At 43.0% G+C, this 72,089-nt stretch overlaps 1 protein-coding gene across 2 annotated transcripts; it reads right to left on the minus strand.

The window, feature by feature from the left end:
- Positions 1-12,048: 12,048 nt before the first annotated feature.
- On the minus strand, positions 12,049-45,691 carry LOC126251592 (mucin-5AC-like). 2 transcript variants are annotated; one of them, XM_049952125.1, is made up of 2 exons: positions 45,563-45,691; positions 12,049-12,431 (listed from the first exon to the last, which is right to left on the minus strand). In XM_049952125.1, the coding sequence occupies exon 2, from the start codon at positions 12,417-12,419 to the stop codon at positions 12,141-12,143; it is 279 nt and encodes a 92-aa protein (XP_049808082.1). In that variant the 5' UTR covers positions 12,420-12,431; positions 45,563-45,691; the 3' UTR covers positions 12,049-12,140. The 2 variants fall into 2 exon arrangements, with proteins under 2 accessions (XP_049808082.1, XP_049808081.1); XM_049952124.1 differs by lacking the exon at positions 45,563-45,691 and adding an exon at positions 32,154-34,475.
- Between the last annotated feature and the right edge of the window lie 26,398 nt (positions 45,692-72,089).

Raw genomic sequence — 72,089 nt, forward strand, 5'->3', positions numbered from 1 at the left:
GAAAGAACACTATAGAAAAATCAAGGCACATTAATTGGATTTGTTGATCTGGAAAAAGCGTTCGACAGTGTCAAATGGAGCAAGGTGTTCGAAATGGTGAGAAAAATAGGTGTATACTATAGAGAAAGACGTGTAATATACAACATATACCCAGAGCCAAGATGGAAAAATAAGTGTGACAGACGAAGAACGAAGTGCTCGGATTAAAAGGGTACACGACAGGTTTGTAGTCTTCCGCCTGTACTGTTCAATCTATACGTCGAAGAAGCAATGACCGAAATAAAAGAAAAGGCTCAAGAGAGTAATTAAAATTCAAGGCGAGGGGATATCAATGACAAGATTCACTGATTTCATTGGTATCCTCCCGCTGATAGTGAAGATGAATTACAAGATAGGATCTGTTGAACGGAGTTACTATAGATGGAGAGCAAATCGAGGAAAGACGAAAGTAATGGGATGTAGCAGAAATGAGAACAGCGAGAAACTTAACATCGCAGTTGATGACCACAAAGTAGGTGAAGTTAAGGAATTCTGCTACCTGCAGCAAAACAACGCATTATAGATTGACCAAGGAGAACATCAAAAACATACTAGCACTGGAGAAAAGGGCATTCCTGGCCAAGAGAAGTATACTAGTATCAATCATAGGGCTTCACTGGAGGAAGATATTTCTGAGAATGTGCATTAGGAGCAAAGTATTGTTTGGTAGTGAAACATGGACTGCGGGAAAACCCGAACAGAAGAGAAGGGAAGCATCTGAGATGTGGTGCTACAGACGCGAGATGAAAATTACGCGGTCTGATAAGGTAAGGAACTAAGATGCTGCCTGCAGAATCGGCGAGGAACTGACTATATGGAAAACACAGACAAGAAGAAGGGACAGAATGATAGGAGATCTGCTGAGAATCAGTGAATGACTTCCATGGTACTAGAGAGAGCTGTGGAGGGTGAAGACTGTTGAGGAAGTCAGAGATTGGAATACATCCAGCAAATAATTGAGGACGCAGATTGCAAGTGCTACTCTTAGAGTGGTCGGCACAGAAGAGGAATTCGTGATGGACTGCAGAAGACTGTCGACTCAAAAAAGGTTATGGCTCATACATGTCGCCACAGATTTGTGATTATGCTAGTCACAAACATTGTGCCACTGGCAGTCACCATGTCAGGTTGCCACCATTGTCCCAGTAGCATCCAACAAGCAGCTGCAGCATGTGCTGCTGTTTTACTGTAACAAGGAGGGAAAATTTTTACAGTTTTGTTGTGACATGGAAGGTAACATGTTACAGTTTCGCTGTAACTTTGTAAGTAGGCTGTTTAGGTTTTCTTCATTGGTAACGCCATGTAGCGCTCTGTATGAAAATCACTGGCTGTGCTGTGTGCAGTCTGTGGCTGGTTTGCATTGTTGTCTGCCATTGTAGTGTTGGGCAGTTGGCTGTTAACAGCGCGTAGCGTTGCGCAGTTGGAGGTGAGCCGCCAGCAGTGGTGGATGTGGGGAGAGAGATGGCGGAGTTTGGAAATTTGTAAGACTGGATGTCATGAACTGCTATATACATTATGACTTTTGAACACTATTAAGGTAAATACATTGTTTGTTCTCTATCAAAATCTTTCATTTGCTAACTATGCCTATTCAGTAGTCAGTGCCTTCAGTAGTTTGAATCTTTTATTTAGATGGCAGTAGTGGCGCTCGCTGTATCGCAGTAGCTTGAGTAACGAAGATTTTTGTGAGGTAAGTGATTTGTGAAAGGTATAGTTTAATGTTAGTCAGGGCCATTCTTTTGTAGGGATTATTGAAAGTCAGATTGCGTTGCGCTAAAAATATTGTGTGTCAGTTTAAGCTCAGTCCTGTACAATTTTTCTAAGGGGACGTTATAACTTGCACAGGAGCTTAATAGAGTTCAGCTTGTTTAGTCGACATCATGATTGACTTGCTGATGTTTACGCATGTGCACTGATACAGTCTCCGAGTATCTTATATTTCAGGAGTCGCAATAAATGCATGTGCAGGGTAACAACAGTAACCATGTCAGCTGTCTATCAGTGCTCCAATGTTCTATCCAAAAGTATGTACGCAGTGACAATGGAAAATGGTTACACTGGAAATTGCTGAAAGACGGGTCAATTGATTACGATGTTGTGGTAACGATGAGGGCGACTTATTACAGTTTTGCTGTAACATAGGCAGTTTGCTGCAGGAGGAGTATTGCTTGTTACTTCTTTTTCTATATAACATGGGGCACCTTTTTACAATTTTGATGTAACATAGAGGGATATTTCAGTAGCTGATATCTCTAGTAGTTGACACCCACTAGTAGGTCCCCGCTCCCCCTCCTCATCCCGCAGCTGACACCCTTGCGTAGGTACAAAATGGGGATTATTGTTTTACCAACTACCGAGTTTGACTTTCTTTCCATGATCACTGATCTACCCACTTCCGGCTGCTAAGCAAGGTCATACAAACTGCTGGTGGGAGTGTCACCTTGTACAATACAGTTTTAACAATTTTTCGACCAAGCTCGATCACAGCTCGTACCACAATGCTCTGATGAAAAGACCGTACTCGAATACAGCTCAGACTGCGATTTTCTCAATGGTCGATCCATCTATCGCTCAAAAATTGGGCTCAGTCCGTATGAGAACAATGTATAGACGTCTCGCTGCCTGTCCCTTCTGTAATCAATTTCTAGAATTCTGATTTGATGCATTATAAATGGTTCTGAAAGTCTGCGACTGTGAAAACAATAGGTTTGTTTATAAATAACTCTTCTGCTACCAGTCACGATTTTCTTTATTTTATTTTTCGCACGACGCGTTTCGAGAAATGATTCCCATTTTCAGGTGCGTTTTTTGTGTTTGTTATGTCATTCCTATGTGATGCCGATGTGTGAGATTATGCTTCATTTCGTTGACTTTACTGCAATATATAAGAAAACATGCGATTTTTAGTTGGTTGTCGATCTTTTTGTGAAGTTAGTGACGAAATTTAACAGAATTTGTACTTACAGTTTCCTTATGGTCCATTTGTGCAGAGTCTCACACACACTAAACATCACACAAAACTTGTTGTACACTTTTAAACATCGAAAACTTTTTACATAAACAAAACAGTTACAGAGATGCTTCTACAAGTAGTCAACAGAGATGACATTATAGGTCTCCCACAGAGTATGATATGCTTTTGTACATAGGTTATTTATCTTAACAATTTGGATCATAATTTACTTATTTCCAATTTACAATTGTGCTTATTTCTATGTGTTACTATTTTTATTTAAGTATACTATTGATACATCTGAAGAAATTCACTGTTTCACTTTCAAGTTTTTCGTTTAATGTTTTATCTTCATATTTTCTGTAATGTGAATATATCTCCAGTTCTTCTACCAAATCCATTCTATGTCCTTTATTTAGTCGGTGGAGTACTTTGACATTTTGCTCTATTTTTAAAAATGGGTGTCCTGTATTATGTACATGTGTTGCTATGGCTGATGTAGTGTGTCTGTTGTGTGTGTAGGCTTTTATGTGTCTGTGTACCTGGTGTTGAAATTTCGGCCTGTTTGTCCCAGGTACGTCATGGAGAATTCCTGGCATGTGACCTTGAATAATCCAGAGTCTGAGTATGGATCATGGTTACACTTTATATTGTGTATTAGTTTTTGTTGTAGTTTATTAGATGTAGAAAACCCAATTTTTACTTAGTGATGTTTGAAAATATTTACAACCTTCTGTGATACATTGCCAATGTATGGGATACTAGATATACACTTGTTTTTCTCTTTTTCTTCTGTAGTGTAATTTGTACCTAGGTCTTTCTTCACTTTGGCTAGGATCGTGTCAACCATGGAAGCATTTTACCCATTGGCAACTGCAATCTTTTTCACTGTGTTTATTTCTTCTTGCATGTTTTCTTGATTTAGTGGTATTTTAGTTGCCCTATGTAGCATTGTCCTGTGTGCTGCCTGTCTATGGATATTTGGGTGACATGAGGTTGCAGGGATTGTGTTGTCAGTCATTGTGTTTTTCCTATGAATTTTGAACGTGCATTTGTTGTTGTGTCTTGTAATATTTAGGTCCAGAGAGTTGATGCTTTCGTTTTTCTCATGTTCCACTGTAAATTTGATTTTCTCATGTAGATTACTGAAGTAATTTAGAATCTCTGTGATGTCTTTGGTATCCCCTTTCACTAACAGTCGTGTGTCATCTGCATACCTCCTATGAAATTCAATTTTCTTTAGGTAAGGTTCTTGGCTGTTAAATAATTTTTGTTGTAAGTGATTTATGTATATCTCAGCTATGGTACCAGATATACATGATCCCATTGCTAGGCCATCTGGCTGTTTATATACGTTGCCATTAAAAGTGAAGTAGTTGTAACTTAAGGTTAGCTGAAAGAGTTCTATAAATTCAACAGTTTCTGAGTATGAAAGTTTCTTGTGTTTCATAAGGTTCTTTTGTTTGGAAATAAACATTAGCAAACACAACAGCTGCTATCACGAATGGCTGAGCCAACATGTGACTACGTTGACGTAATTTCGTGTGTGTAATCATCACATTTTTAGTTTCTTGTAATACTGCTGCAAATACGTCACTTTTTTGAATGAGCAGGAAATTTCAGAAGCTCGAGAGAAAGAAATTGCTCAATAATTCATCACGACTTTTTTTGAGGGTAATTACACATTCTGTCATCGTTATTTTAAAATTTGTACTCTATCAAAAAAGTAGAGGGCGAGCTGTGATTAAAAAGTAACGGTAATTTTTAATGTCGCGGGCTTTATACATTCGTTTTGAATTTTTGTTATCTTTTTGGTGTACATGTTACTGGTGTATGTTTGCATTTTCATCTGTTTTAAATATTTAGTCTACTGTTGACAATCGAAAAAGTTATACAGGTTTTCGAATTTTTGCTTTAGAAAAATTTTGCTTGAAAAATGGAGTAAAGTGCGGCACCGTACTCAAAGTGTTGACTGCGGCTGTTGGTGAAACTACTATGAGTAAGATACAAGTTTACAGGTGGTGTAAACGTTTTGAAGGAAACTACCACTACTGCGACAAAAATCAGTCGTAAAAATTCTATCAACACACTGCTCTCTCTAACTCGTCAATGCTCGTTCGTGTTCTTTTGGCAAAAACAAAATCGTTATGTTGCCTTAGCCATCATTTTCGCCGGACTTGCCTCCTGTGACTTCTTTCTATTCCAGAGCATGAAGACAACCATGGAAGGAAGTCGTTTCCCATCGCTAATGAGAAAAAACAGAATCGCTAAAGAAGCTGGACACCATAACGAAAAGAGAGTTCCAGAAGGACTTCCGAGATTGGAAAAAGCGCTGCCGTAAGTGCATCACATCTGACGAGGGTTTCTTTTAGAAGGACAAAGTTGCTGTTACTGAATAATTAAAGATTCTTAAAGAAAATAAAATATTCCAGTTATTTTTTTGATCACATATCGTATTGTTGAGTGGTACTTAAGTAAATAAATTAGTGAAATCAAAGTGAACTAGAAATTAGAATATAAATGGAAAACTTGGTTTAGTTTAGAGAGTTACATACTGGCATTCAGCGGGCAAAACAGCAGAACAGAAGAGACAATGACCATGAAGTCAGCGAGTTCCACATAAGCGGGCGCTGTCGATTCAGCCGTCAGGGCATCGCCCGACCGGCTCGCGTGTTTCTCAGTTGTCGTATGTGAGCAAAGGCCCTCGCCTACATCCCAAGAGCCAATGACCGACGTTAAGAAGATTCTTCGAGAAGCTTTTCAACGTGACAGAAGAGGCAATGACCGGCTCACGTGTTTCTCAGTCGTCACATGTGATCAAAGGCCCTCACCTACATTCCAAGAGCCAACGACCGACGTTAAGAAGATTCTTCGAGAAGCTTTTCAACGTGACAGACGAGGCAATGACCGTGAAGTCGTTCACCTCCAGTAAACTGAAGTGAATAAATACGCGAGACGCAGTGGGCCAGACAGATGAAGCCGGAGACGGAGTCGAAGACGGAGACAGACGAAGACGGGGGCGGAGACGAAGACGAAAACGAGAGACGAAGGAAGAAAAGAAGAGTAGCAGTAGTTTTCAGTCAGTTTCGGTGCTGAAGACCGTCATGCAAGAAGAGTCTGCATCATGCACAGACGAACCAAGTCCGCCGCTGTAATGGAATAGCAAGCAGCCGCCGTAGCGCCAGAAGACAGAAGTTAAAAGGTATTTGAAGTCTGGTTTTTACATACCCGGGTGACTCGTGAGGACGGGAAGGAGACGGCCTCACATCAGTAGTCACCTGTGAGCTGGGATGAAGACTTGACAGCCGAAGACTGGCAAGCGGGAGTCCGTGGTTCGAGTCCGGGACACTGGCCTTCCCCCGCCGCGCCGCTCCGCTGGTCGACGCACAACACACGCGGCCGCATAGAGAAGAGAAACACTGGGACGCCACACCCAAGGTATCATCCGATGCACGACTTCGCTCGCAATAATTAAACCGGCCACCTCGCGCGGCGCGTCTCCCGTCAGCTGGGCGAGACGGCGACACGAGATACACACCGCTACGCGTAATCAGACGCCGCCGCCGCCGCCGCTGCCGCTGCCGCAGCAGAAGACTTCACAAACGACACAGCTGCCGCTCTCCGAACCAGAACATTCCGTAAGATACAGTTGTACAAATCTTCAATAAAAGTTATCTTATGTAAAAATGATGTTTCATTCGACCTCATACCCGAGCCAAGGAAGAACCCACCCTGCCCACATGTTGTTAAGAGAGAAAAGTTAATTTATTTAATATTTTCACCCTGACAGAATGCTTTAGAATGCTCATCCTGACAATTGACAGCATCAAAAGAGAAAACCCAGTTACATTTAGTAACACAGCTGTTACATTTGGTATCAGAAGCCGTTGTAGTTGTTACAGTATATATGAAAAATAAATCGTGAAGCTTGGTCTTTTTTAGCATGTATTACTCGTTAACATGCATAAATTACATACACGCCAGTAACGCTTCAATTAATGCCATAAATGGCCGGTTCTCTAGGCCCAAAATTCTACTAAGTGGTGGTCTTCAGAGTGTTAAGATCCAGTAACTGATGCACCCAGTGGATGATGCACCCAGCAGCTGTTGGGTAACTGACTACACCTTGAAAAACTGTTGAAACTAGGCAGATGGAAGCACAGCAACCCTTATTTCGAAGCAATATGAAATGCAAAGATACAACATACACATTTGAGATTGAGTTTCCTTGACGACATGTACCTAAAACTGTGCATCCCGCTGCTGTCATGTTCCTCAGAAATTTGGAAAATAATTTTTGATACTTGTGTCATAAAGACATGACTTACCGATTAATGGAATTTTTTGCCTGTTTGAAGTTTTTGGCTTAGCATTGCGGTGTATTATAGAAGGTGAATATTCGCGGCAGGTAGCCTGTTATTGTTGCTGCACCACAGTCTTTGCCATCATTCAGTTCTTTCTTCTTTTCGCATGCAAAATGTTAATATGAAATGCACTCCATGCTGCTTCTACAAACAGAATTTATCTTTTGCTTCTCAGCTTTTGTTGTAATACAGGAGGGCAGGTATTCTTCTACTTGCGTGTTATAGAGCTTGAGGCGCCTGAACACAGATGGAAGCACAATATGCATTGAAAGAATATAAGCGTTGCAGAAGGCTTATCACCATCCAGTATTGAACGCGAGATGTGTCAACAACAAATCTGGAGCAACGATGTTGCTTTATCAGAAAGACTGCAAAATACATCTGCTTTCAAGATGTTTGACTATCAGTGTTGGTGAACTTGTCTTTCTCAGCAATGCTATCAAGTGGATGATATATTGTAAAAGAATGTACCCAATTAATTTTAAAAATCGTGATATGAACCAACATATTTTTTCTTATGTATCTAGCAGAGTGGCAGTGTGTATAAAATATTACCTCCTACTCACACAATGTCACGCAATGGAACTATAAGAGAAATTAGTATTTGCTCTCCAAAAGAAGGTTATTGTGGTTTCATGTTTCATTCATAAGAGGTTTGATTCTCACATACAAATTCGTTACTTTTGCTTTTGATCTACACTCTTTTTCAGAAATGAGTGCGAAAATAGTGCACTTATTTGAGAAGTAGTGCTTTAAAGATACTGTACACTTTCTTGCATTATAATTGTGTGATAAGTATGAATGTATTTATTGACTGAACTCTTTCTGTTCGAGTATGACAAACTGGTTGGTTGTTACATTAAGGACATATTATTCATACCGTATACAGTTTGCTCATGAACTGCAGTTCAGTGCCATTTCGATTTTATTAATGCAAACAAACCAGTCAAAAATTGGCTGTCTAGTGTAGTTATCTCAAATAAGTATTCAGATTGTGACAACCCACTGATTGCAATAAGCGATAAGTTTTTTCACTGCGTGTGACACAATTAAATGCCAAACGATCTGTACTCCAAGACAAATTTCGCAGTAATTTATTATACTAATATGTAAAAAAAGTTTAATAACAATAAAATTGTCATGTGTAGTATTTTTTGTTTGGTTAGTTTTTCGTTTTATTCCATGTGTAGCAAATTACAAGATTATTTCCTCATGCAAGTAATGATCACAGATAGATGAAAAAATAAATGGACGTGATCGTATCGCATCGTTGGCCGGGAGGCCCCTAGTCGGGCAAGTTCGGCCGCCACGTGCACGTCTTATTCCATTCGACGCCACACTGGGCGACTTGCGCACCGGTGTTGAGGATGCAGTGATGACGAGAACAACACAACACCCAGTCCCTGACCAAAGAAAAATCTGCCACCCGGTCGGGAACCTAGGTCCGCTTGCATGGGAGGCGAGCACGTTACCACCCAGGTAAGCAGGCCGACAGGGAGACGAAATTTATTGGTTATGATGTGTAAATACTGTATGTAATTTTTTGATGCGTGTCTACATGTGCGGTGAAGTTTTATTATAAGACAGTACAGAATGTACAGATGTGAATCATTATGCTGTATGTGCGTGTGTGTGCGCGTGCGTGCCCTTGTGTGTGTGTGTGTGTGTGTGTGTGCGCGCGCGATGGTGACTTTTTCTAGTTACTTTACTTGTACTCACTTGTAGACACCAGTAATAAAAATTATCTTGAACTTTCTTTGACTTGATTAAAATGTGATCTTTACTTTCAGTAACTCGTGGATTCTACTACTGGGTTTGCAAAAAATACCGAATGTTATCGAAGCAAATTATGTTATGTGATTTCTCATAAGCCTTATTAGGTAAATTTAACTGCATGTATTACACTTACACTCTTCTTATTACTCTATCAAATTATTTTATAACACGTTTTTTTTTTATAATATCATGTTCTTGCTTTACTTAAATTGACACCAAAGTTTGTTTTTCATTGACGAGTTATCAGTAATTACTTCAAATAATTTGTGCTGTTAGTGTCAATGCACGTCTGTGGGCTGTTCTTCCAAGAGTTATCAAATGGTGTCACCTTCTTCCACAAATTCATTACACAAATTCAGAAAATAATTTTACTTCTCTTGTGTGCTACGTTTCCAATAAATCTTTGCGCCATACTATGGTAGAATAGTTGAAGATAGCTGTCATGTGGAATAAGACGTATCAAACTCAAATAAGATTGCAATAACATGTTCTCAAAAGATGAAACTGAGACATAATTAGTTTTGAAAATTATTGGTGGAGTTCATAATAAAGACCCATTACCAAATCTTTTCTTTAGAAAAATAATGATTCATGTCTGTCCGTTCTTTGGTTCAACAGAAGCTGAGAATGGCAACGCGTTTCTCTTATATAAGTCATGAAAGTTATTAACAAAAACCTTTCCTCGGAATTTTTTCACGTTTTTCCTGACATTTTTGGTATTTTTTTCAGATACAGTTATAAGAAGTATGCGGACTTGTAGATGTGTTCCCACAAACTTGTGTTTGAGTGCGAAGGGAAATGATGGAGAAGAAGAAAAAAAAGAGGAAGAGTATATTGTTTTTGAATGGAACTTATGGCTGCGTCTACTGTTTTCCATCTTCAAGGCTTTTGTGAGTCGTTTGCAGTTGTCCAATTGTGTACAGGATTTACACTCTTTTTTGGGGGGCGGGGGCGGGGGGGGGGGTGGAAGCAGGATTTGTCTTACGACTTGACAGAAGAATAAAAAGGTGTAAAAAGGAATGAGATAGCGATGCAGTATTAGAATCAGAATTCAAAAGAGATTTAGACGGTTTAAGATTAAATAAGGCAGAAGGAACAGATAATATTCTATCGGAATTTCTAAATTCATTAGATGAAGTGGCAACAAAACGAATCTTCGCTTTGGAATGTAGAAGGTATGAGACTGGCGCTATACCATCTAACTTTCGCGAAAATATCATCCACAAAATTTCGACGATAATGGTTCAAATGGCTCTGAGCACTATGGGACTTAACATCTGTGGTCATCAGTCCCCTACAACTTAGAACTACTTAAACCTAACTAACCTAAGCACATCACACACATCCATGCTCGAGGCAGGTTTCGAACCTGCGACCGTAGTGGCCGCGCGGTTCCTGACTCTAGCGGCTAGAACCGTTTGGCCACCCCGGCCGGCCTTTCGAAGATAGTAAGGGCCGAGAAATGTGGGAATTATCGCACAATCAGCTTAACAGCTTATTCATCCAAGATGGTGACAAGAAAAATATACCGAAGAATAGAAAAGAAAAGTGAGAATCTGTTAGATGACGATCAAATTGGGTTTAGGAAAAGTGAAGGTACAGAAGAGGCAGTTCTGACGTATCGGTTGATAATGGAAGCCAGACTGAAGAAAAATCAAGACACGTTCGTAGGATTTATCGACCTAGAAGAAGTATTCGACAATTTCAAATGGTGCAAGGTGTTCGAAATTCTGAGATAAACAGGGATAATCTAGAAAGAAAGACGTATTATATACACTATGTACAAGAGCCAAGAGCGAACTGTAAGAGTGGAAGACAAAAACCGAAGTGCTCAAATTAAAAAGGATGTGAGACAGGACTCGTTTCTCGCCCTTACTATTAGTCTGTACATCGAAAACTAATAACAGAAATAAAAGAAATGTTCAAAATTCAGGGTGAAAGGATATCAATGATAAGATTCGCTAATGACATTGCTACCTTGAGTAAAAGTGAAGGATCTGTTGAATGTCATGAACAGTTAAATGAGTACAAAATACGGACTGAGAGTAAATCGAAAGTAATGATTGAGAAGTAGCAGAAATGAGAACAGAGACAAACTTAACATCAGAATTAGGGATCACGATATTAAGGAATTTTGTTACATACGCAGCAAAATAAACCCTGATGGACGGAGCTACGGGGACATAAAAAGCAGACTACCACTGGCGGAAAGGGCATTCCTGGGCAAGAGAAATCCGCTAGTAGCATACATAGATCTTAAATTTACAAGAAATTTCTGAGAAATCTGCTTGTATCAAACATTAAGTCCTTACTGTCCGAGGAAGAAGTTTCTGATAATATACCTTTGGAACACAGCACTGCATGGCAGTGAAACACTGACTGTGGGAAAACAAGAACAAAAGAGATTAGAAGCATTTGAGATGTGGTGCTACGAACAGTGTTGAAAATTAGGTGGGCTGATAAGGTGTACAATGAGGAGGTTCTCCGTAGAATGGGCGAGGAAAGGAATATGTGGAAAATAGAAGAACGGACAGGATGATAGGATATCTGTTAAGACATAAGGGAATAATATACGTGGTTCTTGAGGGAGCTGTAGCGAGTAAAAACTACAGAGGAAATCAGAGATTGGAATGCAGCCAGCAAATAAGTGAGGACTTTGGTTGTAATTGCTACTCTGAGATGAAAAGATTGGCACAGGAGAGGATTTCGGCGTGGACAGCATCAAACCGGTCGGAAGACTGATGACTCAAAAAAGAAAACACGAGGGTGGAATTGGGAGGTTGGGGAAGTAAAACTTAACTGTTTGGAAAATTACGTATTGCTAAGGTCGACACTATTGAGCATACACCAGTTACATGTGAACCTGTAAAGTACGGAAATAATGCTAGGAAAAATAAAGATAGTTTGCTACCTAAATTACAGAAACATACATTTTTATTTTTGTTTGTTTTTTAGGAAAAAAATCGTTACATAATACTGAGTGAGAGTTTGTGCACACGTGGCTGGTATCACCATTCATCGCGGCAGCGGCCGGCGCCGTGCCGCTTGCCGCCTAGGCAGACCTCGCCCGGGTCCACGATGCGGTCCGGCGCGCGAATGATGTGTCCTTCGCGCACGTCCTCCTTGCGAAGCTGCCCCACCTGCAGCACCTTGGCGCGCCGCGCCTGCGCAGCCTGGCCCGGGGCTCGCACCAGCACGCGCCTCACAGCGTCCACGCTGGGTGGCAGCACCGTCAGCAGCAACAGCAGCGACGCGAACGAGAGCGCCGCGGTGGCCGTCCCGCGCATGACGCTGCAGGCCTGTAAACAGTGGAAAGTGGCACAGGTGACGCGAATTATTATTTGAAAATAAAGTCTTAAAAGTTTTTACTTCTCTCTGAGCTATAATTTACACTACTGGCCATTAAAATTGCTACACCACGAAGATGACGTGCTACAGACGCGAAATTTAACCGACAGGAAGAAGAAGCTGTGACATGCGAATGATTAGCTTTTCAGAACATTCACACAAGGTTGGCGCCGGTGGCGACACCTACAACGTGCAGACATGAGGAAAGTTTCCAACCAATTTCTCATACACAAACAGCAGCTGACCAGCGGTGCCTGGTAAAACGTTGTTGTGATACCCCGTATAAGGAGGAGAAATGAGTACCAACACGTTTCCGACTTTGATACAGGTCGGATTGTAGCCTATCGCGATTGCGGTTTATCGTATCGCGACATTGCTGCTCGCGTTGGTCGAGATCCAATGACTGTGAGCAGAATATGGAATCGGTGGGTTCAGGAGGGTAATACGGAACGCCGTGCTGGATCCCAACGGCCTCGTATGACTAGCAGTCTGGATGACAGGCATCTTATCTGCATGGCTGTAACGGATCGTGCAGCCACGTCTCGATTCCAGAGTCAACAAATGGGGACGTTTGCAAGACATCAACCATCTGCACGAACAGTTCGACGACGTTTGCAGCAGCATGGACTATGAGCTCGGAGACCATGGCTGCAGTTACCCTTGACGCTGCATCACAGACAGGACCACCTGCGATGGTGCACTCAACGACGAATCTGGGAGCACGAATGGGAAAACGTCATTTTTTTCGGATGAATCCAGGTTCTGTTTACAGCACCATGATGGTCGCAACCGTGTTTGGCGACATCGCGGCGAACGCGCATTGGAAGCGTGTATTCCTCATCGTCATACTGGTGTATCACCCGGCGTGATGGTATGGGGTGCCATTGGTTACACGTCTCGGTCACCTCTTGTTCGCACTGACCGCACGTTGAACAGTGGACGTTACATTTCGGATGTGTTACGACCCGTGGCTCTACCCTTCATTCGATCCCTGCGAAACCCTACATTTCAGCAGGATAATGCACGGCCTGTACGGGCCTTTCTGGATACAGAAAATGTTCGACTGCTGCCCTGGCTAGCACATTCTCCAGATCTCACACCAATTGAAAACGTCTGGTCAATGGTGGTCGAGCAACTGGCTTGTCACAATACGCCACTCACTACTCTTGATGAAGTGCGGTATCGTGATGAAGCTGCATGGGCAGCTGTACCTGTACACGCCATCCAAGCTCTGTTCGACCCAATGCCCAGGCGTATCAAGGCCTATGGGACTTAACATCTGAGGTCATCAGTTCCCTAGACTTAGAACTACTTAAACCTAAGGACATCTCACACATCCATGCCCGAGGCAGGATTCGAACCTGCGACCCACCCTCAAAATAGTTCAAATGGCTCTAAGCACCATGGGATTTAACATCTGAGGTCATCAGTCCCCTAGACTTAGAACTACTTAAACCTAACTAACCTAAGGACATCACACACATCCATGCCCGAGGCAGGATTCGAACCTGCGACCGTAGCGGTCGCGCGGTTCCAGACTGTAGCGCCTAGAACCTCTCGGCCACCTCGGCCGGCGCTGCTCTTCAGTGCAGATGCACCACAGGCTCAACTCTTACGGGAATCGGGGAAGTGCTGTGATTAACGAGGATAAGGGGAAAGGAACACTACATTAGTAGTGTGTGGATAAGATGAAAATCTGTCTATGACGGGAGGCGTGCTAGAATAGTACATGCAGTTGTGATGCCCACATCGCGATGCGACGAGCACTTGCATTTTTAAATGGACCTTTTCCTAAGGAGGAAAAGTCAAGACGAAGAGAGAATAACCGAAGCAGCCATACACGCATTGTTGCACATGGTTTGGGAGACGAGATAAATATCAAGCTGTTTACCAAAACTCAAAGGAATTAATCTTCAATGAACGTTCCAGAAATGCCACAAAGTCTCTTAACGCGCATGCATCCACGCCTGCGTGCATTTCTAGGCTTACAAATCCTGTTTCGGCTAAAAGTGCATTAACACAACTACATCAGCTCTAAACAATTCGCATTATCTCTCTCCCAAACCACCATATCTGGCGATCTATACTAGGACGTCGTCATCGAGAGAGAGTTAGCACGTTTGTAAAAATTTAAAATAATTACATAATTTTGTAAGTTCTGTATTATACTCATTGTTGTCTTTCTCTGTTTCATGAGTGTGATACTATATTATCGCAACGAGGATGGAAATGACACGATGTGCAAAAGATTAAACACAATCAATTGGGGAATTAATTCCGGAAGGAGCGAGAAAAACCAACGAAAAGGCAGGAAAGTACACGATCCATTGCGTACGTGATTGCGCTTCGTAGCGTCTCTGTCAACAGGTATCGTAGTACCTTTCCTAATCCAATTCCCAGCATTCTCATAACATACGTAGACATTTGGATAGAAAATTAATTTTGAGGAGAGAAACCTGTGCATGCAATTGATTTACGCCGAAAAAGTATTTTGATACATGTTAGCGTGGCACCGCTGAATAGATTTCGTAGTGGTATCTTCACTATTACAAACAGAATATTTGATTTTCAGAAGTATTCTTTATTTTTTAATTTTTTTTAAATTATCAAAAAATGAGTACACAAAATAGGCACATTATTGCCAATCCATTGCTGGATAGCCTGCACAAGATGTGGCCGACATGGACATTGCAACAAATGAAATCGAAACAGAACATGTCGGTAGCAGTGATAACGACCAGTTACATTTGTCAATTGACATGGATACATATGACAGGAACATTATCATTCGAAATGATACTATGATGACAACAGATGTGACAGGGTCACGGTTTTCTCCAGGGAAGATTTTTTCTCTTGGCGAAAATGTATCGTGCGTCAGCGCGGACTTGTTAAATCTTTCTTTGCCTGCTACACTTACGCCTAGTGCAAACGTGATTGGACAGCGTGCATTGCGCACACCGGAAACCCCGAACAAGATGCAAATGCTACAACAGTTATTTAAACAAAGCTTCAGTGATTTCAAGAACGACTTTAAGGAAGAGCAAAAACACTCAAACGAAGTATTGATGAAAAATTTAATGATTTTTCAAAATAACAGACATACACAAAAGGAATAACTTGGAGAGCAAAAGCGAGACCTTGATGCTTTGAAAACCGACGTAGAACAACAGTTCAATGACTTGACAAAAGATTTGTGTAGTGATCTTTCAAATGAATTACCGGATAATCTTGTAGGTATGGGGGGAAATCCTAAACACACAATTTCTCACCGATATGTCACAAAATAAAAATAATATAAGCCAAAAACTGCCATCAGTAGGCGATACACAAGAGCTCAGTTCATGAGAAAGCAGCAAGAGAGGATAGATAAAGACATTAAGGAAGTAAAGGAAGAGAGTACACTGGCGTAGGAGGTAGTCCAGGAAAACAAGGTTTATATAGACGTGATTGAGAAATCGATGTATATCAGAGATTGAAAGCAGTGGAGGAAAAATCGCGGACTAACGTCGTTAGTAACACTGAAAAGGAGAGGGAACATTCAGCCCCAGGCTATAAGACGTCAACACACGAGGCAGATCATCCATCCGCACTTGAACCCTAACCTGTCAGGTCTAGAAGAGCGTAGCGCTCCAAAAGATTGGAAAAGGGCACAGGTCATCCCCGTTTTCAAGAAGGTTCAAAATGGTTCAAATGGCTCTGAGCACTATGGGACTTAACATCTGAGGTCATCAGTCCCCTAGAACTTAGAACTACTTAAACCTAACTAACCTAAGGACATCACACACATCCATGCCCGAGCCAGGATTCGAACCTGCGACAGTAGCAGTCCCGCGGTTCCGGACTGTAGCGCCTAGAACCGCACGGCCACCGCGGCCGGCCTTCCAAGAAGGGACGTCGAACTGATGCGCAGAACTATAGACCTATATCTCTAACGTCGATCAGTTGTACAATTATGGAACACGTATTATGTTCGAGTATAATGACTTGTCTGGAGACTAGAAATCTACTCTGTAGGAATCAGCATGGGTTTCGAAAAAGACGCTTGTGTGAAACCCATCTCGCACTATTCGTCCACGAGGCTTAGAGGGCCATAGACACGGGTTCACAGGTAGTTGCCGTGTTTCTTGACTTCCGCCAGGCGTTCGATACAGTTCCCCACAGTCGTTTAATGAACAAAGTAAGAGCATATCAAATATCAGACCAATTGTGTGATTGGATTGAAGAGTTCCTAGATAACAGAACGCAGCATGTCATTTTCAATGGAGAGAAGTCTTCCGAAGTAAAAGTGATTTCAGGTGTGCCGCAGGGGAGTGTCATAGGACCGTGGCTATTCACAATGTACATAAATGACCTTGTGGATGATATTGGAAGTTCACTGAGGCTTTTTGCAGATGATGCTGTGGTGTATCGAGAGGTTGTAACAATGGAAAATTGTACTGAAATGCAGGGGATCTGCAACGAATTGACGCATGGTGCAGGGAATGGCTATTCAATCTCATTGTAGACAAGTATAATGTGCTGCGAATACACAGAAAGAAAGATCCTTTATCATTTAGCTAGAATTTAGCAGGTCAGCAACTGGAAGCAGTTAATTCCATAAATTATCTGGGAGTAGGCATTACGAGTGATTTAAAATGGAATGACCATATAAAATTAATCGTCGGTAAAGCAGATGCCAGACATATTCATTGGAAGATTCCTAAGGATACGCAGTCCTAAAACACAGGAAGTAGGTTACAGTACAGTTGTTCGCCCACTGCTTGAATACTACTCACCGGCGTGGGTTCCGTACCCGATAGGGTTGATAGAAGACATAGAGAAGATCCAACGGAGAGCAGCGCGCTTCGTTACAGGATCATTTAGTAATCGCGAAAGCGTTACGGAGTTGATAGATGAACTCCAGTGGAAGACTCTGCAGGAGAGACGCTCAGGAGCTCGGTACGGGCTTTTGTTGAAGTTTCGAGAACATACCTTCACCGAGGAGTCAAGCAGTATATTGCTCCCTCCTACGTACATCTCGCGAAGAGACCATAAGGATAAAATCAGAGAGATTAGAGCCCGCACAGAGGCATACTGGCAATCTTTCTTTCCACGAACAATACGAGACTGGAATAGAAGGGAGAACCGATAGATGTACTCAAAGTACCCTCCCGACACACCGTCAGGTGGCTTGCCGAGTATGGATGTAGATGTAGATGTAGATGCAGCAGTCGCTGTCATTCTCTGTCCCTGTCTCTCAGAGCCATTCGGAATACGATCCGAAACATCCAAACAATGCCCGCCGGCAACAGACACTTCTGCATACCTTTCTTCTTTGCTCGCGGATGAAGGCCTGTTACGACACAGGCAGTTTTCGATTTTTTCTTCCGAAGATAAACGAACAAACCTAGTCGCGTTCACAAGTGCCTTCGGGAACCTTTTGCCAAGGGACTGGACCGAAGCGCAGAAGATACGCTTTGTGATAGATTATACACAGGGTGATGTCTTGCTTTGGGGCACTGACATGGCGGGAAATTGTCACACCTACGAACAGTTTGAAAGGGCATTCCTAGACAAGTTCTGGTCTATCGCGGTACAAGAGTGACTTTGGCGCGAAGTGTTTAACCCGGCGCCATTCAGCAGTAAACACGGAGGGCTCGGAAGATGTTTTGAGAGATATCTAAATAAAACCCGTTAGTGGACAAACGCGGTGTCACACGTAGATGTCCTAAAAATTTTGGGTAGCTGACTACGAGCTAACATACGTGAGAAATTAATCACCTCCTCTGAGCACGACATAGAGAATTTCCTCTCAATTCTCGATTCCATTGATCTTTTCTACTAAGAGACACCTGAGCAAGCACGAAGTGATAGCTCGCAGGTAGAGTCCAAACGAACTAACGAATAACACGGTGGGAATGGCAACAACAACCAACACGGTTGGCAGCCATATCTCCTCTCTGCAATACCAACAGGAACGAATTTGGTAACGGAAAGGGACAAAAATTCAAGTTAGGATAGAAAAAGGATACGAAAATAACCAAGGACAGAATTTCAGTCGGTCAGGATTTAATGAGCGGAGAGGTCATAGTCAGCAAGTGTGCAAAGCGCCGCCGACCGGGGGCAATGGCCCGAACGGCAACTGGCAAGGACAGGACGCAACCGGGCGACAAAATAATCCGCCGCCGCCTGACTATAATCAGTAGAATCAAAATTACGTTTCGAATAGCTCCCAGGGTTGACGAAATTTCGAATCAAGAGCCGCGTAAGATGCTAATTGGCTAAACCAGACGCATAATGTGCAGTATTTGAGGTTACCCCTAAGGGGGAGGTCATTTCTCAGGGTAATTCGGAAAGCTCGAACCGGTCGCGATAGGCACCCGTTCGATGATCAGTAACAGGGATGGGGGCGTGCAACTACTTAAAAGCTGTTTTCTTAGATACGACAACTGTGGTGATATCAAAGATGACCTGTGTCAGGAAGATCTTGCAACTGTGTAGATTAAAATGAAGGCACATGTACGTACAGACAGTAATCAATGCACAAATACTTGGTTTAAGGGTATCCACAATACTGGTCACTGGAGCTACCACGAATATAATTTCACAGGGCGTGTTTGATCAATTGCAAAAACGAGGACACAAAACGACACCTACAGTCAAAAACTGTAAATCCAATAGTTTTAGGAGATAAGTCTAAATGTGTAAAATTGCAGGCATGGATTCCTATCAGATTCAGAGCTTCTCTTTACAATGCATTTTTCTTGTGGTTGAAGGGCTAATAGTTGGTTGGTTGGTTTTGGGGAAGGAGACCAGACAGCGTGGTCATCGGTCTCATCGGATTAGGGAAGGATGGGGAAGGAAGTCGGCCGTGCCCTTTCAGAGGAACCATCCCGGCATTTGCCTGGAGTGATTTAGGGAAATCACGGAAAACCTAAATCAGGATGGCCGGACACGGGATTGAACCGTCGTCCTCCCGAATGCGAGTCCAGTGTGGCTAATAGTAAACTGCCATTATGGCATGGACACCTTTAGGAAGTACCAAGCACAAATTGACATTGTTAAGGGGAGGTGTCATCTCGTTGTGAACGACCAACAGTATTCAGTACACCTAGCCAAGTCATACGCCGAGAAAGCAAACCAAAACACACTGTTAAAGTTCGAATACAATTCTTCTATCCAACCACACCAATGTTTATAAGCACACAGGGAACTGAGCAATCACAGGAAGTGGAAATGGGCTCTGATATCGTGCACGCCAAGGTAAGTGAATCAGCGTGTCTTACGGAAGAACAAAAGAAAGAACTGCAGGGTCTTTTAATATGTTATGCTCATGTTTTTGAACGATGCCCCGGAATAATCAAAGGATACAGATACAAAATGGAGATGTATCCACACGAAACTTTCTGCTTTTCGTCTTACCCCATTCCTTGGTCCAAGAAGGAGGCTGTGATGAAAGAGATCAATGGACTGCTAAACGGGGAATTAATACAACCATACTTATCTGCATACTGTAACCCCGGTTTGGCCGTTAGCAATTCATACGGTAGTGTCCGCTTTGTGCTCGACGCAAGAGGAATAAATAAAATTATTATGCCTGTCAAGATGCGGCCTGACAACCTGGAAGAACAACTTCCAAAATTCCATGACGTTTATTACCTCATCATTATGCAAATTGCATAACACGAGGCCGGCCGGAGTGGCCGAGCGGTTCTAGGGTCTACAGTCTGGAACCGCGCTACCGCTACGGTCGCAGGTTCGAATCCTGCCTCGGGCATGGATGTGTGTGATGTCCTTAGGTTAGTTAGGTTTAAGTAGTTCTAAATTCTAGAGGACTGATGACCTCAGAAGTTAAGTCCCATAGTGCTCAGAGCCATTTGAACCATATTGAACCATAACATGAAGAGAGCCGTAAGTACAGTACCTTTTATACGGTGTTGTCTCTTTTGCTTTAAAAGTCAGTGCAGGCGTATTTATTCGTGTTTTAGAGCGAGTTTTAGGACCTGAATTGTTAAGTAGGATCACTGCGTACGTTGATGATTTACACTTAAGCTCTTGGCTCAAATCTTGCATAGGTTTTTAGAATACGGGGTCGCAGCCAGTCTAATGAAGTCACATTTCGGTAAGGAAAGGGTTAAATTCCTTGGACACTTATTGTCACCTCAAGGCATACTTTCAGACCCTAAGAAGCTTGATGCTATCAGACACTGCCCTGTACCTCAAAACAAGAAAGAATTGAAGGGATAACTTGAAACAGTATCTTTCTTCAGAAATTTTATACCACAGCAGCTTTTAAATAGTGATACTTGACTGAATCTTCTGCGAAAGAACCACCACTGGTTGTGGACCAAGCAATACCAAACTGATTTTGACAACATTAAAGAACTTCTTTTGAATGCCAACATCTTACATAATCCTGACATGATCCATGATTTTCGTCTATGTACAAACGTGTCCTCCCAAATCAGTGACACGAATGGGGAGCTTACCATCAGGTTAATTAGTTTTGCTAGTTGTAGCGTATCGGAAGCTGGACGAGCATATTCTGTGACCGAATTGGAAGCTCTCGTGGTAATATGGGCTTTCTAAAAGTTCGAATATAACCTGTGGAGAAAGCTTATCAAGGTGTACTGCAACCATCAGTCTTGGTCCTTCCTTCTCACTTGTAAACTCTTACACAGGAGGATCACTATGTGGTGTTTGTACTGACAGGGATTTGATACTGAAATTGCGTATATCAAAGGTAATCAAAACGTAATTGCTGATGCCTTATTGAGGCTTCCACAAGGTCTAGACGAATACTTGCAATTCGTGGCGAACAGATCATAAATCAGGGTTTTGTTCAAAATGGTTCAAATGGCTCTGAGTACTATGGGACTTAACTTCTGAGGTCATCAGTCCCCTAGAACTTAGAACTACCTAAACCTAACTAACCTAATGTCATCACACACATCCATGCCCGAGGCAGGATTCGAACCTACGACCTAGAACCGCTCGGCCACTCCGGCCGGCAGGGTTTTGTTGATTAAAGATAAAACACAACAGGAATACTACGTTAAGACGAGTAAAAGTATGGAGCAACTACAGCAGTACACTCTCACAGTGTTTGGGGACACTATGGTGTCTCCAGCTGCCTTAGTAAGAAATCACTTATTGTTACTATCCAAATTTAAGAAGGGAAGCTCTGCAGGTAATACGGAAATGTATAGTGTGCTAGAAGGCCAAGCACACAAGTAAGTCAAAACTAATTGAAAGACACCCGATAATGCCTGAAATACCCTTGGAGATAGCTTCCTAGGACGCGATTGGACGACCTCACAAGGGAAAGGAGGTGTAAGGTACGTTGTTGCTCTATACGACATTTTCTGCAAGTATGTCAAATTGTATGCTGTGCGGTCAGGGACTGGGAGCACCATCACCAGAAGAATTACGACGGATTATCTAACAATAGTAGGCAAGCCAGAAATACTGATAGCGGACAATGTATCATACTTCACAGGCAACCGTTGGAAAGAGTTCGTGAACACTCACAACATTAAACAGACGCTTGTATCCACGCTTCACCCAGATGTAAGTCCCAGAGTGATGATATTTAAGGAATTTAACAGGTTTATCTGGACTTTCACCCTCCAGAAACACACAAAGTGGATCGATACGTAACTCCAAGTTGTGAACAATCTCCCACATAGCACAACCGGTTTTACATGTACGGCATTGCTGTTTGACAAAAGAGAAGCAGACGATTGGGAAAAACCTCTATCCAAGGTCCCTAGGAAGGAAGTATCGCATGAGGAGACAATACGTCGGGCACTGGTTAGCATTGACGAAAGGCCAGAATACAGAAAACAATTGTATCCTAAGAAATTAGGATGCACTGTACAACACCATGTAGGAGAAAAAGTACTCCTCAGGACTCAGCCAAAATCGACAAAGGATGGTAATTTGATTCGGAAGTGGCAACTGCTGTACACAGGGCCATTCGTTATATCAATAGTCCCTCATCCAGGAGCCTAAAAGTTAGTATACTTAAGCAGTGGTAAGAAAAAAGGACTCTATCCACACAAAGATTTACGTGAATTTCGGCACTAAACAGAATTTGAAACTGATCAAGCACGGCTTGGAGTTATGTCTGTAAGTGTATACAAGAGACGACACTCTATCCACCTGAATATACTTATTACGATTGATGATTAGTCTTAAGGAATGAATTTTTTTGCCATTTTCACGTGTGTTGCCTTACTACGAAGTAAGATTTAATTATGCAAGATTTTCATAGTGTGTTTACGGGCCAGATAAGCTCAGAAAATATTACCCTCGCTGAGGGCGAGAAATTATTCAACTTGACACTGGACCGTTTAAACACACAGAAGGCGTGCGATTGATATGCAGCACGTGGGAGTGGCGAAGTGGAGAGAGGACAGAACTGCGCGCGCGAAGTAGCTAGCTTTAAAGGTTGACAACCTTCGCGCATACGGGCTGTACAGCGTAGGCCGACGGATCGCCGCCATACGACGATAGCTTGGCAAAGAAACGCCAAGTAGTCTACACTTATAGAAACCTTATGGGCTGAGACTAGTAATGAAATAAAACGTCTACACTACAGAAGAAAACTATATATATATATATATATATATATATATATATATATATATATATATATATATATATATACGAGGGCAGTTCAATAAGTAATGCAACACTTTTTTTTCTGAAACAGGGGTTGTTTTATTCAGCATTGAAATACACCAGGTTATTCCCCAATCTTTTAGCTACACAACACTATTTTTCAACGTAATCTCCATTCAATGCTACGGCCTTACGCCACCTTGAAATGAGGGCCTGTATGCCTGCACGGTACCATTCCACTGGTCGATGTCGGAGCCAACGTCGTTCTGCATCAATAACTTCTTCATCATTCGCGTAGTGCGTCCCACGGATTGCGTCCTTCATTGGGCCAAACATATGGAAATCCGACGGTGCGAGATCGGGGCTGTAGGGTGCATGAGGAAGAACAGTCCACTGAAGTTTTGTGAGCTCCTCTCGGGTGCGAAGACTTGTGTGAGGTCTTGCGTTGTCATGAAGAAGGAGAAGTTCGTTCTGATTTTTGTGCCTACGAACACGCTGAAGTCGTTTCTTCAATTTCTGAAAAGTAGCACAATACACTTCAGAGTTGATCGTTTGACCATGGGGAAGGACATCGAACAGAATAACCCCTTCAGCGTCCCAGAAGACTGTAACCATGACTTTACCGGCTGAGGGTATGGCTTTAAACTTTTTCTTGGTAGGGGAGTGGGTGTGGCGCCACTCCATTGATTGCCGTTTTGTTTCAGGTTCGAAGTGATGAACCCATGTTTCATCGCCTGTAACAATCTTTGACAAGAAATTGTCACCCTCAGCCACATGACGAGCAAGCAATTCCGCACAGATGGTTCTCCTTTGCTCTTTATGGTGTTCGGTTAGACAACGAGGGACCCAGCGGGAACAAACCTTTGAATATCCCAACTGGTGAACAATTGTGACAGCACTACCAACAGAGATGTCAAGTTGAGCACTGAGTTGTTTGATGGTGATCCGTCGATCATCTCGAACGAGTGTGTTCGCACGCTCCGTCATTGCAGGAGTCACAGCTGTGCACGGCCGGCCCGCACGCGGGAGATCAGACAGTCTTGCTTGACCTTGCGGCGATGATGACACACGCTTTGCCCAACGACTCACCGTGCTTTTGTCCACTTCCAGATCACCGTAGACATTCTGCAAGCGCCTATGAATATCTGAGATGCCCTGGTTTTCCGCCAAAAGAAACTCGATCACTGCCCGTTGTTTGCAACGCACATCCGTTACAGACGCCATTTTAACAGCTCCGTACAGCGCTGCCACCTGTCGGAAGTCAATGAAACTATACGAGACGAAGCGGGAATGTTTGAAAATATTCCACAAGAAATTTCCGGTTTTTTCAACCAAAATTGGCCGAGAAAAAAAATGTGTTGCATTACTTATTGAACTGCCCTCGTATATATAAGGGTGAGTCAAATGAAAACCTTAAATTTGTAATAACAAATCGAAATTTCGCGCCGTTATCCTGTAAGTTGATAAACGTGCTACAAACAGCGTGGCGTGCATAATGGCCCGTAGATGGCAGCATAGTGCAGATGCACACTTACCGTCATAGTATCAGTATAAAGATGGCCGCCCCACTTGCGACTTGCACCAGGGAAGAAAAGTGTTCTGTTATTCGGTTTTTGTGTACCGAAGGTGTGAAACCTATTGAAATTAATCGACGAATGAAGGTTCAGTACGGTGATGCATATTTGTCACAGCAGCAAGTCTACGAATGGAGTAGGAAGTTTGCAAATGGTGTAACTTCAGTGGAAGATGCTCCTCGTCCCAGTCAGGCAAAACGAGTTGTGACTCCACAGAACATTGCAGCAGTTGAAGCCATAGTGAAGGAAAACCGCCGAGTGATACTGAATGACATTGCAGCATGTTTACAGATTAGTCATGGATCAGCACACCACATTTTGCATGATGTGATCCAGATTCACAAAGTGTCTGCAAGATGGGTGCCACCTCAGCTGACTCCTGAAATGAGAGAACGACGTGTTCATGCTTGTGAAGAACTTCTTCGGCACTTTGAACGAGAATCGTAACTGTGTACGAAACCTGGGTTCACTTCCACCAACCGGAAACGAAGAGAGCGAGCAAGGAATGGCGTCATTCCTCATCACCAAAACCATGACGGTTTAGAACAGAACCATCAGCAGGGAAGGTTATCCTGACTCTCTTTTGGGACGAAAAAGGCGTCATTTTGGAGCATTACATGCCTAGAAGGACCACTGTCAGCAGGGCCTCATACACAGATCTCCTAAAAAATCGTCTGCGGCATGCAATCAAATCATAGCACGTGGACTGCTGTCAGCAGGTGTCCTTTTGCAACATGACAATGCAAGGCCCCACACTGCCCGTACAATAGTTGCAACAATCACAGACCTGCATTTTGAGTGTCTTCCTCATCCACCATACTCACCAGGCCTTGCCCCAAGGGATTTCCATATGTTTGGACCACTCAGAGACGCAATGGGAGGGAATAAGTTCCGTTCTGATGAAGAGGTACGCCACGTGGTGCATGAGTGGTTGCGCGGACTACCAAAAGAATTTTTTTCTAAAGGAATTTAGGCACTTTGTAAGCGCTGGAGGACTTGCATTGAGCGTGGGGGAGATTATGTTGAAAAGTGATACAGCTTTTTACCACTTCTGCACAACAAATAATATATATATATATATATATATATATATATATATATATATATATATATATATATATATATATATATATAGAGAGAGAGAGAGAGAGAGAGAGAGAGAGAGAGAGGGGGGGGGGGGAGAGAGGGGGGGGGGAGAGAGAGAGAGAGAGAGAAAGGAGATATTTACATGAGGAATGAAGGGACATATACTAAGTCTTGAATGTACTATGAGAGATAGGATGTGCCCCGCCAACAACAACACTTTTCTTTCGAGGTGGAAAAACTAAGTCAAAACGACAACCGCAGTACGAACATGTGCGCTCTTACAACTCATAAAAATCTGATAAAGAATGAACTGCGTACTGATAGAAACCGAACATATGAATACTGACAACGATGCAAAGTCAGGCCCTGGGTAAAACAGGGAACACAGTAGTTGGGTGTTTGGTACCAAAGCATAAGGGCCGTACCGAAAATAAATAATCGTATGTATAAAAGTATGTGTGAGTGTGATAGTGTGAATGTGTGCATGAAAGAGCTACAGTAAGCCAAATGTATAAAAATGTTGAACTTAAGTCTTTTGCTACCAAATTAAAAGAGCTCAGACAAAGCACTAGAAGTCCGTGTGACTCAGAAGAGCGCCAAGCAAGAGTTATTACCGTGCATTTGCGCACGAACACAAGTTGTTTCAACATTGTTTTACACTTGTCCATTGGCACAATTCTCGCAGAAATATATTCACGCACATCATAATACACAAGAGTGATATCATGTAGCAAAAAGAAGTTTACGTCACCGGCATTGAAGTATACTGTTTACAACAGATGATGACAGTTGTATAACACAATATTCTTCTGTCAGAATGTATCGGTAGGTAGTAAGTGGATTAAGACGAGCAGATAGACATGAAATGATGTACTCAATAGTTTTCTCGTGATGAACGAAGGACTGCAGTAGTAGAGTAAAAATGCATGCTTCATCCTGTCCATAACATTTCCTGTAGACCAGTAAGACACATCCCACTAAACTTGGCAGAGGCGTAGTTAAACGTAGTTATGTAGGTTTATCGCGATTTCTTGTTATGAAGCTTCTTTCCTCGGCATTTGTAACGAGGGATACTCGCGTCAGGTGCGATGTATAAACACAAAACTCATGCACGTCGTGAGATAACGTTGTATGCAAATATTTTGTCAATTCTGGAAAATGAGACTGAAAAAAATGACAGCCTGAGAAATGTTAAAGTAAACTGAGATTATGATTATAGATTGTTCACAATTGAACATTCAAAAAGGTAATGCCCGAGAGGAAAATGTGATAAAAATGGTAATGTAAAACCCGAAAAATGTTACGTGACATGAAATCACAAGAAATGTATGTAATATTAACTGTCTTGTATGAATAATTTCTCTACAGTGTTTATGCAAATTTTTGTACAATATTTATGTACATAAATGTAAATTTCATATGAGTTGGGTTGGTTGGGGGAGGGGACTAGACAGCGTGGTCATCGGTCTCATCGGATTACGGAAAGACGGCGAAGGAAATCGGGAATTCCCTTTCAAATGAACCATCCCGGCATTCGCCTGGAGTGATTTAGGGAAATCACGGAAAACCTAAGTCAGGATGGTCGGACGCGGGATTGAATCGTCGTCCTCCCGAACGCGAGTCCAGTGTGCTAGCTACTGCGCCACCTCGCCGGCCGCGGTGGTCTCGCGGTTCTAGGCGCGCAGTCCGGAACCGTGCGACTGCTACGGTCGCAGGTTCGAATCCTGCCTCGGGCATGGATGTGTGTGATGTCCTTAGGTTAGTTAGGTTTAAATAGTTCTAAGTTCTAGGGGACTGATAACCACAGCAGTTGAGTCCCATAGTGCTCAGAGCCATTTGACCCATTTGACTGCGCCACCTCGCTCGTTAAATGTCATATGAAAATGTATGTGTGCGGAGTAATAAATACCCAAACCTGGCGTGTCAATATATTTTAAAATGTAAATATCTAGGTTATCGTAACAATGATGAAACGTAAAAACTACGTATTTGACGCAGTGTCAAGCGGAATATGTTTTCCAGGTCTGAATATATGAACTAATAACTGTAAATGTGCTACGAACATTTTGTGAAGGTTTGACACACGTAATTCCATGTGTTCCCGTAAAAAAAAGGTGTATATGAGCGGCAACGAACATTCATATCCTCGGTGGACTCGGGTATCAACAAGACATTCTACCACTGAGAGGATATGGAAACGAATGAAGGCATTGGAGACTTACCTTGAACCCATTCAGATGTAGCGTGAGCCTGGTTCAACCACTGAAACGTGCGGCTAAGACAAGAACAAATGCCTGGGCCGTAAATGATGAACCTCCTCGCCACGGCGTCGATGGTTCCAACATCCAAAAGCCTCACCACGTAGCAGCAATGGGTTGAACGCTTTTATTGACTTTGTGTAAATAAGTGAAATTGTAGCACACTCATGGACAGCTCAAGTGAACTACAGCGTTAACAAACTCAAGTGAGCGCCCAGCACACGTCACGTGGGGTGCACGCGCTAAACAATGCCGCAATAGTAGCTGTTAGATTTCAGAAATCAAACTACAGACTCTGAATTCAAATGTGCCTGTTGATGCAACCTTTAAAACTTTTGTTTTGTTAAGTGCACATTAAACAAAATTAGATATGTATGTTATGTAATGACACGTTCTGGGAGCAAACGAGGTAAACTTGGCCACGAATAAAGATCTCAGTACCCAGACATACCAAGAGCTTGAAGTACAAAAAAGGTGCAAATAGTGTAATGCACCACCATTCTGTACTGACGTCCAATGGTATGGATCACGCCAGTATTCAGAGCAGGGGAGGGGGCAGTTGTGTAGGTTCATTAGATGGCCTACACGTCTAAATATTTGCAATGATTCTTATTTGCGCCGTCCTCGTAAGGCAAAGATATCGTAGGGAGGTGCGATTGTATCTGAGTAAGCTGACAAAAAATTGAAAGCTATACTATCAATTTTATGTACCTTAATTGTTTTTTTTTTTTTCTCGCCGGTCTCGGTGGTGCGATAAAGAAGTATGTACTTGAACTCTCTCACTATTGTGTTAATTAAAAGTTATAATAGATAGAAGTCCAAGTTTTCATTCGTCTACCGAGCTACACCCTAATGTCCACATCCTGATGCGATGGGGACTTGCATTTTCAAATGGACCTTTAAGGAGAAGAAGTAATGACGAAGAGAGAATAGCCGACGCAGCAACGACGGCATTGTTGTACATCGTTGGGGACACGAGGTAAATATCAAGCCGCACACCAAAACTCAAAGGAACTTATCTTCCAGAACTGCCACAAAGTTTCTTAGCCTGCACGCATCCATACCTGCGCGCATTAGCATAACTACGTCAGCTCTGAACAGTTCACATTGTCTCGCTCCCTAACCACCATAGTGCGCTTGTTCACATGGATGTAGGCTGCAATAGTTATGCAAAGATGAAGAGGTTTGTATAGAGTGAATTAGTCACCCAGCTGCTTCAAAACAGTTTTTAGGACAGAAGAAGACGAAAACAACAACAAACCACCGAGGACGCATCAGAAATAATTGTGATGCTAGAGCGTTTTAAATGTAAAGCACTGAAAACTGGAGACACCATCGTTCCATTACCCTACTCCCATTCTGCCAATAACACCGAATCACTCTAAATGATGACATAAAAATCATAAGCAGAACATTGTGAAATAATTTCAGGGAACAATAGATAGCAGATAGTCAAGCGCAAATTTTCCAATATACACTCCTGGAAATTGAAATAAGAACACCGTGAATTCATTGTCCCAGGAAGGGGAAACTTTATTGACACATTCCTGGGGTCAGATACATCACATGATCACACTGACAGAACCACAGGCACATAGACACAGGCAACAGAGCATCCACAATGTCGGCACTAGTGCAGTGTATATCCACCTTTCGCAGAAATGCAGGCTGCTATTCTCCCATGGAGACGATCGTAGAGATGCTGGATGTAGTCCTGTGGAACGGCTTGCCATGCCATTTCCACCTGGCGCCTCAGTTGGACCAGCGTTCGTGCTGGACGTGCAGACCGCGTGAGACGACGCTTCATCCAGTCCCAAACATGCTCAATGGGGGACAGATCCGGAGATCTTGCTGGCCAGGGTAGTTGACTTACACCTTCTAGAGCACGTTGGGTGGCACGGGATACATGCGGACGTGCATTGTCCTGTTGGAACAGCAAGTTCCCTTGCCGGTCTAGGAATGGTAGAACGATGGGTTCGATGATGGTTTGGATGTACCGTGCACTATTCAGCATCCCCTCGGTGATCACCAGTGGTGTACGGCCAGTGTAGGAGATCGCTCCCCACACCATGATGCCGGGTGTTGGCCCTGTGTGCCTCGGTCGTATGCAGTCCTGATTGTGGCGCTCACCTGCACGGCACCAAACACGCATACGACCATCATTGGCACCAAGGCAGAAGCGACTCTCATCGCTGAAGACGACACGTCTCCATTCGTCCCTCCATTCACGCCTGTCGCGACACCACTGGAGGCGGGCTGCACGATGTTGGGGCGTGAGCGGAAGACGGCCTAACGGTGTGCGGGACCGTAGCCCAGCTTCATGGAGACGGTTGCGAATGGTCCTCGCCGATACCCCAGGAGCAACAGTGTCCCTAATTTGCTGGGAAGTGGCGGTGCGGTCCCCTACGGCACTGCGTAGGATCCTACGGTCTTGGCGTGCATCCGTGCGTCGCTGCGGTCCGGTCCCAGGTCGACGGGCACGTGCACCTTCCGCCGACCACTGGCGACAACATCGATGTACTGTGGAGACCTCATGCCCCACGTGTTGAGCAATTCGGCGGTACGTCCACCCGGCCTCCCGCATGCCCACTATACGCCCTCGCTCAAAGTCCGTCAACTGCACATACGGTTCACGTCCACGCTGTCGCGGCATGCTACCAGTGTTAAAGACTGCGATAGAGCTCCGTATGCCACGGCAAACTGGCTGACACTGACGGCGGCGGTGCACAAATGCTGCGCAGCTAGCGCCATTCGACGGCCAACACCGCGGTTCCTGGTGTGTCCGCTGTGCCGTGCGTGTGATCATTGCTTGTACAGCCCTCTCGCAGTGTCTGGAGCAAGTATGGTGGGTCTGACACACCGGTGTCAATGTGTTCTTTTTTCCATTCCCAGGAGTATATATATATATATATATATATATATATATATATATATATATATATATATATATATAATGGAATTACGGTCCAGCTAGCTAAACAAGTCAGTTTCAATCGATAAATATCGGCGTCGCAGATTGTTTTTCACATAAAAAGGCGTACAAAGGCAATATGGTCGAGCCAAAAGTCTGTAAGAAACAAAAAAATCATATATCTATTCATCTGGTCATACATAATCAATTACGGGAAGCTGAAAACTATTCCTGAAAGTTTCCAAATAAGTCTGCACTTGCGTACAATTATTGTTGTTACCATAAAACATTATTTTCCGATTAGGCAAGTAAGAAGTGCCAAACAACTTTTGTGAGTGAGGAGAGGTCGATTACATTCTGCTCGGTTGCTTGTACAAGAAGCTGCACTCAAATAATCAATTTTTTTCTTTTGTGAAGAGTCATAGACTTAGACCGCACGTTACTTTCAAACTGAGTAGCCGTGCTGCCTATAAATGAGCGAGGAGAAGTCGATTACATTATTCAAACTTTCTAAATATCCATTATAACATAATTTACATAAGTGGATTAAAATTTGCTGGTGCTTTGCCAAACAAAGTTCTGTAAATGTCAGTTGTTTAGAAGAGTGTGCAAGAAATCGAAAATTAGCTTACGAGGACAAGGATATTTAAAGACTATTTGCTATATCATCTTGACTAGTATTCTATTCACATACACAAGTGTTTAACAACGTCCAGAAATGCTGGGCTGGTTCCTAATACCCGATTCAAACATACAGCGCATAGTTTAAACAATTTATGGTCAACAGTATCTCTCCACATCCTTTCCAGTTTCTCTACTGAAGTTCAATGAAGCGTCGGTGAGGTTACAAGGTCAGTATATATAAATAATGTAAAATATAGGATAAAAAATGGAACCTCCGCGCCATAGAGACTAATGCTGGAAAAGACGAAGTTCTCTTTTCAGTCTCTTTAATTTTCACTATAGCTATACAATTTTATTATCTAATTAATTAAGTAACAAAAATGATTGTTAATTAATTATCCAACGTATTCAGTACTCACGTAGTTAGATGTAATCGTAGAAAGTGGGGCGAGATATTATTAATATGATTAAAACCATTAACATCAAAATAAGTAAATTCATAAATCACGTTCCGAATTGATAGTCTGTTCCCTACACGTAGTTACAGCTTTATCGTTAAAATACCATCATAATCATTAACTGTTAACTATGAGCTATGTTCTTTAAGCTTACCTGATGATATGCCACCTTGTCACATCATTCTGGATCCGGATCAAAATTAGGAGTAGTTCTCTCAGTCGAAGTTGTTGGAACAGCTGTAGTTGTCGGGGAAGCTGATGAAGTTGTTGTTTGTAGAGTGGTAGTAGTGGTCGTAGGGGCTAAAGTAGTGCTCGTGGTGCTTGTCGTTGTAGGGGTAGTGGTGGTCGAGGTCGACGCCGGTGAAGTAGTAGTTGTAGTAGTTTGTACTGTGGTAGAGGTGGTCGTTGGCACTGTAGCAATAGTTGTGGACGTTTGCAGAGGCGTGGTGGTCGCCGGCAATGAAGTTGTAGTTGTCTCTAGGGTGGAAGTGAAGGTAGCTGGAGATGAAGGAGCACCTGCAGTTGCTGTTTGTTCGGTGGTGATTGTTGGTATCGAAGCTGCAGTCGTATTCTCAGATGTCACCTCTCCAACAGGTGACGTGGTCAGTGACGTTGCAGTGGCGGTCGGAGCTGACGGTTCTTCGGAGGAGACTGTAGAGGTCGTCGTCGTCGTAGTAGTAGTCCGTCTCCGCCTTTTTGTTGTTCTAGGGAGCCTGGTGCTCGTTATAGGAGCAGATGGAGTCGGGAAGGAACTTGATGCGGTGGAGAGCGTCTCCAGATCTGTTGCGTTTGCTGGCAGGGTTGTAGTTGCCGAAGGTCGGCTTATTCCACTCTCAGTACTTGCCGTAATTGTCGATGTAGCGCCGGTTGCAATCGTTTGATGAGTAGTTTTGTTGTTCCCCGCAGCGGTTTGCGACGTGACTGTAACAGGCAACGACGTGGAACCAGTGTCAGCAGCTGTTGCGATGCTCGGAGTCGACGTCTGTTCGGTGGTGACTGTAGTGGTGGTGGTGGTCGTCGTCGTCCGTCTTCTTCTTTTTGTTGTTCTAGGACGCCTGGTGCTCGTTATAGGAGCAGGTGGAGTCGGGAAGGTACTTCTTGATGCGGTGGTGAGCGTCTCAAGTTCTGTTACATTTGCTGGTAGGCTTGTGGTTCCTGAAGGTAGGCTTGTTCCACTCTCGGTACTTGCCGTAACTGCCGATGTGGTGCCTGATGCAGTGGTTTGATGAGTGGTGTTGTTACCCGCAGCCGTTTGTGACGTGGTTGTAGTAATCAATGCAGTGGAACCAGTGTGAATAGTGTTCTGTGAAGAACTTGTAGCTATTGGCGTGACAGTGCTTGTGAATCCCACTGTACTGGGTGACATGGTAGGTTTTTCAGTGTTATCTGCTCCTGTGCCTGAAGTAGAAGTAGTTGTTACTGCCAGAGTACTAACTACCGTATTCCTCGCTGTTGTAGTTGTCGTCAGTTCAGAAGCACTTGTTCCAACTGTAGAGGAAATCGGTTCCGTCTTAGTTATTGGGACTGAAGCAACGGTTGTCGTTGTAGACTTGGTGGTTCTAGACTCTGTCGTGGAGACTGGCGTGGAAGTAGTTGTAGGTGCTGCAGTTGTCGTTTGCTGACTGATCGTGGTAGTGGTAGCTGTTGGATATGTTGGCGAGGAGTTCTCCACTGTTGTTGTTGTTTTGAACGACGTAGATGTTGTTTCTGGTGTTGTGCTCCTGACTGTAGTTCTGGGCGGTGTCAAATCAGTAGGAGTTGGCTGTGAAGTAGACTCGGTCGGCGGCCTTGTCTTAGGAAGAAAAGTCGCGGTGGAAACTGTGTCACGACCAGTTGTTTCATGCTGTGTTGTAGCTGACTGAGTCACTTCTGCATTTTCGCACTCGTAGCAGAAGACGTAGTAACCGTAGGAAAGACACGGTCCTGAGACAAGTACACCGTCTGGCATCATGTACATGCACATGATCGGCTGAGCAGACGCATACATGCCCAGAAGTAGGTTACACACCAGAAGTATAACACACGTATTTACAACTGTGAAAACACTCATTTTTAAGTGATACGTCTGCCTTACTAACTTCTGTATAGATAACTAACGACGATGATTGGAGTCAACTGCGTCCACACTAGAAATGATAACCACGTTACGGAAAACACACGTCGCAATAAACAGTCTGGTAAAATTACCGTACATTCGGTCTGACCAAAGTCGGTAAGTTAACACGAACATTTCCACAAAATAAATCATTCCTCCTTAGACCATTGTCACAGAGTCATCAACGACACTTCTGTTTAAGCGCACTAACACGCAAAACTTTATTTTTCAGATGCTGTGTTATCTGGTCTACTTTCACGCCGTCACCGCGCAAATAAAATCACAAACTATCTAGAAAAATTAAAACGTACAGTAAGGCAGTTTTGAAACGACACGACTGCTTCGAAAACTTTAGCTTGCTTCAGAGAAGGATGGTTGTTTATTCGGGACATCTTGGCACACTAAAGGTTTATCGGAAGAGCTGAACTTTAGCGATATTTTTTTTTCTTACTGACCCGCTTTTCTCTTTGAACGCACGATAACAAGAGAACTAACAGCTAATCTATTTGCAGCGGCAGAATCCTTTGAATGTTTATGGCCGTTATTTATTTTCAGTATTACGCGTGTATGTATCAGATAATTATTTTTATGATACAGCTTCTCTCATGGCTGATCGAATTTGTGAAGAATCTTGGTGACGTGCTCTCACGTAATTGCTAATCTGTGGGAATTTAATACACATTTGTAAAGACGGGTTGAAAGTGAGTGAAGTAAACGTGTAGATAATTTGAAATAGCGTCTTTTGGACATAATTTGGCGAAGAAAATTTCTCTACAGATTGTCAGCAACTGCCTTGCTCAAATAACTGCCGAACTGTTGAAAGCCCTCAGAATAGAGAGCACCATGAAGATCACAGAAATCATCAAAATCTTAAAGAGTGGTGTCATCCTGTACTCGCAGAGGTAAGTAAGTACACTAGACTACATTTCTCTAGAACATTTTTATGACTGCTGAAGTTGTGAAGGAATCAAACTTATATCATACAAGTAAAAGATATCTGTAAATCTTCTTCCCTCTTTCACACTGTTCGTCCTGGCGTTCGCAGTCCGCTGTTTACGTGACTTGACAAATTGATTTTACTTTTATCTTTGTAGCCGGATGTCATTCTTATCATCACAGTTGTCATTTAACCTACGGAAGGGAAATCATGCGCACCATCTGTCAGTGCATCGTGTAAACTTTGGTCTGTGTGTATTTTAACTGTTTGTGTGCTCCATTTTTCTGAGTTGGCGATTGGGAACCAATTCCACTTTTGATATCATCGTAAGTATTCGATCCGAATCTGGCTCACCTCCCCGTCTCGTAAACTAGCGTGATACGCGTTAAGCTACACGAGCATGTCAAATGAATGCCTTCTCGTAAGTGAAAATCTGTTTTGATTAATCCCTGCCAAAGCCCATTATGGTGGAAAATAGATGTCACAAATCACTGAATTAATGGTAAGTACTTCTTGTACTAAATAAAGAAATCATTCGTGCGTGGAACGCTTCGAAGGTACATAATATAGCTGAGTATTACGTAAACATTATTGTATACTCTTTTAATCTTGCTCAAATACGTGTGAGGAATCAGTTACGTTAATGGAGACCATCGATATAAATATTAGCGTACATCACCCAATCTCTCATCTTGTTCAACATTTTCGTGAGTTACGTGACTAAAAATTTCTAGTATCTCACTTATTTTAACCTTCAGGGATGTATTTCTATTAGCAGAGGACAATCGTGTAATTTGAAGAAAATTTTGAATCAGCGGAGGAACAAGTTAGCGTCAGATTGTCTGTCAGTAGGACTTAAACCCATTAATTCTGACAATTAATGCATTTCCAGATATTGCAAGCTTGAACTGGTCCATAAATACATAATTCAGTTCGTAGAGGATGAAAATTCATTCGGAGACCGCTTTCGTAAATTTATGTTTTCCGTCATCAATATTGTATAATGGCATGAAGTCATTATGACGCATCAATAGTAGTGGTAATGGAAATATAAATTTCCGAAGCAGGTCTGCGAATAAAGTTGAAAGAAAAACTGTAGTGTTCGGTGCATCTTCTTCGTCTATAAAATAACTTTGACCCGCAAATACGTCAGACTAATGAAATCAAATTACCAGGACATCAAGTATACATTCCAGCTTCAGTAGTGCCATACACTGGATGGGTATACAGTACTTTGCAGTAATCAGTCCATTCTCACTAGAGTCCTGTGTGACAGAAAAATGACAATCAGAATCAAAGGCAAAGTATAGGAAATCTAAAAACTTCCCGGCAGATTAAAACTGTGTGCCCGACCGAGACTCGAACTCGGGACCTTTGCCCTTCGCGGGCAAGTGCTCTACCATCTGAGCTACCCGAGCACGACTCACGCCCCGTTCTCACCGCTTTACTTCTGCCAGTGCATCGTCTCCTACCTTCCAAACTTTACAGAAGCTCTCCTGCAAACCTTGCAGAACTAGCACTCCTGAAAGAAAGGTTATTGCGAAGACATGGCTTAGCCACAGCCTGGGGGATGTTTCCAGAATGAGATTTTCACTCTGCAGCGGAGTGTGCGCTGATATGAATCTTCCTGGCAGATTACAACTGTGCCGGACCGAGACTCGAACTCGGGACCTTTGCCTTTCGCGGGCAAGTGCTCTACCATCTGACCTACGCAAGCACGACTCACGCCCCGTCCTCACAGGAGTCGCTCCGTCCTCACAAAGGGTGTGGTGTAAATTTAAAAAATGCAAATTTCGTTAATCGTTGTTGTCTTTTACTTACAACATAATTTTCAAAGAGATATTGTTGTCTAAGAAAGATCATCAAACTGAAAATACTGAATATGATATTCATTGGGGAAAGTGACGTCTATCACTGAGACTTCAATTTTTAGGTTAAATTTAACTGAAAAACGTAAAACATTTATGGAATCTGGTACAAGAAATCAACGGAAACGATAATTATTTTTTCCAAAATTTTAAAATGTAAAGTAACTGCAACAATATATTCACAAATAAGGCACAGAGTTCGCCAAGCTCTCTTTCCTCCCTCCCTTCTTGGTATTGCGGCGAGGGTTGAATGTGTTCCTACAAATGATCATTTCTCTCGTATGCCTTAACACAGGGTGAGTTACAAAGGACTTTACAATTTTGGAATGATACAGAAATTTGTAGAGATAACTTATATAACGAGTAGAGATGACATTTTGCAGCAAACAACCTCAAGTTTGAGTTTCGCAGTACAGCAGTATCCAATCCACCGCCATGAGCGCCAGCGTAGTACACAGTTAAAATGGCTGCTTTCAGTGGTAAGGGGCGTGCTCGCTGTGTGTTTTTGATTCATGAAACGAACTCTGCCTGAAAAGTTTTTAATTCCACAGATCGATGGAGACGACCAAGATGGGATTGATTGTTTACAACCAGCAAGAGGGTGCATCACCCCATTTCGTGAGAGAACTTCGAGGTTTCCTCTTCAATCGCTTCCCAGCTCGTTGGATTGACCGTGAAGGGCCAATCGCATGACCACCTCGCTCCCCAGACCTGACACCACTGGATTTCTCTCTCTGGGGTTTTGTTAAAGTTCGTATGTCTGTTCCTCCCCTACCAAACAGTTTATCCGACCTGAAAAATCGAATCTACGCTGCCGTTGCCCAAGTTACGTCCGATTTGCTGTTACGAGTGTGGGAAGAAATTAATTACCCGTGGAATGTTCGCCGCACAGCAAATGGTAGTCACATCGAACCAAAATGACACTTGAAACTTGAGGTTGTTTGCTACCAAATGACACACCTACCGATTCTGTAAATTATTTCAATAAATTTCTACCTCATTCCAAAGTTGTAAAGTCCTTTTTGACTCACATTGTACTGGCCATACTCCCTGGGATACCCAGTATAACTGTTATAAAATATTCTCCACTGAATGAGGTTGTCATGAAGTTTTGCTTCAGAAACTGGGATTTGAAATTCACGGTACGTCACTTCACCTGGCCCACCCAAGTGGCCACGGCGACACAGTCTTTAGTCAGACGACGCGCCCAGCGACGTTCGTGCTGTGCCTAGCACCGCGCCGAGGTGTGGTGGGGCAGCACAAGACGGTGGGTGTTCAGTTACCCGCTCGGCTCGCAACGGGTAACACTCGTCTCACACCACTTCCTGCGATCGTGACGTCATTTTGACGTCACGCGCACGCGAGGCCCAGTGCAATGTCCACAATCGTTGCGTCAGCGCCGTATTTATTTTGGCATATTTGGCTGTTATGTATTATAAGTTACAGTAGGCAACGGCATATTGAAAATGTATCACAAACACGTCACATTTATCATTAAATGTCAGTTAATAACGTATCAACTATATAAGCCTTAAAACGGAGCGAAGTGGCACAGTGGTTAGCGCATTGGACTCGCTTTCGGGAGTACGACGGTTCAAACCCACGTCCGGCCATCGAGATGGTCTTCCGTTATTTCCTAAGTTGACCCAGGCAAATGTCGGGATAGTTCCCTTGAAAGGACATGGTCTTTATCCTTCCCCATCCTAGACAATCCGCGCTTGTGCACCGTCTCTAAAGACCTCGATGTCGACTGGTCTATAAACCAAATATTCCTTCCTTCCTTCATATAGGTGCGTTGCAGTGTGGCGCGACAGTAAGCAGTGGAGGCAGCAAAGGCAAAACATGCAGTGCAGTGAGCGATCTAAAAATCGAAAGTATATAGAAGTTAGGGGAGAGTACTCAGCAAGCGAAAATCAGTCACACAAATGTTCTTAGATCGTGAAGAAAAACGAGCGTATAACATTTTAGTAGCAAGATACTGCTCGACGATGCAGTGGAATGCCTCTTCCGACTGCGTTGTAACGGAGACGTATCAGAAATTAATGAACTCCTCAAGGACAACATCATACACTCGGTAGGTGCAGGCTGTTAGGCCAGAAAAAAATGTTCAAATGTGTGTGATATCTTATGGGACTTAACTGCTAAGGTCATCAGTCCCTAAGCTTACTCACTACTTAACCTAAATTATCCTAAGGACAAACACACACACCCATGCCCGAGGGAGGACTCGAATCTCCGCCGGTGTTAGGCCAGAGCTGAGGGGTCCACTCTGAGGAACGGGTTCACTGATTACTTCAACGAGCCAATTATTAATCGTCGTTCACAGTACTGATCACTATAATAACAACATCCAACTCACTATAACTGGGTTAAAGGCTCAGTACAGGTATTATTTACAAATTTATTACACTGGACGGAACCAAAGACATTTCTTCTTACATGTTTCACTCATTTTTCTACCGGTTTCTATCCGAATTAACTCCTTTTACATTTAGTTCTTCAGCTGGGTGCCAGCTGTTCGGATACCAAACCTATAAGCTCTCATCCTCTGAGGCAGATAAGCGGTCAGCTGACATTTCTGGTGAATGTGTCAGTAATTAGACCGGAAAGATTACTTACTCTCGTGCTGCCTGTACGCGTGATACAAATACTGCTGTCGGCTAGTAGTCCGTGGTGCTCAGTTCGACTTCCTCCTCTCGTCCAACCACGCAAATGCAAGCGCCGTACGGTATAGACTCCTCGTGAAGCACGCAAACATTTCCCGCAGGTAGAGCCCACAGCGGTGCTACCTTGTCCACACCCTAGGAAAACAGTCTAGTGTGTTCATATTGTGCGAGTGGAGAGCGCGGTCTCACACGCGTTTTACGCAGCATGTTGGGAGAAATTCCCGCAGCTACGAAAACATAATGAGATGTCAGTATGGGCAGTTGATGCTGTGAGGGTGAGGACAGCTAACAGTCACTAGGTGGAAAACGATCTGGAAGTAAGTAACTGCGAGCTGTTGGGCGATGGTGCCGAGACTTTTGTAATCACGACCAGTCGACACAGGACTGGCCGAGAGGTGTGGACTAGGACAGTTGATATTTTTAAAAATATCCGGAAACCAATACATCGATATGTAAGCTAATATCACTATCTGATCTCGATATATCGGAGAAAAGTATCCATATACAAACGAAATAAAAATCGCCTATAAAAATATCGTCTGCACATTATATATATAATGCCGATCTTAAAGATGTATATTTAAGTACTGATTTATTGCAAGAAGCTAGCAATCTGCTTATTCATCTTTGAGCAAGACTTGAAAGCCTTTAGAACGCAGTATAGTGGCGATTCTGGTTGGCAAGTATTTGACAAGTCCTTGGATTGCGCGGCCCCTCCCGCCGGATGTTCAAGTCATCCCTTGGGCATGGGTGTGAGTGTTGTTCTTAGCACAAGTTAGTTTAAGTAGTGTGTAAGTCTAGAGACCGATGACCTCAGCAGTTTGGTCCCTTAGGAATTCATACACCAGCGACTGACAAGTCCTTGGTAGACTTCCGCTTGCATATAAGGGCTTTGCTAACAATGGTAACTGCATGCGAGTGGCACAATAGAAGGTGCCCAACGTGTCCGTCGTTCGGTTTCGTCACAGATCGAATTCCTCCAGAACACTTCATGTCGACTTCCCTGTTTTTTCATTTCTGCCAACGCCAGAGATCTAACAGCCGTAGTGTCAAAATTGTTTGTTGAAGCTAAAGGTTGCAGTTTCTGTTGGAAGCACCGAGCGTCGACTACGTAAGCATTTCCTCTCACACGTCTCTGTCCACCGGAATCCAATGTCGTCATCTTTTTGAAGAATGCCGATGTGTAGAAATAACACAGTAGTTGTGCTGAAAATTGTTTTTTAACGCAACTGTGTGCTGTTTCTTCATATCGGAAAACTTGTTATTCCACTGATACTGCCACCCCAGTGCAACCGTACCGGACGTGGTGAAAGATCAAAAAGTAGTAAGACTTCTTCACACAGTGAAAGTAAAACGATGTTCCACTACAATTTCAAAAGAACAGCTTCGAACATTTACCGAAATTTGTGAAAAAAATACAATGTAAAATAAAAATATCGGCACTCGATACTATCATCTTGTTATCGATATATCTTCGGCAGAAACACTGCCAATATTTATCCATGTAGTCGAATTAAGTCGGGTGATGCTGAGGGGATTAGATTAGGAAATGAAGACACTTAAAGTAGTAAAGAAATTTTGCTATTTGGGGAAGAAAATAACTGATGATGGTCGAAGTAGAGAGGATATAAAATGTAGACTGGCAATGGCAAGCAAAGCGTTTCTGAAGAAGAGCAATTTGTTAACATCGAGTATAGATTTAAGTGTCAGGAAGTTGTTTCTAAAAGTGTTTGTATAGAGTGTAGCCATGTATGGAAGTGAAACATGGACAATAAATAGTTTAGACAAGAAGAGAACTGAAGCTTTCGAAATGTGCTGCTACAGAAGAATGCTGAAGATTAGATGGGTAGATCACGTAACTAATAAAGAGGTATTGAATAGGATTGGGGAGAAGAGAAGATTGTGGCACAAACTGACAAGAAGAAGGGACCGCTTGGTAGGGCATGTTCTGAGGCATCAAGGGATCACAAATTTAGCATTGGAGGGCAGCGTGGAGGGTAAAAATCGTAGAGGGAGACCAAGAGATGAATACACTAAGCAGATTGTTACGTTTCTTGTTGCACAAGATCGATGGTCGTCATCCAGGCGAACGACTGCTCGAAACCTGCAGTGTGCCACTGGCACTGGCTGGTGAAGGCAGTATTATATTACAAGGGGGGGGGGGGGGGGAGGGGCAGTGGGGGAGGACATTCACTTGGCTTTCTATGAGACATGAGGCAGTAATCGAGGGCACCATGACAGCTGCAGCTACGTGAAAATTATTGCGCATCATTTACGTCCGTTTACGCTTGGCGTCTTCCCTGACAGGTATGGCGTCGCCCAATAGAGTGCATTCCGGGATCACAAGGGCAGGCTCGTGACTCGGTGGTTTGACAAGAATGAGTTAACTCACGGTGACATATCGGTCACCAAACTCGCCTGATTTGAACCCAATGAAACACACAAGGGAAGGTGTCGGGTGCTAGCTCCGCACCCGCAAACCGCTGGCCCGTAATTTACGAGATCTGTGTGAGCTGTCCATAGACATCTGATGCCACATGGTCCGGAAGCCTAACAACGACTTGTGAAATACATGCCAACCAGAATCGCTACTATACTGCGCTCTACAGATGGACTGCAACGTTATTAAGATTTTCGTAATGGTTTGGTTCAAAACTGCTTCAAATGGCTCTAAGCACTATGGGACTTAACATCCTAGGTCATCAGTCCCCTAGAACTTAGAACTACTTTAACCTAACTAACCTAAGGACATCACACACATCCATGCCCTAGGCAGGATTCGAACCTGCGACAGTAACAGCAGCACGGTTCCCGACTGAAGCGCCTAGGACCGCTCGGCTCCAGCGGCCAGCCATAATGGTTTGGTTTATCACTCAAAGTTGAAACATCCGGCGAACATAGAGAAAAGTGAGGCAAACATTCCCCGTGTGTGAGCTCCAGATCTGAACCACATCTGTTGCAAGCACGCCTGTAGCAGCTGGAGCATTACTAGGCGAATAAAACTTTCAAAGGGCTATGGTATGACACTATGACACCACACAAAAACCTACTTAGGACTGTATTCGTAAAATTCATACATTTCGCGTTAATCTTACTAACGCAATATATTCTGAATTTTAACTACCTGTCTGCAGTGTTCATTTTCCTTTAGTTATTTCAATCTAACCAGAAAGTTTCGGCAAGCTATCAAGTACGATTACAATGACGTAACTTAATTTGCATGATATCTGCCGGAGATTGAGAGGAACTTGGCCAGCTTCTGAATTTCAAATAGGAAAACTGATGGACAGTCCTTAATAAACATTTTTTGGTGTATAAAGTTGTACTTTTTTCCTAGTACGTACTTAAAAATTCATTTTCCCATTCTGTAGATGAAAAACCTTTTACTAAAAAAACGTTCATTTTATCCGCTAAAAATGTGTGGTTTTTAAATTTGAAATACTGTTTTTATATGGGACGGATTGCAAAATAATCTGTTCACAGTATGCGCGGCTGTCTTAAATATTTCGTTCAGAAAAGATACCTAAATATCTCGAAAATTATAATTGTAAGCATAGGGAAATCGGCTTAAACTTGTCTCCCTTTAAGAATCAATTGGTGAGTTGTCGGAACTATCAATTCTTGTAAAGTGCACGAAATTTTGAAAATAACTGGATAGCAATAATATTAACTAAAATGACCAGTATCTATATCAGATGAGTAAAAGGTTGTCGTGCATGGAAAAAAAAATATGGAAAAAACATCTGGCAGATGATATCTGTACGCACTGTAATAGACTGACGGAAAAAAATCGCAACACCAAAAATGAGTTGTGCGATATACTCGTAAATAAAAGTTGGTAGGCGTGCTTCCACATCCGAAAGATGATATCTGTTCAGATTTCGCGCCAGCCGCGTAAGAATGGCACTAGTTGCGGCACTATGAGAATGAAAACCAGGTTTGCTTTAAACACACGCTGTAACGGTTCTGAGCGTTAGTTACCTTTCAGACTGGATATGGTGAGTTGATATTAGTGAAGAATTCTTTAAGGTGGCGAAGACCCATTATCGAGATGTCTCTGAGTTTGAACACGGTCGTGTTAGAGGTCTGCGAGAAGCTGGATATTCCTCCTGCGACCCTGCACAAAGATTTGGCAGGAACATAGGCTCCGTATACGATTACTGGCAGCGGTGGTCACGAGAATGTTCGGTGGCAAAATGATTGGGCTCCAGATGGCCACACGACACTGCCGAGAGGGAAGACCATGGTGTTCGGCGTATGGCTCTGGCACATCGTACTGCACCTGCAGCAGGAATTTGAGCAGCAGTTGGTATCAGAGTGACAAAATGAATTGTTGCAAACTGATTACTTCAATGACAGCTCCGAGCCAAAGACTTGTAGGGTCTCTTTCACTGACCCTTAACCACAGTCATTTTCGACTTCAGTGGTGTTAAGCAAGAACTCATTGTATGACAAAATGGAGGTCTGCTGCCTTTTCTGACGGAAGCTGGTTCTGCCCTGCTGCCAGTGATGCACTTCTGTTGGTCACAGGGACGCAAGTTGATGGCTTGTAACCAACCTGTCTACGTGCCAGACACACTGGATCTATACCTGCAGTAATGGTCTGGGGTAGGAGTTTGTATGAAAGCAGGAGCACTCTCGTGGTTATGCCAAGGACTCTGACTGCAAATTTGTACGTCAGTCTGGTGATTCGGCCTGCTTTGCCCCATTCATGGACAGCATTCCACATGGCGTTTTCCAACAGGATAACGCTCGCGCACAAACCGCTGTTGTAACCCAAGATGCTCTGTAGACTGTCGACATGCTGTAACATGCCCGATCACACAACCTGTCTCCAATCGAGCACATGTAGGAGATTATCGGACGACAAAAAATGGCTCTGAGCACTATGGGATTTAACTTCTGAGGTTATCAGTCCCCTAGAACTTAGAACTACTTAAATCTAACTAACCTACGGACATCAGACACATCCATGCCCGAGGCAGGATTCGAACCTGCGACCGTAGCGGTCGCGCGGTTCCTGACTAGCGCCTAGAACCGCTCGGCCGGGGTGGCATCGTACGACGACTCCAGCTTCATCCACAAACAGCATTAACCATCGGCCAATAAAGGTATTGCCCGACCAGGTGCAACAGGCATGGAACTCCATGCCACAAACATCTGCCAACCATGCAACACAATGCATGCACGTTTGCTCGCTTGTATTCAACATTCGGGCGGCTACACAAGTTACTGAAGTACCAGCATTTCGCATTTGCAATGACTTATGTTGCGCTTACATTAATGTGTGATCGTTAATCACTTAAATAGTTTTACCTCTCGACAAATGTATTCCCGAAATTTCGTTATTCTGTATTAATTATTTTTTGGTCTTGCAATTTTGTTCCGTCAGTATACAATGAGATATACTTGAGAAGTAAAACTAACACTTACAATATGAATTACTTGAGGGGTCTCAATTATGTCCGTCAGTGAGAAAAATATAATTTCAAGAGCTTCATATCATTTCAAGCACATAAAAGAAAAGAATACAGAAACTGGTAACCTCTTGAGTGGGAATTTTCCGTGTAATCCCCTTTAACATGTTAATAAAGAACTGAAAATGTCAGTGGGCCCGAAAGCACTACAGCACGTCCTGTCGCCTTTCTCTCCTTCTTGACATTAATTAGTTGCAGACCATTGCCACTCTGATTCAAATCGAAGAAACTATAAAATTTATTTCTCTAAAAAGCGCGTCTAAACCTACGTATGACGCTACGGCTAAGACTCTTGCTTGTTAGCACAGTAGCTGCGATATTTCGTACTACTCTTACCTCCGATAGAACAAAAGTACGTACGTACTCTGCCGAAAATTCCTTCCTAAGTGCAGGAGTTGCAGTTGACCGGGTAAAGTAACTAACGTCCTCGTTCGGTTCACAGACAACACTTAGGATTTTCAGATGTATAAACTGCTTTGAAACACCGAGATAATTTGCTGGAATAAACTACTTTACTTACCTGTAGTGAAACTTTTTCCGACTTTGGTGCAGATCACACTGTCGATACAGGAGGCACGTATGACGCCATTCCTATCTCCTGCTGTCGAATGACGTCTGCGCAGATAGGAGACGTAATCTTATCTCCGTGTAGAGCTCTTGGAGAGACATTCCTCCAGATGAGCTGCAGAGCGACACGGCATTGGTCTCTAATGCTAAGGACTGTCGTCAAAACTGCTCGTACAGCTTAAAGCGGGTCGCGCTAACTTCGAGAGATGGAAACGTGAACCACATCTGGGTCGAATCCGGTAGTCTGTCTAGAGGTTGAAGCTCACTCTTGTGTCCGTGTTTTCTTATAAATTGTTTTTGGATAGGCTCCGCCGCGAACAAACCATTTTTTTTTCTTTTCTTATCGCTGAAATTATAGCATCATCAGTAGGTTTTATATTTACAGTTTATTAAATTACAGGAAAATAGATTCGCAGTTGTTAGTAAAATATTGACAAATTTGGTAACAGAATTTTTTATATGTACCTGTTTGACACAAGCCTTTGCTTTCTGTGGCAGACTGTACTTCGCGTCATAGCTGTTTTTCTTTCACAGTTAGAGAACTTGATATAGAACAAATATTTAATCGCGCATGTTGGACTGTTGTGGTTAAACTTACTTTCTTCGAGAAAAATTGTGTGTGTGTGTGTGTGTGTGTGTGTGTGTGTGTGTGTAAGCAGTAAGTTTACAGTTACTTTTACAGGTTTCCACATTGTTTTGACTGCGAAATTGCACTTTCAGCTTTTACTGTGTCTCTTGATTTCATATTTCGAAAACAGTGACACAGTGCAAGTTTAAAGCAGACTTTCGCAGTCTAAACAAGGTGGCAACCTGTAAAACTATGTGTAAACATATTCCTTGCACACACACACACACACACACACACACACACACACACAGTGTTTCTCGTAGAATAAAATAATTAAAACTACAATAGTGAAAAATTCCCTGTCGTAAATTTTCGGTGTAAAAATACTTTCTATAACAAGTTCTCTGCGGCTGCAAATGGTAAACAGTGAAGGAGAAACAGCTATGACGCAATTTACGATAAGCCACAGAAACGACTGCATGTGTCAACCACGTAATTATATAACAAAATTTGTTTTCAAATTTGTGCATACTTTACTACGATATTCATAAATCTGGGCAACATGGTCCAGAGGAGTAACAAAGATTTGCTTATACAACTGGGTTAAAACTAGAGTCTAGATCGCAGTAAAGTTCTATGAATCACCGGTTTCGAATTCATGTAGGAGTCATCTTTAGAAAATGTGCACAGTAAGAACAAGAACAGCAAATTACGGCAAGTTTGATGAGTACAGTTTCAGTGGAAAAATATAAGACGAAGAGATGTAGCATTTACCCATCTGCTGTTTCTCGGGCGCTCACGTGACAATGTACTCGTAAACTGCTGACTGATGGCTGCAGATCCACGAGTTAGATAGTGTACTAAGAGATATTGATGTTATATGGAATTTAAAAAATAATTTATCTGAAACTAGGTTAACAGTTACATATCATCTGACAAGTAGTTTTTTTATGTTAAAATAAGTGAGCTTGCAGCTTGAGAGAAGATGAACTCTGGCGCGAGTTAAAAACACCATGTTCCTAATAGTTTCCAACCAATAAGCGAAAGAACAAAACAAACATTTTTCTTTTCTATATATATATATATATATATATATGCAATTAATTGCCAGGTGTACCTCATGTTATGCCAGCACGTTTTGTTCTTTTACTTATCCGCTGAAAACTATCAAAAGATCTCCTCGTAATTCCTGCCAGTGCCACCATGTGGACCATCATCTTCTCTCAAGCTGTAAGCTCACTTATTTTAGCACAAAAAATACTACTTGTCAGATCCAGTGTGGCTTCCGGCCTTCCCTCTCAGCCGACGACCAGCTCCTTAACCTTACCAGTCTTCTTTCCCTCCAACTTAACTCCCGTCGCTCCGCTATCTGTGTTTCACTTGACCTGCAGAACGTCTACGACAGTGTCTGGCATCCCAGGCTCATCTTTAAACTCCATACCTATGCTCTCCCTATGTTTAATCCGTCTCGTTCCTTCCTTCCTCTCCCGTCATCCCTGCTATGTCACTATCCACAATTCCAGCTCCCATACCTTCTATCCTTCCGCCGGCTTGCCCCAAGGCTCCGTCCTTTCCCCTCTCCTCTATCTCCTGTACACTGCTGATATGCCCAGACCTCCCCTGCCTGTTCATCTCCTCCAATTTGCTGATGACACCGACTTCCTAGCCCTTTATCCTACCCTTCAACGGTCCCAACGTACCCTTCAAACCCACCTCGACCAGTTCACTGCTTGGTGCAACCAGTGGTTCCTCTGCATCAACCCCTCCAAGACCCAGGCGATCATCATAGGCCGCACCACCCGCTCCTTCTGTCTCCATGATTTCTACCTCACCATTTATGGCCATCCTATCCACCTCACTCCTACTCTCAAATACCTTGGCCTCACCCTCGACCACCACCTCACCTGGACTCCCCATCTCCTTACAATCCAACACCAAGCTCTCAACAGACTCCACCTCCTGAAACTGTAAGTAGGCTGTTTATGTTTTCTTATTGGCAACTTTTCATAGCGCTCTGTATGAAAATCACTGGCTGTGCTGTGTGTAGTCTGTGGCTAGTTTGCATTGTTGTCTGCCATTGTAGTGTTGGGCAGCGGCAGCTGGATGTGAACAGCGCGTAGCGTTGCACAGTTGGAGGTGAGCCGCCAGCAGTGGTGGATGTGGGGAGAGAGATGGCGGAGTTGTGAAATTTTTAAAACTGTATGTCATGAACTGCTATGCATATTATGAGTTTTCACCATTATTAAGGTAAATACATTGTTTGTTCTCTATTAAAATCTTTCATTTTCTAACTATGCCTATCAGTAGTTAGTGCCTTCCGTAGTTTGAATCTTTTATTTAGCTGGCAGTAGTGGCGCTCGCTGTATTGCAGTAGTTCCAGTAACGAAGATTTTTGTGAGGTAAGTGATTTGTGAAAGGTATAGGTTAATGTTAGTCAGGGCCATTCTTTTGTAGAGATTTTTGAAAGTTAGATTGCGTTGCGCTAAAATATTGTGTGTCAGTTTAAGGACAGTCGTGTATAATTGTTCTAAGGGGACGTTTCAAAACTCCTGTCTGGCCCGACATGGGGACTGCTTCCTTCAGACCTACAAATCCTTTATCCGCCCCATCCTTTGTTATGCCATCCCTCACAGGTTCTATAAAGCCCTCCAAATCCTCGAACACCATGCACCCCGCCTTGTCTTACACATGCGGCTTCTATCCCCCATGTGCATCCTCTATGACCTCATCCCCTTTCCCCAACTTCTCCTTTTCCTTGAACACATCCGCACCCTGTATACTTTCCACCGACTCGATTCCCTTCACCCCCTGGTATCTCCCTTCCTCTCCACCCAGAGCCCATTGCTGCACCTTTCCCATTGTGTCCCACCATCTCTCCATCTCCACACCCTCCACCTCCTTTCCCAATGCTACTTCCAGCATCTACCCCTCTCTGATGTCTCAGATGATGAGTTTCTCCCTGACGTCTACCCTTCCTACCAACTCTAACCCCACCTTCCTGCTGCCTCCTCCTCAGGGCTCCCTCTCCTCCCACTCCCTCTCCTACCCCTCCCTTCTGCTGAGCAGTTTTCCCCCTCCTACGCCCTCTCTCTCTCCTGTGCTCCCCTTCAGTATCTCTGCACTCCCTTCTGCCTTGTCTTCCCTCTTCATCTCCCGCTCTGCCCATCTGCTGCATCTTGGTGCGCCCTGTGTCCCCCCCCCCCCTTTTCCTCTTCCTCATACCACCATCCCCCCTTCCCTCTTTTTTCTCCTCTCCCACCTCCAGTCCTTTGGTGGGCCCATACCAGCGTTTTTTATCCTTTGTGAGTGTTCAGTCATTACTAGTGGGTTTGTTTTCTAAGTGTGATTTTTATACTGTGGTCGATTTTTAACTTGTGTTTGACTCCAGTGATTTTAAGTACTCAACGAATTTCCAGCTGTTAACTTTATATCGACTTTTTAATTGTCCCCCAATGTCCTCATATTAGTGTATATTTTAACTCCCATCATCTCCAATTACTGTATTTTTATGTCCCCCTTTTTACCCCGTTTTTATGTAAGAGTTCCCCTTGTAGTTTTGTAACGCCATTTGGCTGAAGAGCGGTGGACTGTTCTGCTGCCAGTCCTCCCCTGCCCATATGGGGCAGAGGAATGAAATTGAAATAAAGAAAAAAAAACTTGGCAGGTAATCTGTCACTCTTTACCTATTTTTACACTGAGGTGAAAAAAGTCATGGGATACCTCCTAATATCATGTTTTTTGCCCGTCGTAGGGCAGCAACTCGACATGGCATGGACTCAACAAGTCTTTGAAAGTCCCATGGCGCATCAACAGCCATCCGTAATTGAGATAGTGTTGCCGGCGTTAAGATTTTCTGTACGAATTGACTTCTCGATTATGTCTCATAAATGTTCGATGGGATTCATGCCAGGCGATCTAGGTGGTCAAACCAATGTCTCAAATTATCAAAGCAATTGCGAACAATTGAGGCAGTGTCATCCATAAATAATATATGTTGTTTGGGAACATTGTAAGTAGCCTGTTTGTATGTTGGCAGCGCTGTAGACTGTGTTATGTCACTGACAGCGATCTGCGCCCTCGGCAAGAGTTTGTGTGGTTGGACGGACTAGCGATTAGCGAGTGGATAGGGAAGTGTGTGGACTTGTTTTTCTTAATGAAGACTCTGTGTTAGTAGGACATGCAATGTAAAGTGAGATGAAATTTCTTACAAGAAAATATGCAAGGACAGGTACGGATGTATGGTTGATAATGTTTGGGTAGTGTAATTATTGACAACTATATAATTTTTGGAACTGGATGTCACACGAATAAGGTAAAATTTTCTAAATACATTGTTTGCTCTTCAACAAAATCTTTCTTTTGCTAACCATATGCCTCCAAGTAGTTAGAGTCTATAGTAGTTGGAATCCTTTCATTTAGCTGGCTGTTGTTGCTATATGCTGCAACTGCTGTAAATAGTGTTACGAAGATTTTCTGTGAGTTAAGTGACTTACGAAAAAGAATGGAGTTTCCACTATCGGGATTCGTGACTGAAATTAGTTTGGGCAATTAACAGAGCTGGAGATAGTTTCATATTTCTTTAATTTCATGTTTTTGGGGTTAGTATTATTGTTAGGATTTCTTGTAATTCAGGGCTATTCTGTTGTGTTAATCATTGGAAGTCATGTTGTCAATGTGTAGCAGTTAGATTGCGTTGGGCTTGTGTTTGTGGGTAATAAATAAATAGGTTAAGTTTGAGTTGTCTTTGTCAGGAAAAATTCCGTTGGTCAGTGCTCAATTAAAAAAAAAAATAATAAAAAAAGAGAATAATCAGTTAGTTTCAACATGAACTCCATGAATGACTGCAGATGGTCTCCAAGTAACCGAACATAACAATTTATATTCAATTATCTGTTCAGCTGGACCATACGACCCACTCAATTAGATGTAAACACTGCCCAGACCGTTATGGAGCCTCCACCAGCTGCACAGTGCCTTACTGAAAACCTGCGTCCATGGCCTCGTGGCGTCTGAACCACACTCGAACCCTACCATCAACTGTTACCAAGCGAAATCGCGATTTACCTGCCCAGTCCACAGTTTTCTAGTCATCCAAGGTTCAACTGATATGATCACGAGAGCAGGTGAGGCGCTGCAGACGATGTAGTGCTCTCGTCGGTCGTTTACTGGCATAACACATTAACGCGAAATTTCGCCGTACTGTACGAACGCAAACGTTCGTCGTACGTCAAACATTGATTTCTGCGGTTATCTGATGCAGTGTTGCTTGTCTGTTAGCACTGACAAATATACGCGAACGCCTCTGCTCTCGGTCGTTAAATGAAGGCTGTCGGCCACTTCGTTGTCCATAGTGAGTGGTAATGCCTGAAATTTGATATACTCGGCACACTCTTGTCACTGTGGATCTCGTAATACTGAATTATCTATTTCCGGAATGAAATGTCCCATGTATCTAGCTCTAGCTACTATTACGCGTTCAAAGTCTGTTAATTCCCGTCCGCCGGACGGGATGGCCGAGCGGTTCTAGGCGCTACAGTCTGGAACCGCGAGACCGCTACGGTCGCAGGTTCGAATCCTGCCTCGGGCATGGATGTGTGTCATGTCCTTAGGTTGGTTAGGTTTAAGTAGTTCTAAGTTCTAGGGGACTGATGACCTCAGAAGTTAAGTCCCATAGTGCTCAGAGCCATTTGAACCATAATTCCCGTCGAAAACCTGTTGACACGAATCACCTGAGTACAAATGAAAGTTCCGCCAATGCACTGCACTGTTATGCCTTGTGTACTTGACACTACAGCCATGTGTATATGTGCATATCGCTATCCCATGTTTGCTATCCCACGAATTTGTCACCTCAATGTGTATTCGTGCCTGGTTTACGAGAACTAACTTTGTAATTTCCATATAACGTTAATATCTCAAATTTTGTGAAACGTTTAGCATTGGCATGGGCTGACATAATCCACGAAATTGTCTTACTACTTAATCTTTTGTTCTGCAGTCATCATCATCAGTTGTCGGGTGAGCATCCGAGGAGCCGCCAGCAGCAGCCAAACGGATAAATGCTAAATCACTACCTCATTACACTTTCCACTGACGCCATCCTCATCAAACTTTCTATAACTCTTCTGTTCTTGTTCTTAAAATGCTCATTTTCTGACGATAATTTCTAACTGATGTTGAAACCGGTCGTTAATAAAATATTATTGCGACCTAGACTGTTTTTTTAACCCACTGTACCAAAAACTGAAAATTGTATGTATAGATAGTAAAAACTAATTTTTCCTGTCATTTAGTGGACAGTTAATAGTAAAACCCACTAATAATGTTGTCACTTTAGCGAAACATTTCTGGGTAGAAAAGAAAAAAAAAATTAGTGTTTTCTCAAGGGCGAACCTATCCAAAAAAATAAATTATTTTCTGAGTCCGGTTCACTACCATTGGTTTGATATTTCGATCAACTCTCGTATGGTTTGAAGGAAGCTTCCCTAACTCGTTTGGATACATCCTGGGCTAGTTCCCAATTTCTGTCTCGCAAGACACGGCACACAAACAACTCGTAACACAAGAGAAACAAGACAGTTCAGAAGACACTGCTGCAGTGTTCGTAGATCGCCTAGACCTCATCTGGGCTGCGGCCAGGCGGCGGGACGCTTATATTCTCTGCGCCTAGATGCCGCTGCTGTCTCGGTGTCGTCCTATAGAGGGGTCGGTCAGCGTACTATTATTGGCTGACGTCGTCTCTCAGCCGTCTGTACTCTGCCGTTATAGACCAGTGTGCTGGTGCTTGACGTTACGCCGGAACATTCCTCCCTCCCAAAGCGACTGACCGTCGTCGTATAGGGAGCTCGACAACGGCAGGGGAGGCAGGAGTGCGGATACTTCGCTGAACCGGAAGTTGTGGCTGCAGGGGACGCTATACTTCCGGTTGCACCCCGCCATTCGCCCGTCGCTCTGGCGGAAACATCCCCTGGAAAACGACGAGAAGGTTACGCGTCTACCCCCTGAGGCCCATAACCAGATGTAGAAGACGTCGGCTGTTGCGATGTTGGCGGGTCCAGCTCCATCGGTAGGACGAGAGGAGGCGGAGAAAGCGAAGGCTCGTCTCCATATATAGTCGTCCCACGGTGTCGTGATGACACGCTCTGACGACTGCTGTGACCACGCTGTCCTCGGGATCCGAGAATCTGGGGAAGAGACACAGAAGCATCACCGCACACATGACAGAACCAATTTGATTGTGATGTCGGCGCTGCAATCCATCTCTGCCTGAAATGAGATACACGCAATCGCCAAGTCGACGAAGAATTTCGCCCCGCGTCCACCGTCTGCAGCCACTAAAAACCCTCTAAAACACAATATCATGCGGCATGAAGCGATACATGCGGCTTTTCTTCGGCGCCGGATGCTAAGGATGGTGGAGCAGGTGGAAAAGTGTCTGATGGCGGCGGCCGTGAAGCAGTTCCGTTGGCGATGGTCCAACTCGTGAATGCCAACGATTGGAGGCGAGAAACATTTGCAGTGCTTGATCCCTGATGTGTGCGGTACGAAGCTTGGCCATCTGCTGCTTGAATGTTGTGACAAAACGTTCCGCTTCGCCGTTTGACTGAGGATGGAACGGTGTACTACGCTCATGCTCATAAATTAAGGTTCAAATGGTTCAAATGGCTCTGAGCACTATGGGACTCAACTGCTGAGGTCATTAGTCCCCTAGAACTTAGAACTAGTTAAACCTAACTAACCTAAGGACATCACAAACATCCATGCCCGAGGCAGGATTCGAACCTGCGACCGTAGCGGTCTTGCGGTTCCAGACTGCAGCGCCTTTAACCGCACGGCCATTTCGGCCGGCTCATAAATTAAGGATAATGCTGATACATGGTGAAACAACGCCCTGGTAGGCGGTTTGCGGGTTTACATCACCTCGGGGTATGACCATGCCGTGCATTTGATCTGCGGTCGTCGCGCGATGGCGTTGGCAGCAGTCCACATACGCCGAGGTGTGTTCGTGCATGACAGAGTATGGTACAGCAAGTAAGAGTGCAGACGTTTTCAGACATCCTAATGGAGACTGTGTATTCAAAATGGCTCAAAGAACACATATTGATGACGTTATGAGGGGAAGAATACTAGGGCGACTGGAGGCTGGTCAAAAACAGCAGGTCTAAACACGGGCCCTCTGTGTGCCACAAAGCGTGATCTCAAGATTATGGCAACGATTCCAGCAGACAGGAAACGTGCCCAGGCGCTACAGTACGGGACGTCCACAGTGTACAACACCACTAGAAGACCGATATCTCACCATCAGTGCCCGCAGACGGCCATGGAGTACTGCAGGTAGCCTTGTCGGGACCTTACCGCAACCACTGGAACGGTTGTCTCCAGTCACACAGTCTACATACGACTGAACAGACATGGTTTATTTTCCCGGAGACCTGCAAGGTGCATCCCACTGACCCCTGGTCGCAGGAGAGCCCTTAAATGCTGGTGTCAAGAACACAGTACAATGGTTATTGGAACAGTGGTCCCAGGTTATGTTTACGGAAGAGTCTAGGTATAGTCTGAACAGTGATTCTCGCCGGGTTTTCATCTGGTGTGAACCAGGAACCAGGTACCAACCCCTTAGTGTCCTTGAAAGGGACCTCTATGGAGGTCGTGGTTTGATGGTGTGGGATGGGATTATGATTGGTGCACGTGCACCCCTGTATGTTTTTGACAGAGGAACTGTAACAAGTCAGGTGTATCGGGACGTCATTTTGCACTAGTATGTCTGCCTTTTCAGGGGTGCAGTGGGTCCCACCTTCCTCCTGATGGATGATAGCGCACGGCCCCACCGAGCTGCCATCGTGGAGGAGTACCTTGAAATAGAAGATACCAGGCGAATGGAGTGGCCTGCCTATTTTCCAGACCTAAGCCCCATCGAGCACGTCTGGGATGCTCTCAGTCGACGTAGCGCTGCACGTCTTCCAATCCGTACGACGCTTCAGAAGCTCCGACAGGCACTGGTGCAAGAATGGGAGGCTATACCCAGCAGCTGCTCGACCACCTGATTCAGAGTATGCCTAACCGTTATGCGGCCTGTGTACGTGTGCATGGTGATAATATCCCATATTGATATCGGGGTATATGCGCAGGAAACAGTGGCGTTTTGTAGCACTGTTTTGGGACGGTTTTCTCAACTTATGACCAATACCGTGGACTTACAGATCTGTGTCGTGTGTGTTCTCTACGTGCCTGTGCTATTGGCGCCAGTTTTGTGTAGTGCCAAGTTGCGTGGCACCACATTCAGCAATTATCCTTAATTTATGAGCATGAGTGTAGTTAGATGCTGTATGCCACTGCGTACACAGAATGTTTCAAATTCATTTAATGTGAACTGAAGGCCGTTGTCTGACACTATGACTTCAGGAAAACCTTCGAGGCAAGAAATTGAGGACAACACCTGAATAGTGCTACGTGACGTTGTCTAGTTCATTGGCACAGCAAAAGGAAACTTGCTGTAAGCGTCTACCACAATCACTCAACAAGTATTCCAAAAAGGTCCCGCAAAGTCTATATGGATACGTTGCCATGGTGATAGCGACTTAGGACAAGTAGAGAGCTGATTTTCCGCACTTGCGTGACACTGTGACGTCATCTGTTCTATTTGGGTCTCCATACCCTACCAGTCACAGTGTGGACGCGCTAACTGTTTCGTACGAACAATCCCACATTGTCCTTCGTGAAGTAACTGCAGAACTTCTTTTTGCAAAGCTGTAGAGATAAACACATGGGACTGTCTACCGTCATTTTGAACAAGAATCACACCTTTCTGTATAGCGTGGCTACGCCGACGTGCAAAGTATCGGCGCACTACAGAGTTCTTTATGCTGTGCGAATGTATTTTACCAAAATATCCAAATCTGAATCAGCTTCTGTGGCCTGTCCAATTTTCCTATAGTTCAGAGGGAAGGATTGAAGCAATTCAGAATGCTGAGCACCGATGTTACAACAAGATGCAGCAAAAGCGTCAAAGTCTGCATCAGGGCCAAGCGGGAGACGTGAAAGTGCGTCCGTATTACCATGTTGAGCTGTCGGACGGCACACAATCTCATACTGGTATTCAGAGAACAACAAAGCCCATCTTTGCAATTTTTGAGCAGTTCGTGCAGGAAACCGTCTTCGTCAGATGAAACAAGTACTGCAATGGCTTGTGATCCGTTACTAAGTAGAATTTTCTACCATACAAACAGTGGTGGAATTTTGTTACATCATACACAATAGCCAATGCCTCTTTCTCTACTTGTATATAGTTAAACTGAGCTCTGGACAACACTTTTGATGCGAAAGTAGTAGGCCTGTCTTTGTCACCAATTCTGTGCGAAAGCACTGCACCAATTCCGTAAGAGAAAGCGTCAACTTGCAATACAAATAGTTTATCAGGATAAAAGTGAACTAAGCAGCGATCTGTGAGCAATGCATCTTTGAGTTTTTGAAAAGCTTCTTGGCATTCTGCTGTCCAAACAAAGGAGACATTCTTGCGACGCAAGCGATGTAATGGAGCTGTTATTTGTGCAGCATTCGATATGAACCGAATATAATAGTTCATTTTTCTTAAAACTGAGACCGATGACCGTAGCAGTCTGGTCCCTTTAATCCCACATACCACCTTAAAACTGATTTCAATTGTGTGACATTGCGAGGAACTGGAAAATCTCGTACGGCTAACAAATGTGACTGAAGAGGATGTACACCTTGACTGTTTATGACATGACAAAGATGCTGTAACTCAGGTTTACAAAAATCGCACTTGTCCAGTCTACACTTTAGTCCTGCATCAGATAACACATGAAACCACGCAAATTTGTAATGTGTTCTTCAGGTGTACTACCTGCTACGACAATATCGTCCAAATTGTTTGAACAGTGTGGTACTTGAGCAGTCAGCTGTTCCAAATACCCTAGGAAAATAGCGGGCGCGGAAGCTCTGCTGAAAGGCAAACGCAAATATTTAGACAAACCCAAATGAGTGTTCATAACACACACATAATATACACATTGTAACAGATTTATCCTTCCACACAGGTTTATTTATTTTTCGATTCTTAACACCACTGGCACACACAGCTAACGTCCATAATCTATCAGATGATGTATAAGTAACTGTATAATGCACCTAATGATGGCAGCATAATGCCATAATGAATTGTGCTAATGAAATACTAGCAAAAAGTGACTGCAGCAGTATAAATTATTCCACATACTCTCTTAATACAGTCGCAGACCTCAAACAACATCCATGTAACATAGATAAGTCTAAATTTAACATGCCAAACGAGGCAAAGAGGTTAATATATAGTTACAAAAACATGACAATGAAGCTCCTCAAAACTACAGCTAACTTACAGTTTAACAAGGAATGCAAACAACTAAACACCACTCCCAGATACATCAAGATTAATATTGGCAACAACACCTCTACAACAGGCCGAAAAGCAAAACAAAAAGCTAAGAAGTACTGGCTTTCATCTGAAATCAAGGATCTTCACAAAAAGAATGACCTGTGCTACAGGAAACTTATGACCATACACCTAGAATTAGCTAATTATTTTACAACTACGCCCTGTTAATAATTATAGATGAAATAACCATTCCTGTAACTAATGAATATATGAATATCACTCGCAAACAGTACCGAAATATCGAAAAATTAAAAAAGGAGCAGTTACACAGGCATAACAAAAGTAATAATGCAATGCACACACATAATTTTTTTCGATAGAGTTATCAATCAGACAGAGATAATATTCACACACAGGAAAAACCACTTGCTAAACAAAGGGCTCAAATATAATGATCAACCTGAATTAAACCCCAAAAACATAAAAGATATTATTGTTGCAGCAAAAAATGCCACAGATATAGAAAAGTTAAACACTAGCGAAAAAACAGTTACAGTTCAGAAGGCTATGAAAGCCATAAACAATGAACTAAACAGACAAGAAACAAGTTATAAAGTTCACGAAGAGGACAGAACAACACTCAGAGATATAGATAGAAAGCTAAGAAACCATAACGCTATAATAACTAGAGCAGACACAGGCAATACATTGTGTATATTGAAAGAAGCAGAATACATAAGTAAAACCTTACATTTCTTTACTGAAAATGGCATCACTGAAATACAATAAGACCCAATCAAAGCATTCCAGACAAAACACAATTCACATTTAAAAAACACACACTTCCTGTTAACTGGAAGTGTAAAGAAATACAGCACTATCATGAATCCTCAGGCACCAAAGCTAAGATCACAACCAAAGATACATAAAGAAGGGCGCCCAGTGCGACCAATTGTGAACTCAAGAAATAGATCAGGTTAATACATTACAAACAACCTTAACCAAATTCTAATTAAGACATACACATACACTAAAAATTGCTCAGTAAAAAACAATCAGCAGCTAATAGACGAAATTAAAAAGATCAACATTCCCCATTCAGCCCACCTTGTATCATTTGACAATAAAAACCTATTCACTAACATCCTCATACCGGAAGAACTCAAAATCATCAGGCCAGACGTCACAAAACATCACATCAAAAACTATCATTGCCCGAAGTTATTGAAGTCGTGGACCTCCTTGAACTACGACTAAACTACAACTGTTTTACATTTCTTAATAAAATCTACATGCAACATAGAGTTCTTGCAATGGGCTCAAGCATAGCTGGTACAATTGCCAATATATATATTAACCACCTTGAGCAAAAAACTCTTCCTAAAAAATCAAACTTTATGGATAAAATCATTTACTATAAACGTTATGTTCATGATACATTACTTTTGGTAGGTAGTGACACAAATTATATTAACAACATACTCGACACACTCAATAAACAAGACAGAAATATAAAATTCACATTGTAATATGAGAGCAATGGTAGCATCAATTTCCTTGATCTAAACATCAGTAAAGAAAACAACTCACACATCTTCAAAGTTCACAGAATGGCAACAGCAACAGATACCACCATACACAGCTCATCCTGTCGCCCCACAACACACAAACTTGCTGCATATGGAGCACTACTTGACAGAGCCAACAATATACCAAGGGATAAATATGCACATCTTGATGAGCTCAGCATAATAAAACGAATAGCTCCAGCAAATGGCTACGGCGAAGTATTAATTTATAACCTTATGCAAAAAAGGAAAAACAATAATAAACCACTTTCCATACATGTAATGAAAAAAAATACGACTTGCATATCTTTCACAGGCAAACTCTCCTACAAAATAGCAAACATTCTCAGACCTCACGACATTAAATTGCCTTTACACCACACAACAAACTGCAACACACAGTGAGACACAATATATACACACAGATGGATATACACTCACAATCAGGCATCTACAAAATAGTATGTAATACCTGCAGTCCCTCTATATAGGCCAAACTGGGATAGACTTCCAAACAAGATATAATGAACACATAAATTTTTACCCTACTTACAATTCAAATAGATCAGTAACAGCCACCCACATAAAAGACATAGGCCACCCATTCCACGATATTGCGAATGATCTTGATATATTACATAAAAAGAATAAAGGACACCAAATGGACTTATATGAAGAACTGGAAATCTTCATTCATAGCGCTGCACATGGAGATGCATTATTAAATGATACTCTTGAAAGTAATAATGTTAACTTCTTCGAAAACTTCTCCAACATTAAATGTTTATTTCATTGAAAGAATAGTTTTCATTATGTATCCATACAACATTCTCCATATTGCCAATACACCTAGATAAAAGTCCTCATCTACACTACAGGTGTATATTACAATGTTTGAAATTGTAAGTAGTTTAGCGTAGATTTTATAGCTCTCTGGAAAGATGTTAACAGATTTTTGTGAAAATACTAAGTTGTGATTTACCTGTTACTGTGCTCTGTGTGCCAGCGAATGGAAATCTCCAACAGAAATGTAAGTAAACATATTGATATATATTACCTAATCATGCTATTCACATAATGTACACACTGTAACAGATTTATTCTTCCACAGAGGTTTATTTATTTTTCGATTCTTAACACCACTGGCACACACAGCTAATGTACATAACCAATCAGCTGATGTATAAGTAACTGTATAATACACCTGATGATGACAGCATGCTGCCACAATGCATTGTGCTAATAAAATATTAGTAAAAAGTGACTGCAGCAGTATAAATTTTTCCACATAATCTTATAACAGTCGCAGACCTCAAACATCTATATAACATGGATAAAGTTAAAGAAAGTAAGTAAATATAATGTTATTGCAACATAAATTTAAGTCTCTACTACTGCTTTTATAAGTGGTTTGCAAAAGAAATGACTGTGGCTGTACCTAGTTTTGATACAAAATTTATTATATTTGCGGCTCATTTTTGCTTGTTTTTTAGAGCTATAATTAGTTTTAGAATTTATAAGTTCATGTAAGTTTCGAGTTGTGGTATTGTCTAGGGAAAAAGCGAAATTTCTTTCAAATACGACAGGAAAAAATCGGACACACCTAACAATAATTAATGTAGAATAATGAAATGTCGGTAATACATTTGCCTAGGTAACGTACTCCAGTGATTAACACCGCAGGAATACAGGTTAATGTACGCGTGAGATATGCCAGTGAAAATGTGAAATGCTGGTACATTAATGTTGAGCGCAAACATATGTGCATAGTGTTGAACAGATGCCGGATGTCGTTTGTGGTATGGAATTCCATGACTGTGGCACTAGGTAGGTCAATACAAGGACACTTAATGCTGTTTGTGGATGACGCTAGAGTTGCCGTCAATTGACGTCCCATATGTGCTCGATTGGAGACAGAACTGCTGATCGAGCAGGTCAAGGCAACGTAAAGCATGTTGGTTTACAATAGCGGTATATTGCGAGAGTTATCGTGTTCGAAAACACTCCGGCGGATGCTGTTCACGAATGTCGGTGCGACAGTTCGAATTACTTGACTGACGTACAGATTTTCAGTCGGGGTGAGTGGGATAACCATGAGAGAACTCCTGCTGTCATTAGAAATTGCACTCCAGACCATAACTCCAGGAGTACGTCCAGTGCGCCTACCACGTAGAGAGGTTGGTTGCAGGTCCTCAATTGCCCTCCTTCTAACGAACACATGGCCGTCAGTGCCATAGAGACAGAACCAGCTTTCATCACAAGATACAACAGTCGTCCATCGTCCAACGGCCACTGAAGTGGGAAATGTCGGTGGTTTACGGTCAGTGGAATGCACGCTACAGGGCGTCTGGTTCTGAGCTGTCAACGAAGTAACCAGTTTGTAACAGTTCGATGTGTCATTGTAAATCCCATTTCTGCTCAAATTGCTGCTGCAGATGCAGTAGGATGCTCCAGAACCATGCATCGAGCACCATGGCCTTCCCTCTTGGTAGTGCCACGTGGTCATCCGGAGCCGAATCTTCTTGCGACCGAACATTCTGGTGACCGCTGCTTCCAGCAATCATATACAGAGACTATATTCCTACCAAATCTTTGTGCAGTGCCGCAGGAGGAATATCCATCTTCTCGTAGTCCTATTACACGACCTCGTTCAAACTCAGTGAGGTGTAGACAATGGATCTTTGCCACCTTAAAGCATTCTTCACTACCATCAACCCACCATGTCCAGTCTGAAAAGTAGCTAACGCTCACAACCGTTATAGAGCGTATTTAAAGCAAACCTGATTTCCATCCTCTTAGTGGCACTACTAGTGCCACTCTTACGCGACTGGTGTAAAAACTTGAACAGACTTTATCTTTCGGATGTAGAAACACGCATATCAATTTTTATTTATGTCATACAAATTCTTCTGTGTGTTGTGATTTTTTTCCGCCAGTGTATATCTCATGAAATTATGGATTGTTGAAAACTGTATGTCCCAGAGGTTCGAAAGGGGAACCTTTATGTGTTCGTTGCTTACTGTGATAATGAAGATTAATTTCACGAAAAATTTTAAAAAATTTACTGGTATTTGAAGATTAAATACGTACAATTTGTAAAATCAAGTGTCCCAAGCAATACAGATATGACATCATTTTCTGGGACATGACTTTACTGATGGTATGCAACTACGCGTTTGTAAACTGATACTAAATCGTGCAGGACCACCTACTTCACATTTTAAAGCTGTACACAATTTTACGTACATGATATCTGAAGTGATACATTGCCTCCCAACTCTTCTGTTGTGACTCCAGTTAACAGAGACAGTCACAACTAATTCGGCAGTATATTTCTCTGAACAGGACATCAAAAATCGAGTTTTCACGTCTCGTATACTTTGACAACAGAAGCACGAGTACAGAATAAAAACACGTACGATCTGTGCTTCTTCCTAATAATGCTTATCTCAGTTCTACGTTCTTACTCGATGTCTAGCTTCACACTGTACAGTTTTCTTCCTATTGACAACTTCGGTGATTGTAGATATGGAAACACTCAGCCAGCCTATAGCTTTATTAAAGACTTTTGGAAATGTCATAAGAGAAGTATATGGACAAAAATATGTTAGCATATCCAATATTATATAGGGGATTAACGTTTCTCAACACAACTTAATAGTATCACACTAGTCGCACCAGCTGTCCAACTATCAAAGGATGCAAGGACGTTTAATTGAGAGAGATGACCTTTTCTTGGGGGGGTTCGTCAGTCTTTTGCTTTGATGTGGCCAGCCACGAATTCCTCTCATGTGCCAACCTCTTCATCTCAGAGCAGCACTTGCAACCTGCGTCCTGAATAATTTGCTGCATGTATTCGTTTCTGTCTTCCTCTACAGTTTTTACCCTCTACAGCTCCATGTAGTACCGTGAAAGTTATTCCCTTTTGAGTTAACAGATGTCCTAGCATCCTATCCCTTCTTCTTGCCAGTTTTTCCACACATTCCTTTCCTTTCAAATTCTGCGCATAACCTTCTCATTCCTTACATTATCAGTCAACCTAATTTTCAACATTCAACTGTACCACCACATCTCAAATGTTTCGGTTTTCCCACAGTCCAAGTTTCACTACCATACATTACTGTTCTCCAAATGCACATTCTCAGAAATTTCTTCGTTAAATTAAGTCCCTTGTTTGACTCTATTAGGCTTCTGTTGGCCAGGAATGCCCTTCTGCCAGTGCTTTAGAAGTTCTCCTTGCTCCGTCCGTCGTTGGTTATTTTGCTGCCTAGGTAATAGAATTCTTTAACTTCATCTACTTCGTCACCACCAGTCCTGATCTTAAGCGCCTCGCAGATCTCATCTCTGCTACTTCTCATTTGTTTTTCTTCGATTTGCTCTCAGATCATATTCTGTAATCATTGGACTGTTCATTCCGCACAGCAGATCCTGTAATTCTTATTCACTTTCACTAAGTATACCAACAACATCACCGAATCGTATCATTGATACCTTTTCACCTTGAATTTTAATTCCACTCCAGAACCTATCCATTATTCCCATCACTACTTCTTCGATGTATAGACTGACCTTTAGGCGCGAAACACTACATCCATTCCTTACAGCCTTTTGTAATCCGAGAACTTCGTTCTTTGTCTTCCACTCCTATTATTCCCTTTTGGCTCATGTACATGTTGCATGTTACCCATTTGTCTCTGTAGCTTACCCCTATTTTTCTCAGAATTTCGCACACATTGCGCCATTGGACCCTGTCGACCGCTATCGACGAACCCTATGACAGTGTCTTGGTTTTTCTTTAGTCCTGCTTCCAAACGTCAGAACTGCCTCACCGGTTCCTTTACATTTTCTAAAGCCAAATTAATCGTCATCTAACACATCCTCAACTTTCTTTTCCATTCTTCTGTACATGATTCTTGTCAGCACCTTGGATACATGAGCTGACAAGCTGATTGTGCGATAATTCTTGCACTTTTCAGCTCTTGCTATCTTCGGAACGTGTGGATGATATTTTTCTGAAAGTCAGATGGTTATTCGCCAAACTCGTACATTCTACACACCATCGTGAATAGTCGCTTTGTTGCCGCTTCCCCAATGATTTTAGAAATTGTGATGTAATGTTCTCTATCTCTTCCGCCTTTTTTATGTTAAGTTTTCCTCGGCTCTTTTGTAATCTGATTGTAATACTGGGTTCCCTATCTCTTGTAAATCTACTCCTGTTTCTTCTTCCATCACATCAGAGGAATCTTCCTCCTCATACAGGGCTATAATGTACTCTTTCTACTTATAAGTCCTCTCCTTTGCATTTAACATAGGAATTCCCGTTCCAGTCTTAATGTTACCACCCTTGCTTTTAATTTTACTGAAGGTTGTTTTCACTTTTCTATGTACTGAGTCAGTCCTTCCGACATTGGTATTTTTTCGACTTCTTCAGATTTTTCATGTAGCCATTTCTTCGTAGCTTCCCTGCTCTTTTTATTTAATTCCTCAGCGATTTGTATTTATGTATCCCTGAAGTTCCTTGAACATTTTTGTGCTTGTTTCTTCCATCAATCAACTGAAGTATTTTTTCTCTTAACCATGGTTTCTTCGCAGTTAATTCTTTGTTTTTCTTCCCAACTTCTGTGATTGCCCTTTTTAGAGATGCCCATTCCTCTCCAAATGTACTGCCTACGGAGCTATTCCTTATTGCTGTATCTATCGCCTTAGAGAACTTCAAGCGCATCTCTTCATTGATTATTACTTCTGTTTCTCACTTCTTTGCGTATTAATTCTTCCCGACTAACCTCTTGAACTTGAGCCTACTCTTCATCACTAGAGCATTGTGATCTGATTCTATATCTGCTCCTAGATACGCCTTACAACCCAGTATCTGATTTCGAAATATCTATCTGACCATGATGCAATCTAACTAAAATCTTCCCGTATCACCGAACCTTTTGCAAGTACTCGTATATCTCCTCCTCTTGTGAATCTTGAACAAAGTATTCGCTGTAACTACCTGAAATTTATTACAGAACTCAATTAGTCTTTCTCCTCTCTCATTTCTTGTACCAAGCCCATATTCTCCCGTGACCCTTTCTTCTACTCCTTCCCCTACAACTGCATTTCAGTCATCTATGGCTATTAGATTTGGATCTCTCTTTAGGCACTGAATTACCCTTTCATGCACTTTGTCTCTTCATCTTCAGATTGTGACGTCAGCATGTATAGTTGAACTATCTTTGTCGGAGTTGGTTTTCATCTATTCTGATAAGAACAGCCCTATCACTGAACTGCCCTACCTTCCAATTCATAACGAGTCCTACTCCGTTTTACCATTATCTCCTGCTGTTGATATTACCCTATACTCATCCAGCCAGAAAACCGTATCTTCTTTCAATTTCACTTCACTAAACCCCACTATACCTAGACTGAGTCTTTGCCTTTCACTTTTCAGAATTTCTAGGTCCCCTACCCCGTTCAGGCTTGTGACATTCCACGCCCAGACACGTAGAACGTTATTCTTTCGTTGGTTACTCAATCTTTTTCTCTTGATTATCTCCCCCTTGGCAGTCCCCTTCCGGATATCCGAGTGGGGACTATTCCAGAATATTTTGCCATTTGGATAGACGATCATCAACACACTTTTTCAGTTGCAGGCCACTTGTTCTGTGGAGACATATTTTGTGTTTGTAATGCACTGGTTTCCATTGCCTTCTGCGTCCTCATGCCGTAGATCATTGATGATTATTTCGCCTTTACAGGCAGTTTCCAACCCCAAGGGCAAGAGAATGGCCCGAACTTCTGTTGGCTCCTTCGCCCTCCTTGACAAGGCTGTTGGCTGGATGAGGGTGTCATGGAAGTCTTCGGACGCCAGTGCTCATGATTTTTATTTGAAACTGAAGCGGTGGTGGAATTGGTACACGGGATCGAGGACGTTTTCGTTACTAATCGAAGCTGCTACCCCCTATTTTTTCGTTATTGTTTGTTGCATTTGGTCGTGCCGAGCGTCATATGACACCCGTTGATCTATTCACTCAGCTTTTTTAATTACAGAGAGCAGTCAGCTTTATGACCGAAGACGCTGAGTTACCGTGCCGGCGCCCCTAGACCCCTTCAAGACCGAGCGAGATGGTGCAGCGGTTAGAGCACGTCGTACTCACATTCGGGGGGACGAAGGATTCAAACCCACGTCCGGTCATCCTGATTTAGATATTCCGTGATTTCCCTAAATCACTTCAGACAAACTCCGGTATGGTTCCTTAGAAAGGGTATGGCCGACTTCCTTGCACATCTTTCCCTAATCCGATGGGACCGATGACTGCTATTTGGTCGCTCCCCCAAAATCAGCCAACCATCTAACCAACCCCTTCAAGTTCAATCGCTTTAATTGGATTAAATGATCATATATCCACTGCTACTCTTTGGATCCAAAGATTCAGAGGCACGCGGCTGAGCCGTACAGATGCTCAAAAGTATGATTTATGAGCAATAAAGTAACGCAAGTGATTTAGAGGAAGATGCTGTTTCGTCTACTATAACTCAGGAATACGACTTTTGGAAACATCATAAATAGTTAACGCAAGGCCGGAAAGAACAAAACGGAAACACGCAAAAGTGACTAAGTATCTCTTTATTTTCAGACTCTGTAATATTTTTAAAAAGCAACCTGTTTGTAGAATGCGGAAATATGAAAGTCATTTATCCCTGTGTATACAAATATTCTCAACATTATCGTATCGTCGTTGCCACATCTGTGCCTAGTGAGTGTTTATTTCCAAAAGCTAGTGGAACTATGAATCAGAATAGAAATAAGTTGTCTCCTAAATATTTACAGCCATTGCTCTTTTTGGAAAACCTTCCAAAAGACCACTTTTTGTTTAATGATTGTCATCAAAAAGAAAGAAAAGTATTTAATGTGTTTTATTAAATTACATAAAATAAGCAATCACATAAAATGTCATGTATACTCAGCATTACGTCATTTGCATAGAAAAATTAATAATTACCGATGCGAAGAGGTATCGATACTTTCGGAGTACTCATATGAGCAGTAGTGCAGAATGAATTGAGTTCCTCTCATCTGAGTAGCTGTCGGTACTTCTATGGTATGGGAACATCTCTAGTCTTTATATGAAGGAATGTGCTTTTTTTAAAATTCATACTTACATTCACACTCAATTAGTGTAGTACCTATTCGTTTGTGATTCACCTTTTGACATCTGTAGCATCGTACCGTATGTGGAAAATGGCGCCCGAGTGGCGTGTTTACTTATCTCGAATGGAAGATTCTGTTCGGGCACTGTAGGCAGACCTACATCCGCTTGCGTAAGGGAAATCTTGCTGATTTCTCCAGAGATAATTTTGAAATCAATAACCGCGTTTCATTCTCTGATAATACGCTCAGACACTTTTTTTTTTAATTTATTAGCTTTCGGAAGGTGTCCATTCAGCCAGTTCAACAGGGGGAGCCTATTATGACGACACCCAGTCCCCGAGCGGAGACAATATCCGACCTGACCTGTAATCAAACCCGGGCCTCTCGGCTCCGCAATCCGTCGCGCAGCCCGCGCAGCGACCAAGGCGGGCGTTCAGGCACTTCTTCGGATATTACTTTAACGTAAATTCCATTGCCTTGCGAATCGTATTGAAGACTTCATATTCACATAGCTTCCTAATGAGACGCCCTGCTCAACCCGCAGGCAGGACAAGTAGTAGGAATTGTGGAAGAGGACCAGAATGAGCAGCTGTCAGTTACACTCCAAACATAACACGTCATTTAGTTGTCCAAACGTTACAGCGCAACTTCTGAGCTTGGCTATCGACAGAAAACATCTTTAAATCTGAAATGGCTGAAGGCCCATGAATTAAATACAACTGCTATAAACTTTTTTCTTTTTTTTGAGATAGAAGGCTTTAACCTTAAATAGTATTTAAGGCCAAGCGATGTAAGACTTGACTAGTCAGATAGAATAAGTTTTTTAAAAGCGGCTGAAGGCCTTTTCTTAAAAAAAAAACTGCAACCAATTTTCCAAGGCAGAAGGTCCAAAGCTTTTAACCGTAAATAGTATTTAAGCCCAAGTGATGTAAGACTTGATAAGTAAGAATCCAAAATTTTAAAGCGGCTAAAGGCGCATCATTTTAAGAACAATACAATTACGATAAATTTTCAACAGGAGAAGGCCCACAGCTTTATCTTAAAAGAAGGTAATACTTGATAAGTAAGTACGTTAAAACTCAAAGCGACTGATGGCCCACGCTTAAAAAAAATTAAACTACAACAAATTTTCAGCAGGCAGAAAGGCTACAGCTTTATCTTCCAAAAGGTAATACTTGATAAGTAGGATCCTTAGAACTTAAAGCGGCTGAAGGCCAATGCTTTTAAAAACAATACACTACAATAAATTTTCAACGGGCAGAAAGCCCAATCTTTATCTACAGGCACTGTAAGACTTGCCCAATTTAGTAAAACTTTTAAAACGGCTGAAGGCCTTTGACTTTAAAAACACAATTACAAGTATACAAATTCCAACTACGGCTATGAGCCATTAAAAGCGCATAATTAAACGCCAACAAGAAAGGCAGAATAGGCAACGGCGCTCAGAAGTTTCCTGGGGGCTCGGTCTGCCCTTGAAATATTTCCGTTCGCTTAGGTGAGACAAGAAGTCGGCCCAGCTATACTCGATCCGCCGGCAACAAAACCAAGAGACACTCATGGACCCACCGACAAGACGACTTGCTAACCACCGAGCAGTATACGAGAATTCCAAAGCCAAAACGTTGCAGACATAGCCGCCCACAACCAAAAATGCATTAAGCTGTCAAAAACTACACACCATGTTGGACAGCGGCAACAGGTGAGGAAAGGACACTGCCTGAATTTACGTCAGCGACCAGGGCAGGTAATTGGAACACTAACGGCCACAAGGCAGAAAATTCCGCTGGTGCACTTGAATTTCAAACCGACAAACATAGTTAATTCCACCACACGGCGGCTAAATCTTCACCAACTCGAACACACGCTGTTGCTCCCAGGAATACCGCCAACAGCGAACCACCAACCAAGGGAACAACGTGAACAGGCGTGGCTTCGGTTATTAAATCACCACTCCACTTTCATGTCCTGGGTCGGTGAGCCACGAACCTCGTAGCACTCGGAACAGCCCCCACACGCTGCTACACTGCGTAGAGAGCGCCAGCGGCGCCGGCCGACTGCAACCGAACGGCTGACTGCCAGTACGCCGACAACATTTAAAACAAGTTGTCAGTGGAAATGACACCAACTACACACACAGTTTGAGAAACACTTGCACGAAGACTTCAACGACACTCAGCAGTGGCTGTGCAATCACGAAGACAAATCGGGAGTCGATACACACACACACACACAGATACACAAACACAGCCAACCAACCCATAAGCGATCGGCGAGCCAATTCACGTCGTCCAATAGCACGACCGACCAACGATCCACCAAGACAGTGGCCAGCTCAAATGATGCGTGGCGGCAACGGTCGGGCGAGCCGTGGACATCCAGGCGTCACTGCTGCTCCAACCCGGCTGAACTAGTGCCGCGTTTCAACTCCACGACTGGCCGGTCCAAACTGCCCTCCTGGCACGTTCCAGCTTCCCCAGACAGACGACAACCGGAAAGTAATAGCAGTGCAGCAAAGATAACATGCAACGGCTATATCGATAGGCGTTGCTGCTGCCGCTGCCGCTGACGGGCAGGCAAAGCAGCAACTCAGTGACAACAGAAATTGAAACTAACATAACGAGGTGCTAACGGAAAAAAACAGGATGTAAAATAAGAAATGGCATGAGCGCGAGCCACGCACGGCTCACCTAACATTTCCTAACCACTGAGCAATTACCAGATGATAAGGCGTTCATAGCCGAACTGGTAGCTGAAACGCAGAGTACATCTTCTAACATCTGTGGTCGTAATGATTGTTCTGTACTTACAAATTACACCAAGAGCCAAAAAATTAGTACCACCCGCTTAAAAGCATGTTGCTTCACCTCTGGAACGCAGTTCAGCAGTGATTCTGCGTGCCCTGGATTCGACAAGTACTGGATAGGTTTCCAGAGGTTTGTGGCATCATCAGATGTCTAAGCACAGGTCGCACACTTCCCGTAATTTACTACCGGTTGGTACGTGAGCGCGGAGTGGCGCCCGATAGCGTCCCCGTTGGGTTTCATTGGATTGAGATAAGCCGAATTTGATAGCCAAGACGTTACAGTGCTTTCACTATCACGCTCCTCAAACCATTGCAGCACGAGTCTGGCCTTGTGACACGGACAGTTATACTGCTGAGAGATGCCATTGCTGTTGAGGAAGATATCAAGCATAATGGGTTACAGGTTGTCCCTAATAATGTTCACATCATCCACAGATGTCATGGTGCCTTCGATTACTACCGCAGGTCCCATGGAAACCCAGGTAAATGTCCCCCATAACATACTAATGCTCCCACCTGACTGCGTGTGTTGCGCGCGTATGTTTCAAGCACGCTTTCGCCTGGATGATGGCATATCTGGACACGACCATCGACCTGTTATAACAATAAACGGGATTCTTCCTACCAGGTGACACGATACCAGTGATCCGCTGTCCAATCTCGATCATCCAGTACCCACTGCAATTATAATTGACGATGTTGCGTCAAAATGCGGACACTTAGGGGTCCTCTGCTACGGAACACCATGTTCAACACTATGCGCAGAACGGTGGCTCCGAAACACTGGTGGCCGGCCGCGGTGGTCTCGCGGTTCTAGGCGCGCAGTCAGGAACCGTGCGACTGCTACGGTCGCAGGTTTGAATCCTGTCTCGGGCATGGATGTGTGTGATGTCCTTAGGTTAGTTAGGTTTAAGTAGTTCTAAGTTCTAGGGGACTGATGACCACATCAGTTGAGTCCCATAGTGCTCAGAGCCATTTTTTTTTGAAACACTGGTATTTGCGCCAGCACTGTGTTCTGACGTCAAATCGTATTCTGTGATGAGATATCGATGTCCAACTTCTTGTCGCCTACTCGTCGTTTCAGCGTTCTTCAACCACTGTCCACAGATGCTCACGATAGTAGCACGCGAACAGCCGACCAGCTACGACGTTTCCGAGATGTTCGTTCCCAGGCACTGAGCCGCAACAGCCTGGTTTTTGTCAAAGTCGCTTGCCGGATTTTCGCATTTGCGCCACTTACCCCATTTGTCTCTGCTCCGCTCATATACCTCTCTTACCGCATATGTGGTCTCAGAGCCACCAGGCAGCATACAGCCTCGCAGTGACAGTGGTCGTAATGTTTTAGCTCATCAGTGTTGATGAATACTTCCCGTCTTACTCACTCCTCTCTCTTCGAAGGCGGTGGGCTGCTGTAAACAAGGCCTCACCTATCCGCTCCCCCGCTGGCTCGGAGAACTGGCAAAACACGTCTACATCTACGTCAATATCCGTACTCTGTACACCACTGTGAAGTGCATGTCAGAGAGGACTTCACACTGTACCAGTTATAAGGGATTCTTCCCGTTCCATTCATGTATGGAACACGGGAAAAAGCATTCCTTAAACTCCTTTGCGCTTGCTGTATTTAGTCTAATCTCGTTATAGCGATCCCTAAGAGGTTTCTAATTTTGCTCACTTTCAACCAATCAACCTTCATGGGATGGTTTGCGCCTATCTTCACGTGTCCACCAGTTTACCTTTTTCAATGTTTCCATGACTCTCTCACATATATCTACAAATGAACTGAAGAGCCAAAGAAACTGGTACACCTGCCTAATATCGTTCCGCAACACGGCTTGGCATGGACTCAACTAATGTGTGCAGTAGTGCTGGGGGGAACTGACACAATGAATCCTGCAGGACTGTCCATAACTCCGTAGGAATACGTGGGGGCTTTGGAAATCTCTTGTGAAGAGAATGTTGCAAGGAATTCCAGATATGCTCCATAATGACTGGCGGCTAGTGGAAGTGTTTCAGCTCAGAAGGGT

Source organism: Schistocerca nitens, chromosome 4 (genome assembly GCF_023898315.1).
Source record: "Schistocerca nitens isolate TAMUIC-IGC-003100 chromosome 4, iqSchNite1.1, whole genome shotgun sequence".
NCBI classification, from domain to species: Eukaryota; Metazoa; Arthropoda; class Insecta; order Orthoptera; family Acrididae; genus Schistocerca; species Schistocerca nitens.

Excerpts from the sequence above, each read along its gene's own strand:
- LOC126251592 (XM_049952124.1), bottom strand. The coding sequence starts at position 34,049 with ATGAGTGTTTTCACAGTTGTAAATACGTGTGTTATACTTCTGGTGTGT.